Consider the following 72,089-nt stretch of genomic DNA (forward strand, 5'->3'; position numbering starts at 1 on the left):
TTGTGCCGCCTACGGCGTCCCTGGGATCTTAACGTGTTGGCAGTTCCTCCAGTCGGACTGGTTTGAGCCTCTACAGGAGGTTGAGGTCAAGTTTCTCACGTGGAAGGCTGTCACTTTGTTGGCCTTAGCTTCTGCTAGACGTGTGTCGGAGGTGGGGGCTTTGTCCTGTAGAAGCCCATATTTGATCTTCCATGAAGATAGGGCTGAGCTTCGGACACGTCAGCGGTTTCTTTCTAAGGTTGTGTCGGCATTTCATATCAACCAACTATTGTGGTGCCAGTTGCTACTGACTCCTTAATTTTATCAAAGTCCTTGGATGTTGTAAGGGCTCTGAAATCTATGTGAATAGGACTGCTCGTCACAGAAAATCGGACTCTCTGTTTGTCCTGTATGATCCCAAGAAACTTGAGTGTCCTGCTTCTAAGCAGACAATCTCTCGCTGGATCAGGTTCACTATCCAGCATGTGTATTCTACGGCAGGATTGCCATGTCCTACGTCTGTTAAGGCCCACTCTATTCGTAAGGTGGGTTCTTCCTGGGCGGCTGCCCGGGGTGTCTCGGCTTTACAGCTTTGCCGAGCGGCTACTTGGTCTGGGTCAAACACGTCTGCAAAGTTCTACAAGTTCGATACTTTGGCTGCTGAGGACCTGAAGTTTGGTCAACCAGTTCTGCAGGAGCCTCCGCACTCTCCCTCCCGTTCTGGGAGCTTTGGTACATCCCCATGGTACTAATGTGGACCCCAGTATCCTCTAGGATTTAAGAGAAAATAGGATTTTGGTTACCTGCCGGTAAATCCTTTTCTCGTAGTCCGTAGAGTATGCTGGGCACCTGCCCAGCGCTTTGTTTTCCTGCTATCGTTATTTAGTTCAGTACAACTTCGTTTTAGTTGAGTACTGCATTGTTACTTGGTAAGTAATGTTTCAGCAGTTGCTGTGTTTCAAGCTAGTTAGCTTGATGTGCCTTGTATGTGTGAGCTGGTGTGAATCTCGCCACTATCTGTGTAAAATCCTTCTCTCGAAGATGTCCATCTCCTCGGGCACAGTTTCTAGACTGAGTCTGGTAGGAGGGGCATAGAGCGAGGAGCCAGCCCACACTCTCAAACTCTTAAAGTGCCAATGGCTCCTGGTGGACCCGTCTATACCCCATGGTACTAATGTGGACCCCAGCATCCTCTACGGACTACGAGAAAAGGATTTACCGGTAGGTAACCAAAATCCTATTTTCCCTCTGCAGTGGACACAGATGCTGACTGACAGGGACGCACAGCTCCTCCAGAGTGATTCCAGATTACCTCAGCGGTACCAGGGTGTTATAGCAGGGGAGCAGCGATTATTAGTGTACTAAGTCCCCAATCTGGGTACTTAGTCGGCAAACCGGCTAAGCTTGGCATTAGCGATAAGGGCGCGGTGTGCTGGCTCCATAATATCTCTGTGTCCCCCTGGAAGGGCTCTTTGTGGGTTAAAAAAAAAAAGATAAAGGAAGTAATGGGCAAAAAAAGTCGAGCATTCAAAAAATACAAATCTGAAGGGAATGCGGAGTCATTTCAGCACTATAAGGATTGTAACAAAATATGCAAAAAAGAAATAAGAGCAGCTAAAGTAGAAACTGAAAAACTAGTAGCAAAGGAAAGCAAAGCAAATCAAATCCCAATTTTTTTTTAAATACATCAATAGCAAGAGATTAAAGAAGGAGAGTATAGGCCCTTTAAAAGACAAGTTGTGAGTCTTAATAAAAACTGATAATGACATAGCAAACAAATTAAATGAGTTTTCTCTGACGTCCTAGTGGATGCTGGGAACTCCGTAAGGACCATGGGGAATAGACGGGCTCCGCAGGAGACTGGGCACTCTGAAAGATTAGGTACTATCTGGTGTGCACTGGCTCCTCCCTCTATGCCCCTCCTCCAGACCTCAGTTAGAATCTGTGCCCGGCCAGAGCTGGGTGCTCCTAGTGAGCTCTCCTGAGCTTGCTAGAAAGAAAGTATTTGTTAGGTTTTTTGTTTTCAGTGAGATCTGCTGGCAACAGACTCACTGCTACGAGGGACTGAGGGGAGAGAAGCAAACCTACCTGCGTGCAGCTAGCTTGTGCTTCTTAGGCTACTGGACACCATTAGCTCCAGAGGGTTCGAACACAGGGCCTGACCTCGATCGTCCGTTCCCGGAGCCGCGCCGCCGTCCCCCTTGCAGAGCCAGAAGACAGAAGAGAAGGAGATGAAATTGGCGGCAGAAGACTCCGGTCTTCATTAAGGTAGCGCACAGCACTGCAGCTGTGCGCCATTGCTCCCACTGCACACCACACACTCCGGTCACTGTAGGGTGCAGGGCGCTGGGGGGGGGGGGCGCCCTGGGCAGCAATAAAATACCTTTTGGCATAAAAATACACATAATACAGTCTGTGACTGTATATGTGTAAAACCCCCGCCATTTTTCAGTCAGAAACTGCAGGGAGAAGCCCGCCGCTGAGGGGGCGGGGCCTTCTTCCTCAGCACACCAGCGCCATTTTTTCTTCACAGTTCCGCTGGAAGCAGCTCCCCAGGCTCTCCCCTGCAGTATTCCTGATACAAGAAGGGTAAAAAAGAGAGGGGGGGCACATAAATTTAGGCGCAAATAATATATATTAAGCAGCTATTGGGAAAAATCACTCATTATAGTGTAAATCCCTGTGTTATATAGCGCTGTGGTGTGTGCTTGCATACTCTCTCTCTGTCTCCCCAAAGGACTTTGTGGGGTTCTGTCCTCAGTCAGAGCATTCCCTGTGTGTGTGCGGTGTGTCGGTACGGCTGTGTCGACATGTTTGATGAGGAGGGTTACGTGGAGGCGGAGCAAGGGCAGATAAGTGTGGTGTCGCCCCCGACGGGGCCGACACCGGATTGGATGGATATGTGGAAGGTCTTAACAGACAGTGTCAACTCCTTACATAAAAGGTTCGATGACACAGCAGCCTTGGGACAGCCTGGATCTCAACCCGCGCCTGCCCAGGCGTCTCAGAGGTCATCAGGGGCTCATAAACGCCCGCTAGCTCAGATGGTAGACACAGATGTCGACACGGAGTCTGACTCCAGTGTAGATGAGGATGAGACAAATGCACAGTCTACTAAAGCCATCCGATGCATGATTACTGCAATGAAAAATGTATTGCACATTTCTGATATTAACCCGGTTACTACCAAGAAGGGTATTATGTTTGGGGAGAAAAAGCAGCCAGTGACTTTTCCCCCATCTGATGAATTAAATGAATTGTGTGAGGAAGCGTGGAGTTCCCCCGATAAGAAACTAGTGATTTCTAAGAGGTTACTGATGGCGTACCCTTTCCCGCCAACGGATAGGTTACGTTGGGAAACATCCCCTAGGGTGGACAAGGCGCTCACACGCTTATCAAAAAAGGTGGCACTGCCGTCTCAGGATACGGCCGCCTTAAAGGAGCCTGCGGATAGAAAGCAGGAAGCTATCCTGAAGTCTGTGTATACACACTCAGGTACTATACTGAGACCTGCTATTGTTTCAGCATGGATGTGTAGTGCTGCAGCCGCATGGTCTGATACCCTGTCAGACAACATTGATTCCCTCGACAGGGATACTATTTTGCTAACCATAGAACATATAAAAGACGTCGTCTTATATATGCGGGATGCACAGAGGGACATTTGCTTGCTGGCATCTAGAATTAATGCAATGTCCATTTCTGCCAGGAGAGTATTATGGACTCGGCAGTGGACAGGTGATGCTGATTCTAAAAGACACATGGAGGTTTTGCCTTATAAGGGTGAGGAATTGTTTGGGGACGGTCTCTCGGACCTCGTATCCACGGCAACAGCCGGGAAGTCAACTTTTTTACCTCAGGTTCCCTCACAGCCTAAGAAAGCACCGTATTATCATGTACAGTCCTTTCGGCCTCAGAAAGGCAAGCGGATCAGAGGCGCATCCTTTCTGCCCAGAGGCAGGGGTAGAGGAAAGAAGCTGCACCAGGCAGCCAGTTCCCAGGAACAAAAATCCTCCCCCGCTTCCTCTAAGTCCACCGCATGACGCTGGGGCTCCACAGGCGGAGCCAGGTGCGGTGGGGGCGCGTCTCCGAAACTTCAGCAACCAGTGGGTTCGCTCACAAGTGGATCTCTGGGCTGTACAAATTGTATCTCAGGGATACAAGCTGGAGTTCGAGGCGACTCCCCCTCGCCGTTACCTCAAATCAGCCTTGCCAGCTGCTCCCAGGGAAAGGGAGGTAGTACTGGCGGCAATTCACAAGCTGTACCTCCAGCAGGTGATAATCAAGGTTCCCCTCCTTCAACAGGGACGGGGTTACTATTCCACAATGTTTGTGGTACCGAAACCAGACTGTTCGGTGAGACCCATTCTGAATTTAAAATCCTTGAACACTTATATAAGGAAGTTCAAGTTCAAAATGGAATCGCTCAGGGCGGTTATTGCAAGCCTGGAAGAGGGGGATTTTATGGTGTCGCTGGACACCAAGGATGCTTACTTGCATGTCCCCGTTTACCCACCTCACCAGGAGTACCTCAGGTTTATGGTACAGGATTGTCATTACCAATTCCAGATGTTGCCGTTTGGTCTGTCCACGGCACCGAGAGTATTTACCAAGGTAATGGCCGAAATGATGATACTCCTTCGGAAGAAGGGAGTTATAATTATCCCGTACTTGGACGATCTCCTTATAAAGGCGAGGTCCAGAGAGCAGTTGTTAGTCAGCGTAGCACTTTCTCGGGAAGTGTTGCTACAGCACGGCTGGATTCTGAATATCCCAAAGTCGCAGCTGATTCCTGCGACGCGTCTGCTCTTCCTGGGCATGATTCTGGACACAGAACAGAAGAAGGTGTTTCTCCCGGTAGAGAAGGCCCATGAATTGTCATCTCTGGTCAGGGACCTCCTGAAACCAAAACAGGTGTCGGTGCATCACTGCACGCGAGTCCTGGGAAAGATGGTGGCTTCTTACGAAGCAATTCCCTTCGGCAGGTTCCATGCAAGGATTTTTCAGTGGGATCTGTTAGACAAATGGTCCGGATCGCATCTTCAGATGCATCGGTTGATCACCCTGTCCCCAAGGGCCAGGGTGTCTCTGCTGTGGTGGCTGCAGAGTGCTCATCTTCTCGAGGGCCGCAGATTCGGCATACAGGACTGGGTCATGGTGACCACGGACGCAAGCCTCCGAGGATGGGGGGCAGTCACTCAGGGAAGGAACTTCCAGGGACTGTGGTCAAGTCAGGAGACTTCACTACACATAAATATACTGGAACTAAGGGCCATTTACAATGCCCTGAGTCAAGCAGAGCCCCTGCTTCAGAACCAACCAGTGCTGATTCAATCAGACAACATCACGGCGGTCGCCCATGTAAACCGACAGGGCGGCACAAGAAGCAGGATGGCGATGGCAGAAGCCACAAGGATTCTCCGATGGGCGGAAAATCACGTGCTAGCACTGTCAGCAGTGTTCATTCCGGGAGTGGACAACTGGGAAGCAGACTTCCTCAGCAGGCACGACCTACACCCGGGAGAGTGGGGACTTCATCCAGAAGTCTTCACGCAGATTGTAAACCGTTGGGAACAGCCACAGGTGGACATGATGGCGTCCCGCCTCAACAAAAAGCTAAAAAAATATTGCGCCAGGTCAAGGGACCCTCAGGCGATAGCTGTGGACGCACTAGTGACACCGTGGGTGTACCAGTCGGTTTATGTGTTCCCTTCTCTTCCTCTCATACCCAAGGTAATGAGGATAGTAAGAAAGAGAGGAGTAAGAACTATACTCATCGTTCCGGATTGGCCAAGAAGAACTTGGTACCCAGAACTACAAGAAATGATCTCAGAGGAACCATGGCCTCTGCCTCTCAGACAGGACCTGTTACAGCAGGGGCCCTGTCTGTTCCAAGACTTACCGCGGCTGCGTTTGACGGCATGGCGGTTGAACGCCGGATCCTAATGGAAAAGGGCATTCCAGATGAAACTGACTCACTGTTTATCCTGCATGCACCCAACAAGCTGGGTGCTCCTGCTTCAAAGCAAACTATTGCGCGCTGGATCTGTAACACGATTCAGCAAGCTCATTCTGCGGCAGGATTGCCGCATCCTAAATCAGTGAAAGCCCATTCCACAAGGAAGGTGGGCTCTTCTTGGGCGGCTGCCCGAGGGGTCTCCGCTTTACAGCTTTGCCGAGCTGCTACTTGGTCGGGTTCAAACACATTTGCTAAGTTCTACAAGTTTGATACCCTGGCTGAGGAGGACCTTGCCTTTGCTCATTCGGTGCTGCAGAGTCATCCGCACTCTCCCGCCCGTTTGGGAGCTTTGGTATAATCCCCATGGTCCTTACGGAGTTCCCAGCATCCACTAGGACGTCAGAGAAAATAAGAATTTACTCACCGGTAATTCTATTTCTCGTAGTCCGTAGTGGATGCTGGGCGCCCGTCCCAAGTGCGGACTTCTTCTGCAATACTTGTATATAGTTATTGCTTAAATAAGGGTTATGTTATGGTTGCATCAGGTTTGTCTGATGCTCTGTTGTTGTTCATACTGTTGACTGGGTATGTTATCACAAGTTGTACGGTGTGATTGGTGTGGCTGGTATGAGTCTTACCCTGGATTCCAAAATCCTTTCCTTGTAATGTCAGCTCTTCCGGGCACAGTTTCCTTAACTGAGGTCTGGAGGAGGGGCATAGAGGGAGGAGCCAGTGCACACCAGTAGTACTAAATCTTTCTTAGAGTGCCCAGTCTCCTGCGGAGCCCGTCTATTCCCCATGGTCCTTACGGAGTCCCCAGCATCCACTACGGACTACGAGAAATAGATTTACCGGTGAGTAAAATCTTATTTTTAGGATATATTCCTCTGAAACATGTGGAGAGAGGTCTCCATTTTAAAAAAATAAAAAATAAAAAAAAGTCTTTTTGCACTTATTCACTAGTTCAGTCTACACATTGTTTTTTTCTTTTTGCACATATTTTTTCTACATATCTGGTTCCGAATCCCTGGTGGAGACCTATAGGAAAATACCAGTCACATTCAACAAGAAAACCAAGGGAAAAAGAAACCTTGATGCGCATGTGATCACTTTCGACCCTGTAAGTAGGGTACGCATTTGGATATATTATTGAAGATAAAGATACCTTTATGAGCTTTCTCCACTCTACTAATTCAGTGAGTGGAGTACGCAAATTCAGACACAGTACAATTGGGGGTTTGGTGGTGGCAAAAAGATACCTTTATACGTATAGTTTCACATTGAATTGTGTGAGTTGGGGTACGCCCACATCACGTTTATTTGTTTATCTGAAGGACAATGTATGGTGTTCTAAAAAAGAGACTTTCTTGAGAAATTGAGACGGTTCCACACATATATTATCTTTATTTTTTGCATCTGAATCATATCACTGGGATATAACACCGGATGAACGCTGGAAGGAGAAAAGGAATCACCTGGAGACCCATTCAGAGGAACGTATTGTGTAAACTTCAATATATATGTACATGTAAAGTGCTAAATAGTGTTATATAGCGCCGAGAGCCATATCCTTTCCACCTTTCTGTCTACATTGTTGATTTGTTGAAAGTGTGGTGACTCTTTCAGGAAGGGACGTAGCTCAGGGCAGCTTAAAGGCGCCATTTGATAGGAGCCCCCCTCTTTCTTCTTTTATATACAACGCCCTTCTGCAGGCCTCATATCATCTTTAAGATCGGGCGATTCAGGTTCAGTCGGACAATGTGACGGCAGTGACGTACATAAGCCAACAGGGCAGAACAAAAACCAGGGCAGCAATGTCAGAGTTTCTCCTCTGGGCAGAAAAACATGCTGTGGCGTTGTCGGTGGTCTTCATCCCGGGAGTAGACAACTGGGAAGCAGACTTCCTCAGCAGACACAACCTGCACCTGGGGGAGTGGAGCCTTCACCCGAAGGTGTTCAGGTACTTGACACGTTGATGGGGATGTCCACAAATCGACATGATGGCCTCTCGTCTCAAGAAGAAGCTCAAGCTGTATTGTTCAAGGTCAAGAGAACCACAGGCAGTGGCGGTGGACGCTCCGACAACTACATGGGTCTATCAGATGGTGTACGTGTTTCCTCCACTTCCGCTGATCCCAAGAATTCTGAAAAGAATAAAAAGGATAAAGGTTCAAGCAATTCTCATTGCTGCGGACTGGCAAAGGGCCTGGTGAGCGGACCTTCTGGAGATGCTCCTCGAAGATCCTTGGCCTCTACCTCTTCATGAGGATCTTCTGCAACAGGGCCCGTTCGTCTATCAAGACTTAACACGGCTACGTTTGACGGCATAGAAGTTGAACGGCTGATTCTAGCCAGGAGGGGCATCCCTGACAAGGTCATCCCGACTATGATCCAAGCCAGGAAGGGGGTTACGTCTAAACATTACCACCGTATTTGGAAGAAATACGTCTCTTGGTGTGAGAAGAAAATATTCTGCGGTGGAATTTCATCTGGGACGTTTCCTGCTTTTTATGCAGTCTGGTGTGGATTCGGGCCTATGTCTGGGCTCCATAAATTTCCAGATTTCGGCCTTGTCCATTTTCTTTCAGAAACATTTGGCTTCTCTCTCTGAGGTCCAGATGTTCTTGAAAGGGGTTCTGCACATTCTGCACATCCATCCTCCCTTTGTGCCTCCCACGGCACCATGGGATCTCAATTTGGTGCTGCAGTTCCTCCAATCGGACTGGTTTGAACCGTTACAGGAGGTAGACGTAAAATATCTTACGTGGAAGACCATCACACTGTTGGCCTTGGCTTCAGCAAGACGTGTGTCAGAGCTGGGAGCATTGTCTCACAACAGCCCCTATTTCATTTTCCATGAGAACAGAGATGAACTAAGGACTCGTCACCAATTTCTTCCTAAGGTGGTGTCTGCGTTTCTCATCATCCAACCTATTGTGGTTCCGGTTGTCATCGACACCTCTGCTACTTCAAAGTCTTTGGATGTTGTGAGGGCTTTGAAGGTGTATGTGAAGAGAACAGCTCGTCACCGGAAATCGGACACGCTGTTTGTTCTTTACGATCCCAATAAGATGGGGTGTCCTGCTTCAAATGAGTCAATTGCGCGCTGGATCAGCCTCACTATCCAGCATGCTTATTCCACGGCAAGATTGTCGGTTCCTAAATCTGTACAGGCCCACGCTACTAGGACGGTGGGTTCTTCCTGGGCGGCAGCTCGGGGTGTCTCATCTTTACAGCTCTGCCGAGCAGCTACTTGGTCAGGTTCGAACACGTTTGCAAAGTTCTACAAGTTCGATAATTTGGCCTCTGAGGCCCTTCAGTTTGGTCAATCAGTTCTGCAGGAACCTTAGCACTCTCCCTCCCGGTTTGGGAGCTTTGGTACTTCCCCATGGTACTAAATGGATCCCCAGTATCCTCTAGGACGTAAGAGAAAATAGGATTTTAATTACCTACCGGTAAATCCTTTTCTCGTAGTCCGTAGAGGATATTGGGCGCCCGCTTGGTGCTTTGTTCTTCCTGCACTGTTACTTGGATAAGTATACTGGTTTGTTCAGCTATTGCTGCTCCTGTTTCAAGTTTGGTTAGCATCACTTTCCTCTTGTTGTGTGTGCTGGTTCGGAATCTCACCACTTTCCTTTTATCCTTCTCTCAAAGTATGTCCGTCTCCTCGGGCACAGTTTCCTAGACTGAGTCTGGTAGGAGGTGCATAGAGGGAGGAGCCAGTGCACACTATCAAACTCTTAAAGTGCCCATGGCTCCTAGTGGACGCATCTATACTCCATGGTACTAAATGGATCCCCAGTATCCTCTGCGGACTACGAGAAAATGATTTACCGGTATGTAATTAAAATCCTATTTTCACACTGACAAATATTTCCAGGATTATTGCACATGAACGCGCATCAACCCGGGAATTTGCTCAGCGTGAAAGGGTCCTGAAAGAATATCCGGGGTCGAGCGTCCCGGCATTTCATCGTGACCTGGGTTGAAGCCTGAATCGCCCCGGGATGGGTGCAGTGTGAACCGGTAAGCCCGTTCTCTGCCTAGGAGGTGGCGGTGCTTGAGGATGATTATCACAGTTATTACATGTCCATTCAATATGGGTCTTGTTGTAATTGCCACATTGCTAGCACACTTCCGATGCCTATCAGATGGCCATGTGGCGTGGCGGACTCCTGGAAGTGGGGTCGGCAGCGCCGTTCTACTGTGCATTTGTGAAGATTCTGCCCCTATTACGCATACGTGATCCTGCCCCTATTGTGCATGCATGATCCTGCCCCTACTGCGAATGCGTGATTCTGCCCCTATTAAGCATGCGTGATCCTGCCCCTATTACGCATGCGTGATCCTGCTCCTCCTGCGCATGCGTGATCCTGCCCCTACTGCGCATGCGTGATCCTGCCCCTACTGCGCATCCGTGATCCTGCCCCTACTGCGCATCCGTGATCCTGCCCCTGCTGCACATGCGTGATCCTGCTCCTACTGCGCATGCGCGATCCCACCTACTGCACATGCGCGGTCACGCCCCTACTGCACACGCGCGATCCTACCCCTATTGCGTATGCGTGATCCCGCCCCTACTGCGCACACACGATCCTTCCCGTACTGCGCACACGCGATCCTGCCCCTACTGCTATGCGTGATCCCGCCCCTACTGCGCACAGTTTAACCATCGCTTGTCGAATTATCGCCTTATTTCCTTGCGATGGCTATATGCCATAGTACGTCACGTTCCCATGGCAGCATCGCCGGCTGTTCTGCAGAGAGCGAGTGGGGAAGTTGCCCATAGCAACCAACCAGACTCTAGCTGTCATTTATGTAGCACACTGTACAGAATGAAAGCTGGCATGTGATTGGTTGCTATGGGCAGCGCCAGCCCCTGTCCCCCCCTCAGTGCGGCTCCTGGTACCCGCTGTCCTCCCCCGGGCCACTGCGCCGTATCCTAGATACCCCTACTACCCACTTTGCCCGCAAGTGGGCGGGGCGTCGGGAAGTGACGTCGCGGATCACGTGGGGCAGTGACGTTCCCGAGCTCGTTTCCGGCCTCTCTCTGCCCTCAGCACCGGTCGCCGCTTCTCCCGTCTCCTGCTCCGGTCCCCGCTGCCTCCGCCATGGCCAACGTCGTCGACACCAAGCTGTATGACCTGCTGGGGGTGCCCGCGGGCGCCAGCGAGAACGAGCTGAAGAAGGTGAGCGAGGGCCGGGGGGAGGGGGCAGAGGGGCCCGGGAGGGGGGAGCCGGGTGTCAGGGTCACTGCTGGCTGGGGGGATGGGGGCATCGCAGGGGCCAGTGTGGAAACCCCGTACCCCCTGGCTCCTCCTTCTCTGTCATTACTATTACTCAGCTGCTTCCCTGCCTGGGCCTGGAGGGGTAATAACACCGGCCCCTACCCCTAATACACCTGCCCCTAATACCCCGGCCCCTAATACCCCGACCCCTGCCCCTAATACTGTACACCTACATCCAGGTTATAGTGTCCCCCTAATCATCCATTATCACTGTTACTAATACTCCCTGCCTGGGCCTGGAGGGGTAATAACCCCGGCCCCTGCCTCTAATACTAACCCCCAGAGCTGACACTTCATCCCTAATACTGTACACCTATACCCAGGTTATAGTGTTCCCTAGTTATTCATTATCACTGTTACTAATACTCCCTGCCTGGGCCTGGAGGGGTAATAACCCTGGCTCCTAATGCCCCTGCCCCTAAAACCCCGGCCCCTACCCCTAATACTGTACACCTACACCCAGGTTATAGTGTCCCCTAATTATCCATTATCACTGTTACTAATACTCCCTGCCTGGGCCTGGAGGGGTAATAACCCCGGCTCCTAATACCCCTGCCCCTAATACTAACCCCCAGAGCTGACACTTCATCCCTAATACTGTACACCTATACCCAGGTTATAGTGTTCCCTAGTTATCCATTATCACTGTTACTAATACTCCCTGCCTGGGCCTGGAGGGGTAATAACCCCGGCTCCTAATACCCCTGCCCCTAATACTAACCCCCAGAGCTGACACTTCATCCCTAATACTGTACACCTATACCCAGGTTATAGTGTTCCCTAGTTATCCATTATCACTGTTACTAATACTCCCTGCCTGGGCCTGGAGGGGTAATAACCCTGGCTAATAATGCCCCTAATACCCCGGCCCCTACCCCTAATACTGTACACCTACACCCAGGTTATAGTGTCCCGTAATTATCCATTATCACTGTTACTAATACTCCCTGCCTGGGCCTGGAGAGGTAATAACCCCGGCTCCTAATACCCCGGCCCCTGCCCCTAATACCCCAGTCCCTGCCCTTAATACCCCGGCCCCATATATCCCTAATACTGTACACCTACACCCAGGTTATAGTCTCCCCTAATTATCCATTATCACTGTTACTAATACTCCCTGCCTGGGCCTGGAGGGGTAAAAACACTGGCCCCTGCCCCTAATACCATGGCCCCTGTCCCTAATACTAACCCCCAGAGCTGACACTCCATCCCTGATACTGTATACCTACACTTAGGTTATAGTGTCACCTAATTATCTATTATCACTGTATAATACTCCCTGCCTGGGCCCAGGTTATAATGTCGCCTACATAATCATTATCTGCCTAATGATTGCAGGCAATACCTCTCCAGCACCTGTACTGAGCCACTTCCAAATAATAACATTCTTCTAAGCTATTACAAAGAAAACGCCCCCTGTTCCCCAACCATTGTACCACATCGCCTGCCCAGCTTCCCAAACACGCCGCCTACTCTCACTATTCTCGCTGATAACGTATCACTAACCCCCCCCCCCCCCCCCGTAGTAATTGACTCTGAGTTAGATATGTGTTTATCTTTATCTTTTCATATTAGAAATGAATCCACGATTCTGTCATTTAATTATACAATCGGCTCCACACCTTATTAAAGTGCAGTTTCCCTTAGTCATTCGCTGCGGACATTTTCACAGTGCCATTGTATAAGCTTCTATGTAGTCGTTACCATTAGAGGATACCTGGTCTTTGTGATGGCTACCTAAGCCGTGGCGCTTCCATCTGATCACTCTTCTTATACCCTAGCTATGTGCTTCCTATAACATTCTTCCTATGGTACCCCTGGCCAAGTCTCTGTATACAGGCTGCATAGTGTCATTCATAAGACAATGTCCTAGTCCCGTGTAAGTATTACACATGTCCTCGCTAAGCCCAAGCCTTTCATCTACATAGACATTCGATACTCAATATGTTATAGTTCCAATCCATATGCTCTGACTACTGCTATTGAGTTCCGACACATGCAGTTAGGTGTCAGATAGGGTTAGTTTTAGGCTACAGTAGTACAGTCCGCATTCTGCATGTTGATGACATCACACACACATATATCAACGGGATGCGGTCACGTCATGGCCGGCGGTCAGGATGCCAATGCCGGGAACTGGTGCATTAAAGAAATACTGTAGCACATTCATCAGAATACCGCCACATCATGCAGGAAAGAGGAGCCGCCACACTATATTTATACCAAACGTGCGCTGTCATTGCGAGGGATTCCCCGTCTCCGCCATCACTCCACCCCAAATAAGACCATGATGTCATAGCAACATGGAAAGTCCATGATGTCACCATTGGCTGCTGGTTGCACTGGAGGTTTTTCTGCATCTGTCATAACCTAATTATATTCTTATATCCGTGCACCGAATGTCCTTGTAAGAAAAAAAAAAAAAAAAACAAATGTACCCGAACGTGATTTAAACATGAGTATAACAGTCACAATTATACAGCCCAGATAAGCTGCTTCGTCATGTGAGGTTCCCGGAAGAGGCAGCTTATGAAAACCTGCCAGAATACAAATAAGTATACCGTATTAGTATAGTGTGAGTGAAGGTGTTTACAATGCCGTGTATAATTTCATGTAACGTATTTGTTGATACATCCTGGATGTCGCATACTCAGTCACATTACGAACCCCCACCGCACTCGTTCCACTTAACCGCGGGGCTCTCTTTCTGGGTAACTAACAAATTTGCACGTCCACAAGCGGGTAAGCCTTCGATTGCTGCGTTGTCCGGATGTCTGCCGCATCATTGGGCTGCTTTGTTTATCACACAAAGGAGCGTAGTTACCAGCGCATTTTTTGCAGTATATCCCCCCAAAACGGGTAACTGCAAATTTCAAGTTCCATCCGGATATATGTATTGGGGGGGAACGCAGCAGATATCTGTGACGTCTATTACTGTACGCCGTTTTTTGATCACTAAAGCAGCCTGTGTAGGTTTTCTTTGGGGGTTGCTTAATTGATGACTTTACCCAGCATTCCAGAGCATAGTCCTGGTAGCTACCATCACCTTAAAGGTGCATACACAATTGGCGTTTTTGCCCAGCGTGTATGCAGAGCGATGATGTGAAAATTGCTGGCGGGAAAATAGCTCAATGCAAACGCACTGAGCGATTTTCACTGTGCCCAGCGATGTACACGGGGGTGAACCACTTTCCACAGTACGAGACTGTGGAAAGTGGTTCGCTCGGCCGGTAAAACAGGCTGACGGGCGGTGGTGGCAAGCGATAATGCGAGAGCGCGCATTAGCGCTCAACGGCCGGCCATACACACTAGGCGATTTTGAGCTCAAAGTAGCTCAAAACACCAAAAATTAGCTACTTTCCCCTGCAGGGTCCACAGGTTATCCACAGGATAACATTGGGATATGATGGAGCGACAGCGGATTTGCACCTTTTCTGCCTCCCAGCAGGCAACGGGCTCATCCATATATCCCCGCCTCCTGGCTCAGGCAAATCAGTTTTTTGTTTGGTGCGGTAGGAGCCGGACCATGGTCAGAGGGCTGCTGGTTTTTAGCAGCCCTAAGCTTTCTTATTTTATTTTTATAGTCTTACTATATTTTTTGAGTGATCTTTCTAAACAGCGTTTCTCTAATGTCCTAGTGGATGCTGGGAACTCCGTAAGGACCATGGGGAATAGCGGGCTCCGAAGGAGGCTGGGCACTCTAGAAAGATTTATGACTATCTGGTGTGCACTGGCTCCTCCCACTATGACCCTCCTCCAAGCCTCAGTTAGATCTTGTGCCCGGCCGAGGTTGGATGCACACTAGGGGCTCTCCTGAGCCCTTAGAAAGAAAGTATAGATTAGGTTTTTTATTTTCAGTGAGACCTGCTGGCAACAGGCTCACTGCAGCGAGGGACTAAGGGGAGAAGAAGCGAACTCGCCTGCTTGCAGCCGGATTGGGCTTCTTAGGCTACTGGACACCATTAGCTCCAGAGGGATCGACCGCAGGCCCAGTCCTTGGTGTTCGGTCCCGGAGCCGCGCCGCTGTCCCCCTTACAGAGCCAGAAGCAAGAAGAGGTCCGGAAAAACGGCGGCAGAAGACATCAGTCTTCACCAAGGTAGCGCACAGCACTGCAGCTGTGCGCCATTGCTCCTCATGCACACCACACACTCCGGTCACTGAGGGTGCAGGGCGCTGGGGGGGGGGCGCCCTGAGCAGCAATAAAAACACCTTGGCTGGCAAAAATACATCACATATAACCCCCAGGGCTATATGGATGTATATTAACCCCTGCCAGATTCCATAAAAATGCGGGAGAAAAGTCCGCGAAAAAGAGGCGGAGCCTATCTCCTCAGCACACTGGCGCCATTTTTCCCTCACAGCTCCGTTGGAGGGAAGCTCCCTGGCTCTCCCCTGCAGTCTACACTACAGAACAGGGTTAAAACAGAGAGGGGGGGCACTAAATTTAGGCGCAGTATAAATTATATAAAAGCAGCTATAGGGGACATAACTCAGTTAGTCCCTGCATTATATAGTGCTCTGGTGTGTGCTGGCATACTCTCACTCTGTCCCCCCAAAGGGCTTTTGTGGGTCCTGTCCTCATTGGAGCATTCCTTGTGTGTGTGCGGTGTGTCGGTACGGCTGTGTCGACATGTTTGATGAGGAGACTTATGTGGAGGCGGAGCAGATGCCGATAAATGAGATGTCGCCCCTGTGGGCCGACACCAGAGTGGATGGATAGGTGGAAGGTATTAACAGACAGTGTCAACTCCTTACATAAAAGGCTGGATGACGTAACAGCTATGGGACAGCCGGCTTCTCAGCCCGCGCCTGCCCAGACGTCTCAAAGGCCATCAACGCTCCCTCAGATGGCAGACACAGATGTCGACACGGAGTCTGACTCCAGTGTCGACGAGGTTGAGACATATACACAATCCACTAGGAACATCCGTTACATGATCCCGGCAATATAAAATGTGTTACACATTTCTGACATTAACCCAAGTACCACTAAAAACAAAGGGTGTTATGTGTGGGGAGAAAAAGCAGGCAGTGTTTTGTTCCCCCATCAAATGAGTGAATGAAGTGTGAAAAAGCGTGGGTTTCCCCGATAAGAAACTGGTAATTTCTAACAAGTTACTGATGGCGTACCCTTTCCCGCCAGAGGATAAGTTACGCTGGGAGATATCCCCTAGGGGGATAAGGCGCTCACACGTTTGTCAAGGTGGCACTGCCGTCTTAGGATACGGCCACTTTGAAGGTACCTGCTGATAAATAACAGGAGGCTATCCTGAAGTCTGTAATTACACACTCAGGTACTAGACTGAGACCTGCAGACTGCTGCAGCGTGGTCTGTACCCCTTTCAAACAGGGATACTATTTTGCGAACATAAGACGTCGTCTTATATATGAGGGATGCACAGAGGAATATTTTGCCGGCTGGCATCCTGAATTATTGCAATGTCCATTCTGTCAGGAGGGTATTGGAGACCCGACACTGGACAGGTGATGCTGACTTTAAAAGGCACATAGAGCCTTATAAGGGTGAGGAATTGGTTGGGGATGGTCTCTGGGACCTCGTATCCACAGCAACAGCTGGGATGAAAATATTTTACCTCAGGTTTCCTCACAGCCTAAGAAACGCACTGTATTATCAGGTACAGTCCTTTCGGCTTCAAAAAAGCAGGCGGGTCAAACGAGGGAAGAGGGAAAAAGCTGCACCAGCAGCCAGTTCCCAGAATCAAAATTCTTCCCCTGCTTCCTCTGAGTCCACCGCATGACGCGGGGGCTCCACAGGCGTAGCCAGGTACGGTGGGGGGCCGCCTCAAAAATTTCAGCGATCAGTGGGCTCGCTCACAGGTGGATCCCTGGATCCTTCAAGTAGTATCTCAGGGGTACAAGCTGGAAGTCGAGGCGTCTCCCCCCCCCCCCCCGCCGTTTACTCAAATCTGCCTTGCCGACAACTCCCTCAGGCAGGGAGGCTGTGCTAGAGGCAATTCACAAGCTGTATTCCCAGCAGGTGATAGTCAAGGTGCCCCTACTTCAACAAGGAGGGGGTTACTATTCCACACTGTTTGTGGTACCGAAACCAGCCGGTTCGGTGAGACCCATTTTAAAATGGAAATCCTTGAACACTTACATAACAAAGTTCAAGATGGAATCGCTCAGGGCGGTTATTGCAAGCCTGGACGAGGGGGATTACATGGTATCCCTGGACATCAGGGATGCTTACCTGCATGTCCCTATTTACCTTCCTCACCAGGAGTACCTCAGATTGTGGTACAGGATTGCCATTACCAATTCCAGACACTACCGTTTGGACTGTCCACGGCACCGAGGGTGTTTACCAAGGTAATGGCAGAAATGATGATACTCCTTAAAAAAAAAAAGGGAGTTTTTATTTATCCCATACTTGGACGATCTCCTTATAAAGGCAAGGTCCAGGGAGCAGTTACTGGTCGGAGTAGCACTATCTCAGGAGGTGCTACAACAGCATGGCTGGATTCTGAACATTCCAAAGTCACAGCTGGTTCCTTCCACTCGCTTACTGTTCCTGGGGATGATTTTGGACACAGAACAGAAAAAAGTTTCTCCCGCAGGAGAAAGCCAAGGAGCTGTCATCTCTAGTCAGAGACCTCCTAAAACCAAAAAGGGTATCGGTGCATCGTTGCACACGAGTCCTGGGAAAAATGGTGGCTTCATACGAAGCAATTCCATTCGGCAGGTTCCATGCGAGGACCTTCCAGTGAGACCTCTTAGATAAGTGGTCGGGATCGCATCTTCAAATGCATCAAATGATAACCTGTCTCCAAGGACCAGGGTGTCTCTACTGTGGTGGATGCAGGGTGCTCATCTTCTAGAGGGCCGCAGTTTCGGCATACAGGACTGGGTCCTGGTGACCACGGATGCCAGCCTTCAAGGCTGGGGAGCAGTCACACAGGGAAGAAACTTCCAGGGCCTATGGTCAAGTCAGGAGACTTCCCTACATATAAATTCTGGAACTGAGGGCCATTTACAATGCCCTAAGTCAGGCAAGACCCCTGCTTCAAAACCACCCGGTACTGATACAGTCAGACAACATCACGGCAGTCGCCCATGTGACCCGACAGGGCGGCACAAGAAGCAGGGTGGCAATGGCAGAAGCCACAAGGATTCTCCGATGGGCGGAAAATCACGTACTAGCACTGTCAGCAGTGTTCATTCCGGGAGTGGACGACTGGGAAGCAGACTTCCTCAGCAGACACGACCTACACCCGGGAGAGTGGGGACTTCATCCAGAAGTCTTCCTGCTGTTGGTAAACCGTTGGGAAAGGCCACAGGTGGACATGATGGCGTCCCGCCTCAACAAAAAGCTAAAGAGAGATTGCGCCAGGTCAAGGGACCCTCAGGCGATCGCTGTGGACGCTCTAGTGACACCGTGGGTGTACCAGTCGGTTTATGTGTTCCCTACTCTGCCTCTCATACCAAAGGTACTGAGAATAATAAGATGGCGAGGAGTAAGAACGATACTCGTGGTTCCGGATTGGCCAAGAAGGGCTTGGTACCCGGAACTTCAGGAAATGATATCAGAGGACACATGGCCTCTGCCGCTCAGACAGGACCTGCTTCAGCAGGGGCCCTGTCTGTTCCAAGACTTACCGCGGCTGCGTTTGACGGCATGGCGATTGAGCGCCGGATCCTGAAGGTAAAGGGTATTCCGGAAGAAGTCATTCCTGCGCTTATTAAAGCCAGGAAAGATGTTACGGCAAAGCATTATCACCGCATGTGGCGGAAATATGTTGCATGGTGCGAGGCCAAAAAGGCCCCAACAGAGGAATTTCCACTAGGTCGATTTCTACATTTCCTGCAAGCAGGAGTGAATATGGACCTGAGTCTAGGCTCCATTAAAGTACAGATCTCGGCTCTGTCGATTTTCTTTCAAAAAGAATTAGCTTCAGTACCTGAAGTTCAGCCATTGTGAAAGGAGTGCTGCATATTCAGCCCCCGTTTGTGCCCCCTGTGGCACCGTGGGATCTCAACGTGGTGTTGAGTTTTCTTAAAATCACATTGGTTTGAGCCACTAAAAACCGTGGATCTAAAATATCTCACGTGGAAAGTGGTCATGTTATTGGCCTTGGCTTCAGCCAGGCGAGTGTCAGAATTGGCGACTTTATCATGTAAAAGCCCTTATCTGATTTTCCATTCGGACAGGGGGAATTGAGGACTCGTCCCCAATTTCTTCCTAAGGTGGTGTCAGCGTTTCACCTGAACCAGCCTATTGTGGTGCCGGCGGCTACTAGTGAATTGGAGGACTCCAAGTTGCTAGACGTTGTCAGGGCCCTGAAAATATGTTTCCAGGACGGCTGGAGTCAGAAACTCTGACTCGCTGTTTATCCTGTATGCACCCAACAAGCTGGGTGCTCCTGCTTCTAAGCAGACTATTGCTCGCTGGATTTGTAGTACAATTCAGCTTGCACATTCTGTGGCAGGCATACCACAGCCAAAATCTGTAAATGCCCATTCCACAAGGAAGGTGGGCTCATCTTGGGCGGCTGCCCGAGGGGTCTCGGCTTTACAACTTTGCCGAGCAGCTACTTGGTCAGGGGCAAACACGTTTGCTAAATTCTACAAATTTGATACCCTGGCTGAGGAGGACCTGGAGTTCTCTCATTCGGTGCTACAGAGTCATCCGCACTCTCCCGCCCGTTTGGGAGCTTTGGTATAATCCCCATGGTCCTTACGGAGTTCCCAGCATCCACTAGGACGTTAGAGAAAATAAGAATTTACTCACCGGTAACTCTATTTCTCGTAGTCCGTAGTGGATGCCTGGCGCCCATCCCAAGTGCGGATTGTCTGCAATACTTGTAAATAGTTATTGTTAACTAAAGGGTTATTGTTGAGCCATCTGTTGAGAGGCTCAGTTGTTTTCATACTGTCAAACTGGATATAGTATCACGAGTTGTACGGTGTGATTGGTGTGGCTGGTAAGAGTCTTACCCGGGATTCTAAATCCTTCCTTATTATGTCTGCTCGTCCGGGCACAGTGTCCTAACTGAGGCTTGGAGGAGGGTCATAGTGGGAGGAGCCAGTGCACACCAGGTAGTCATAAATCTTTCTAGAGTGCCCAGCCTCCTTCGGAGCCCGCTATTCCCCATGGTCCTTACGGAGTTCCCAGCATCCACTACGGACTACGAGAAATAGAATTACCGGTGAGTAAATTCTTATTTTTATACGTACCTTAGAAAGAGTCGCTCCAACAACTCTCCGCTGGGTTGTGACAACGCTTACCAACGAGTACAGTGCTGTTTCGACAAACTAGCAGGTCCAGTAGACGTTACCAGGCTGTGGCCGGAGCACCGGGAGAAGGTAAGGCATCGGTTCCGCTAAGAAGGGGAATACGGACACAGCCGCACTGTTTTGGGAGGAGACTACCAAACAGTAGCTGACGCGGCTGCCACCTCGGGTGCACCAGCGCTAGGCGTTGGGAATCATAGGCTCCAGGAATAATATGAGGCTGCAATCCCTGAGGTTGATGTCAGTAGTGGGGAGTCAGACACTCTCCTGGTCGCCCCTCCCCCCCGGTTCATGACCAGTTTCCTCTGAGTCTCCCGCCATGAACTGTTTTCCAGCTTCCGTCTTGAGACGCTGTGTACAGAGGGGACCCAGTCGCAGCATAGGCGGCTGTGTGACTGGTGCGTCCGTGTTCACTATAGGTTCACGGAGCGGTGGTGTACACTATTAGCGTCTGGATCCACTCAGCGTTCACAAACGTATTGATCGATCCTGGAAGCGGGGTGAGTCTCCCTGTATCCCACTCTACTGAGTACGGGTGATACAGCACTAAGTCTCTATCTACCTTTGAGTACGATTAGCTGGATAAGTGCCTAATGCATATGAGTCTGATAATTATTACTGTGGTTTCTTTCGCTATGCGTCGGAGTACGGTTAAAACTTATATAAGGTAACGCAGTAATATGTTTCTCCTACTTGAAATGTATCTGTACTTTATTATGTGCTCATATTGCTTTTATACTAATGTATAACCTGTGACTGATTGCTAGTGTGATTGCTGACTTTACTATAATTCTGTCCGTTTTCTCTGTCTATTCCGATCCTCGATGCTGGTGCTAAGCAGGGTAGGGTTGGATTGTCACTTTAACACATCTTAAATTGATTACAGTCACAAATTGTGTAGTACACTGTGAAAGTGTCTGATTAGTTATCATGTCTAAGAGCGGCAAGGGTGAGGATAATACATTGACAGCAGCACCAACACTCATATCATGTTTGTCATGTAAAGCTGGGTTAACCTCTCAGGATCTGGTTCACGATGGTTTGTGTGCAAATTGCTTTAGCTTTCACCAAGGTCTCTTGAAAAATTCAAGGCAGGTGCAATTTGATCCCCCATGGGCTACATTTGCACAGACATTATCCAGTATAGCTAAACGGATAATTCCAACTTCTATACCGGGGATAAGTTGCACTATTAACCTTTATGTGCAGCATTCCGCAGTAGCCTCTCAACAGAAACAGGCTGAAAGGCCAGTGGTAAGTAAATCACATAGACATGAAACAACATCTTCACAGTCTACACATGTTTCAGATGAGTATTCTTCAGAGGAAGACTCATTACACTCTGGTTCTGCATACGAAGATGAGGAAGAAATTCTCAGCTCAGTGGACATGTCTGAGTTGATTAATGCAATGAAAGCCATTCTATCCTTAGAAGACTCAGCAGTGCCTGTGTTAAAATCCAAGGCACCTGTGTTTAAATGTCCCAAAACAGTTAAGACTGAGTTTCCTGGGTCAGAGCAGCTGACGGAAATTATGAAAGAGGCTTGGGCTACGCCAAGTAAGAAATTTAGAATTCCTAAGAAATGGTATTCCAGTTATCCTCTTCCGGCTGGGGATTGCTTAAAAAGGGAGGTGGCCCCTAAAGTAGATACGCATGTTATTTCGATTAGTGTGAAAATCTACATTACCTCTGCCTTCAACATCATTAATGCTGCATTCAGATCGCAAATGCCGGATCCTACCCGGTGAGAGAAATGTGTCCTTACCGGGTGGGATCCGGCATTTGCGCTCCTCTGCTGGCTTTCCGACCCGGCAATATACCGGGTCGGTTGCCATAGCAGCGGGGGTGGAGGCGGCGCTGGGAGATGAGCTCATCTCCTGCGCCGCCTCTCCCTATGCTGTGAATGGGAGCCGTGTCGCATCGGAGCGGCTCCCATTCACACTGCACCTGACCCGGTATTAAACCCGGTAATAACCCTTCTTTTTTACCGGGTTGAATTACCGGGTCAGGCGACCCGCTAATTCTGCAAAGGACCTTTCACATCGCACACTGACCCGTTTCGACACGGCAATATGCCGTGTCGATACCGGGTTTTTAGTGCGATGTGAAAGGGGTATAAATAATGTCACGGGTAGGAGAGTAGGTTTTCCCTGTCTGGGGCAATCATAAGACCAGCTATGGCTTCAGCCTGAATGGCTAAAGTAGTGGCTGCCTGGACGGATGCATTGGAAGGAGAAATTTCAATGACATCTAGAGAGCAAAAATCCCATGTTGCATATATCAAACAGGCTGCAATATGGGTACTATTGCCTCTCAAGCATCAGCCTCCGCAGTAGCCGCTCGCAGAGCAGTTCGGCTACACACATGGAAAGCTGATTCAGAATCCAAGAAGGTTTTGGAGTCTCTACCTTTTACTGGAGAAATTCTTTTTGGTAAAGAGTTCAGTATTTTGGAGTCAGAATCAGACTCCAAGAAAGTAAAGTTTCCTTCCACTTACAAATTCAAGCCTGAATTCCCAGCTTTTCGGTCTAAAGGAAAAGGTGACGGCAAACAGTCCCAATACAACAAGTCTGGTAAGACTAAAAAGCATTGGGCTACCAGAGGACCTGCTTCTAAAACAGAAGATAAGCCATCAGCCTGATGGTGCGGGCCTCCACCTGGAGGACCCCAGGGTGGGAGGCAGACTTCTCCATTTTGCACAGATCTGGTACTAGTGTACCACTGATGCCTGGGTGCAAGAAGCGGTATCTTACGGTTATGCGTTTGCTTTCAAGAAAAACCCTCCTCAAAGGTTTTTTCTCTATTGTCCTAGTGGATGCTGGGGTTCCTGAAAGGACCATGGGGAATAGCGGCTCCGCAGGAGACAGGGCACAAAAAGTAAAGCTTTAGGATCAGGTGGTGTGCACTGGCTCCTCCCCCTATGACCCTCCTCCAAGCCTCAGTTAGATTTTTGTGCCCGGCCGAGAAGGGTGCAATCTAGGTGGCTCTCCTAAAGAGCTGCTTAGAAAAGTTTAGCTTAGGTTTTTTATTTTACAGTGAGTCCTGCTGGCAACAGGATCACTGCAACGAGGGACTTAGGGGAGAAGAAGTGAACTCACCTGCGTGCAGGATGGATTGGCTTCTTTGGCTACTGGACATTAGCTCCAGAGGGACGATCACAGGTACAGCCTGGATGGTCACCGGAGCCTCGCCGCCGGCCCCCTTGCAGATGCTGAAACAAGAAGAAGGTCCAGAATCGGCGGCATGAAGACTCCTCAGTCTTCTTAAGGTAGCGCACAGCACTGCAGCTGTGCGCCATTTCCTCTCAGCACACTTCACACGGCAGTCACTGAGGGTGCAGGGCGCTGGAAGGGGGGCGCCCTGGGAGGCAATGAAAACCTATTTTTGGCTAAAAATACCTCACATATAGCCTCCGGGGGCTATATGGAGATATTTAACCCCTGCCAGAATCCGTTAAGAGCGGGAGACGAGGCCGCCGAAAAAGGGGCGGGGCCTATCTCCTCAGCACACAGCGCCATTTTCCCTCACAGAAAGGCTGGAGGGAAGGCTCCCAGGCTCTCCCCTGCACTGCACTACAGAAACAGGGTTAAAACAGAGAGGGGGGGCACTAATTTGGCGTTAGAAATATATAAAAAAGATGCTATAAGGGAAAACACTTATATAAGGTTGTCCCTATATAATTATAGCGTTTTTGGTGTGTGCTGGCAAACTCTCCCTCTGTCTCTCCAAAGGGCTAGTAGGTCCTGTCCTCTATCAGAGCATTCCCTGTGTGTGTGCTGTGTGTCGGTACGTGTGTGTCGACATGTATGAGGACGATGTTGGTGAGGAGGCGGAGCAATTGCCTGTAATGGTGATGTCACTCTCTAGGGAGTCGACACCGGAATGGATGGCTTATTTAGGGAATTACGTGATAATGTCAACACGCGGCAAGGTCGGTTGACGACATGAGACGGCCGACAAACAATTAGTACCGGTCCAGACGTCTCAAAAACACCGTCAGGGGTTTTAAAACGCCCGTTTACTTTAGTCGGTCGACACAGACACAGACAGGGACACTGAATCCAGTGTCGACGGTGAATAAACAAACGTATTCCTTATTAGGGCCACACGTTAAGGGCAATGAAGGAGGTGTTACATATTTCTGATACTACAAGTACCACAAAAGAGGGTATTATGTGGGATGTGAAAAAACTACCGTAGTTTTTCCTGAATCAGATAAATTAAATGAAGTGTGTGATGATGCGTGGGTTCCCCCCGATAGAAAATATGGGCGGTATACCCTTTCCCGCCAGAAGTTAGGGCGCGTTGGGAAACACCCCTTAGGGTGGATAAGGCGCTCACACGCTTATCAGAACAAGTGGCGGTACCGTCTATAGATAGGGCCGTCCTCAAGGAGCCAGCTGACAGGAGGCTGGAAAATATCATAAAAAGTATATACACACATACTGGTGTTATACTGCGACCAGCGATCGCCTCAGCCTGGATGTGCAGAGCTGGGGTGGCTTGGTCGGATTCCCTGACTAAAAATATTGATACCCTTGACAGGGACAGTATTTTATTGACTATAGAGCATTTAAAGGATGCATTTCTATATATGCGAGATGCACAGAGGGATATTTGCACTCTGGCATCAAGAGTAAGTGCGATGTCCATATCTGCCAGAAGATGTTTATGGACACGACAGTGGTCAGGTGATGCAGATTCCAAACGGCACAAAGGTGTATTGCCGTATAAAGGAAGAGGAGTTATTTGGGGTCGGTCCATCGGACCTGGTGGCCACGGCAACTGCTGGAAAATCCACCGTTTTTTACCCTAAGTCACATCTCTGCAGAAAAAGACACCGTCTTTTCAGCTTCAGTCCTTTCGTCCCTATAAGAGTCATATCTGCCCAGGGATAGAGGAAAGGGAAGAAGACTGCAGCAGGCAGCCCATTCCCAGGAACAGAAGCGTTCCACCGCTTCTGACAAGCTCTCAGCATGACGCTGAGACCGTACAGGACCCCTGGATCCTACAAGTAGTATCCCAGGGGTACAGATTGGAATGTCGAGACGTTTCCCCTGCGCAGGCTCCTGAAGTCTGCTTTACCAAGGTCTCCCTCCGACAAGGAGGCAGTATGGGAAACAATTCACGAGCTGTATTCCCAGCAGGTGATAATTAAATTACCCCTCCTACAACAAGAAAAGGGGTATTATTCCACACTATATTGTGGTACTGAAGCCAGAAGGCTAGGTGAGACCTATTCTAAATCTAAAAAAATTTGAACACTTACAAAGGTTCAAATCAAGATGGAGTCACTCAGAGCAGTGATAACGAACCGGGAAGAAGGGGACTATATGGTGTCCCGAGACATCAGGGATGCTTACCTCCATGTCCCAAATTTGCCCTGATCACTAAGGGTACCTCAGGTTCGTGGTACAGAACTGTCACTATCCGTTTCAGACGCTGCCGTTTGGATTGTCCACGGCACCCCGGGTCTTTACCAAGGTAATGGCCGAAATGATGGTTCTTCTTCGAAGAAAAGGCGTCTTAATTATCCCTTACTTGGACGATCTCCTGATAAGGGCAAAGTCCAGGGAACAGTTGGAGGTCGGAGTAGCACTATCTCGGATACTGTTACAACAGCAGGGGTGGATTCTAAATATTCCAAAATCGCAGCTGATCCCGACAACAAGTCTCCTGTGCTTAGGGATGATTCTGGACACAGTCCAGAAAAAGGTGTTTCTCCCGGAAGAGAAAGCCAGGGAGTTATCCGAGCTAGTCAGGAACCTCCTAAAATCAGTGCATCATTGCACAAGGGCCATGGTAAAAAAATGGTGACTTCCTTCGAAGCAATTCCAGTCGGCAGATTTCATGCAAGAACTTTTCAGTGGGATCTGCTGGACAAATGGTCCGGATCGCATCTTCAGATGCATCAGCGGATAACCCTATATCCAAGGACAAGGGTGTCTCTCCTGTGGTGGTTACAGAGTGCTCATCTTCTAGAGGGCCGCAGATTCGGCATTCAGTTTTGGATGTTGGTGACCACGGAGGCCAGCCCGAGAGGCTGGGGAGCAGTCACACAAGGAAAAAATTTCCAGGGAGTGTGATCAAGTCTGGAGACTTTTCTCCACATAAATATAGCTAAGGGTAAATTTATAATGCTCTAAGCTTAGCAAGACCTCTGCTTCAAGGTCAGCCGGTATTGATCCAGTGGGATAAAACATCACGGCAGTCGCCCACGTAAATAGACAGGGCGGCACAAGAAGCAGGAGGGCAGTGGCAAAAACTGCAAGGACTTTTCGCTGGGCGGAAAATCATGTGATAGCACTGTCAGCAGTGTTTCATTCCGGGAATGGAAACTGGGAAGCAGACTTCCTCAGTAGGCACGACCTCCACCCGGCAGAGTGGGAACTTCATGGGGAAGTTTTCCACATGATTGTAAACCGTTGGGAATTACCAAAGGTGGACATGATGGCGTCCCGTCTGAACAAAAAACGGGACAGGTATTGCGCCAGGTTAAGAGACCCTCAGGCAATAGCTGTGGACGTTCTGGTAACACCGTGGGTGTACCAGTCGGTGTATGTGTTCCATCCTCTGCTTTTCATACCTAAGGTACTGAGAATTATAAGACGTAGAGGAGTAAGAACTATACTCATGGCTCCGGATTGGCCAAGAAGGACCTGGTACCCGGAACTTCAAGAGATGCTCACAGAGGACTTATGGCCTCTGCCGCTAAGAAGGGACTTGTTTCAGCAAGTACCATGTCTGTTCCAAGACTTACCGCAGCTGCGTTTGACGGCATGGCGGTGGAACGCCGGATCCTAAGGGAAAAGGCATTCAGGAAGAGGTCATTCCTACCCTGGTCAAAGCCAGAAAGGAGGTGACCGCACAACAGTATCACCACATGTGGCGAAAATATGTTGCGTGGTGTGAGGCCAGGAAGGCCCCACGAAGAAATTTCAGCTCGGTCGATTCCTGCATTTCCTGCAAACAGGAGTGTCTATGGGCCTCAAATTGGGGTCCATTAAGGTTCAAATTTCGGCCCTGTCGATTTTTCTTCCAGAAAGAATTGGCTTCAGTTCCTGAAGTCCAGAATTTTGTCAAGGGAGTATTGCATATACAACCCCCTTTTGTGCCTCCAGTGGCACTGTGGGATCTCAACGTAGTTCTGGGATTCCTCAAAACACATTGGTTTAAAACCAGTCAAATCTGTGGATTTGAAGCATCTCACATGAAAAGTGAACATGCTCTTGGATCTGGCCTGGACCAGGCGAGTGTCAAATTGGTGGTTTTTTTTTCTCAAAAAAGCCCATATCTGTTTGTCCATTCGGACAGGGCAGAGCTGCGGACTCGTCCCCAGTTCTCTCCCTAAGGTGGTGTCAGTGTTTCACCTGAACCAGCTTATTGTGGTGTCTTGCGCCTACTAGGGACTTGGAGGACTCCAAGTTGCTAGATGTGGTCAGGGCCCTGAAAATATAGGTTCCAGGACGGCTGGAGTCAGGAAAACTGACTTGCTGTTATCCTGTATGCACCCAACAAACTGGGTGCTCTTGCTTCTAAGCAGACTTTTGCTAGTTGGATGTGTAATACAATTCAGCTTGCACATTCTGTGGCAGGCCTGCCACAGCCAAAATATGTAAATGCCCATTCCACAAGGAAGGTGGGCTCATCTTGGGCGGCTGCCCGAGGGGTCTCGGCTTTACAACTTTGCCGAGCGGCTATTTAGTCAGGGGCAAACACGTTTGTAAAATCCTACAAATTTGATAACCTGGCTAAGGAGGACCTGGAGTTCTCTCATTCGGTGCTGCAGAGTCATCCGCACTCTCCCGCCCGTTTGGGAGCTTTGGTATAATCCCCATGGTCCTTTCAGGAACCCCAGCATCCACTAGGACGATAGAGAAAATAAGAATTTACTTACCGATAATTCTATTTCTCGGAGTCCGTAGTGGATGCTGGGTGCCCATCCCAAGTGCGGATTATCTGCAATACTTGTACATAGTTACAAAAATCGGGTTATTATTGTTGTGAGCCATCTTTCAGAGGCTCCGCTGTTATCATACTGTTAACTGGGTTCAGATCACAGGTTGTACAGTGTGATTGGTGTGGCTGGTATGAGTCTTACCCGGGATTCATAAATCCTTCCTTATTGTGTACGCTCGTCCGGGCACAGTATCCTAACTGAGGCTTGGAGGAGGGTCATAGGGGGAGGAGCCAGTGCACACCACCTGATCCTAAAGCTTTACTTTTTGTGCCCTGTCTCCTGCGGAGCCGCTATTCCCCATGGTCCTTTCAGGAACCCCAGCATCCACTACGGACTCCGAGAAATAGAATTATCGGTAAGTAAATTCTTATTTTTTTTTTATACCATTCCGTTTCGGGTAGAGATGAAGGCCAGGGCTTTGCAAGAGGCAGTTCAGAAATTGTTCCAGTTCCTCCTGCACAATGAGGGCGGGGTTTCTACTCCAACCTGTTACTAGTCCAGAAGCCAAATGGGTTGTTCCGGACCATACTCCATCTGAGAGTGCTGAACAAATACATTTGGGTACCTCATTTTCATATGGAGACTTTACGTTCCATCATTTTGGCCATGGAGCCAGGGGATTTTATGGTATCCCTGGATATACAGGATGCTTACCTACATGTTCCTATAGCCCTGTCCCATCAGCGCTATCTCAGGTTCGCTATCCTCCAACAGCATTTTCAGTTTCAGGCTCTACCATTCGGATTGGCCACAGCCCCCAGAGTATTTACCAAATTTATGGTGATAATGGCAGCTTATCTCCGCCAGCAGGGGATAAGAATTTTTCCATACCTCTACGATCTTTTAGTCCTGGCACAGTCTCAGGAATTGCTTCTATGTCATCTGCAACAGACAATAGAGTGTCTGCAGAAGCACGGTTGAGTCATAAATTAAGCGAAATCGTCTCTGGTTCCATCACATCGGATGACTCGCTTGGGGCCTGTATTGGATTCGAGCCTTCAGAGAGTAATTTTACCTCTGACCAAAATAGCCAAACTTCAGTTAAGGATTCAGGAGCTGCTACACAGTCGAAAGGTAGCCATTCACGCAGCAATGCATGTGATGGGATTAATGGTGTCAACATTCGACATGGTAGAGTATGATCCGTTCCATTCAAGGCCTCTGCAACATCTGATCCTTACCAGATGAAATGGTTTTCATCGGACAATAAAAACGCAGGCTATCCAGTCGAAATCCGCTCGGACAATGTGACGGCAGCAGTGTACCTCAACCATCAGGGAGGAACTCGCAGCCAGAAAGTAATGAAAGAAGTAAGTCGCACGTTAAAGTGGGCAGAACTACGCCTTCCAGCCTTGTCCGCAGTGTTCATTCCGGGAGTCCTAAACTGGCAAGCGGATTTTCTCAGTTGGCACACCATTCATGCAAACGAATGGGCTCTACACCCGGAAGTCTTCCAGACCCTGGTCGACAGATGGGGGTTGCCAGAGATAAATCTCATGGCGTCCTGTCTGAACAACAAAGTTCTCGCATACGGGTCAAGAACAAAGGATCCCAGAGCGATCTTTGTGGATGCCCTGTTGGTGAGATGGGATCTTTATCTTGCTTATGTTTTTCCTCCAATCACCCTAATACCCAGGGTGGTGAGAAAGATAAAGCAAGGGAAAGGTGCCGTGACACTAATAGCTTCGGCTTTGCCCAGAAGACATTGGTACACAGATCTGCAGAGGATGTTGATGGATGCTCTATTCCTACTTCCTCAACATCCAGATCTAGTGATTCAAGGGCCTTGTTATCACAAACATCTGGATCGACTGTCTTTGATGGCATGGCTCTTGAGACCTCTATCCTGAAGTCAAGAGGATTCTCACAACAGGCAATTCAAACAATGCTCAGAGCACGGAAACCTTCCTCAGCTCGCAGTCATCACCGAATATGGCAAACCTATATTCAGTGGTGCAGTGAACGGAAAATGGACTCTAGGTCTTAGAGTTTCCTGGGTCTTAGCATTCCTTCAGGCAGGAATGGATAAAGGTTTAAGGGTGGCTTCCTTGAGAGTGCAAGTGACAGCACTGACTGTATGGTTCCAAAAGAAAATTGCCAGCCTACAGGATGTGCGCACTTTTTTCCAGGGAATGCTGCGCATTCAACCTCCTTTTGTTCCTCCTACAGTGCCTTGGAATCTAAGTTTAGCTCAAAACGCCCTTCAAGTTGCCACATTTGAACCACTTTAAAGAGTGGATTTTAAATGGTTGACAGCTAAAGTTCTCTTTCTACCGGTCATGGCTTCAGCTAGAAGAGTTTCAGATTTAAGCGCGTTATGTCCTCCATTTCTGTTTTTTTTTTTTTTATCCAGACAAAGCAGTTCTCAGAACTAAATCTGGGTATCTTCCTAAGGTGGTGTCTAAATTCCACCTTAACGAAGTAATTGTAGTCCCTGCTTCTCAAGGGCCGGACCTTTCCACGGGAGATGCATCGTTGGACGTCGTCCGTACCTTAAGGATCTACGTAGATCATACCAGTGCCATCAGAAAGACAGATTCTCTCTTCATTCTCTACAGATTTCACAAGAGAGGATGGCCTGCTGATAAGCAGACACTGGCAAGATGGCTTCGAATGACAATTTCAGAAGCATATTCTCAAGCTGATCTCCCTGTTCCGGCTAATGTCTCTGCTCACTCTACACGTAAGGTAGGTCCTTCATGGGCAGCACAACATGGTGCTTCAGCAGAACAGATATGTAAGGCAGCCACATGGTCTTCCTTCAACACATTCATTAGAAATTATGCCATTGATACCTTTGCCTCTCAGGATGCTGAATTTGGGCGAAGGTTTCTCCTGTCCAATTAGGAGCATCCCCACCACTAAATTGCTTTGGGACACCCCGATGTATCCTGTGGATACCCTGTGGACCCTGCAGGAGAAATATACGTTATGGTAAGAACTTACCGTTGATAACTGTATTTCTCCTAAGTACATGGGATCCACAGGGATCCCACCTTGACGCACCTGCTTTGAGGATCCTTTTATTCATTAACATCTTCCTTCTTGTACGGATGGGTGTGCATGTGTGTTCTTCTCGCCTGATTAAGGCTCTACACGATGCTTCTGCCTTGAGCATTGGAAAACAACTGATTTGCCTGAGCCAGGAGGCAGGGATATATAAATGGGCCCGTTGCATGTTGGGAGTCCAAAATTCTTTGACCGTTTGGTGCAAATCTGCTGTCGCTCCATTATATCCCAATGTATCCTGTGGCACCTGTGGACTTATATTGTCATCAACGGTAAGTTCTTACCGTAACGTATATTTTAGCTCAAAATCGCCCAGTGTGTATGGGCCTTTAGATGTCGTTATCCATCGTAGCCTATGAGCTACAGTCTGCAATATTATCCAGGAGAGGGATCTGAAGGATTCCCTCCCTGTCACTAACACTTGTCCCTGTATGGGCTTTTTAATAAATTTGGGCCATATGGAATAATCATGTTCCTGCCTTAAACCCAATACAGTAATAAATATGTCCCAAAGGGGGAAATGGAAGATTTGGGGTTTTCCTCCCTCAATCACATTTTTTCTAAATGCCATGGCGAAACGCATAGAACATCTATCAGCACTGATTGCATTGCCCACTAATACTTTGAAATGTTCCACACCTTCAGTCTCCTCTTTATTCCTATTGGTATAATTAATGATAAAAATGTGGAATTGTCAAATTTCACAGAAAAAAAATAATTTAGGATTTGTAGCGCCTCAGCCTGCTAACAAATATTAATTTCCAAGTTCTGTGTGGGCTCCACTTGCGGTGTTGGAGCGTTTGCTTTGGTGACTTTTCGTCGCCCACTGAGAGGAGCAGAATATAGGCCTTTAATAGGTTTCTGATTGCAGCCTGCTCACAAATTAGTTTCTGTATTGGGGACCTGAGGGTGTCATGGTACCCAGCTGCGCAGAGGAACCCCAGTTATTAAGATCTCTTTCTAAATGCTCGACCGGTAGATGCAGATTTATATTAATGCAAATTGTCCCTTTTTTAACCTGTGGCGTTGAGAACCTTAAAATATTCTACCTGAAAATTCGAGGAGTCGATGGACCAGGAATGATCTTCACATGACGTTGGACTGATGTGGAGTCACATCTGGTCTGTGTAACATTGACCTGGGACGACAAAGGCAGCAGGTTAAACCAGTTACAGGGCTGTATGCGGCAGGGCCTGTTACTGAGCGCAGATACAAATTGTCTCTGGAAGTAATAGGCAGCGAGTCACGCGTTTCCGATCAGGTGTTTGCTTGTGGTGCCTGGAATCTGAGGAAGTACATGATGGACAGGCTAGTCTGGGTACTCGGTAGATGGGTGCCTATTCTTTATTGATGTCTTTCGGGCATAGAATATGTAGGTGCGATGTGGCAGACATGACGGGTTTTGTGTTGGACTCCATCTTTATGGCGTAAGTATGCAAATATTTTAGTGGTAACCAACAAATCGGCCCTTCAGACAGTCGGGAGATATTTCCTTTATGTTCTTTTGCTTTGATGAAATGTTTCCCTGTGAATCTCCTGCAGCATTCTAGTAAGGTCATACAGGGGTAATGATTATTAAGCCGAACCTCTCTTGTCACTTGTACAGGCGTACCGCAAGCTGGCAAAGGAATACCACCCGGATAAGAACCCAAATGCCGGAGATAAGGTAACTGCACGTGTGGCGCTTGTGTAACGATTACTCACCTTCTTGGCACCCTTACAGCACAGTCAGGGATCAGTCAGAGAGGAATGACTGGTGTCTTATGATGTTATGAATAATGTACTATGCAATTATCTGCAACTACACAATTCCCATTGTGCCCCGTGACACAACAGACAGCATTTGTACATTTAGTTCTCTAATGGCCGTGACACATGACCTAATTCAGTGCTCGATCTCTTCTGTAATACAGGTGGTAAGAGAGATTTGGGGTGAAGGGTGTCTCGCCAGGTATTGAATATGTGCAGGATACAGAAAAGCATGACTTGCTGCGGAACTATGCTGGTTGTGTGGCGTAACAGACACTTATACTACCTCGGGGCTGTTCGCTCTGCCCCTTCCCCATGAACCCTATATTATATTATGTTCTCCGCAGCTGTTAGTTCTGCTCAGGATTGGAACCTTAGCTGCTCCGGCCGTGTTGGCGACAGCCGCAGCTTTGTGGCTGCACCGGAAAGGGATATCGTGGATGCATGTAATGGCTAATGGGACCTTGTCTCAGTCATTGTAGGAAGGCAACCCGTAACCTGCAAGAGGTGCATTTTACCTTTGTTACGGATATCAAATATGGAATTTCCCTTTAAATGTGGTGCCAGGCCCCGCCCACTTCCTCATCTCTTATGCCAGTGTTGGGAAGTCCATGATTTGGGAGGCTATAAGTTAGTGGTCCTTAGGCCTCTGCATTATGGACAGAAAGGATGACTTCAGTTTTTATTAAGTTAAGATGTCATTATTCTACCCATAATCTAACAGAGCTCCACGCCAGGTGACTTTTGTACAGGCACCGTTATTACCCTCCCAATGCCCAGTTTTGTTGACACAGGAAGTGAATAGAAAGTGGTCCCGCCCTCCTTCCTGTTCTTGCCTTGCACTGTCCAGATCTCCAATGCTCCCCACCCATACGTTAGGTATGGGGTCATGTAATATCAGTTCCCACCTGCTAGCCTCTGGGAGTTGCCCTACCCCTGCCCCCGTTACCTCTGCTTCCCGCTCTGTGGCGGTATATGAATAAGGTATACTTTGCTCTCTCCTTATAGTAAGCGTTAATAAGAGTTGATTATAGTGGTTACATTGTGCACCGCAAACACGAGTGTGAACAAGTCCGTATTCTCACAGTTCAAAGAGATCAGCTTCGCCTACGAAGTCCTGTCCAATCCAGAGAAGCGCGAGCTGTACGACCGCTACGGAGAACAGGGCCTGCGGGAAGGAAGTGGCGGCAGCGGCATGGATGACATATTTTCGCACATCTTCGGCGGGGGCCTGTTCGGGTTCATGGGCGGACAAAGTCGAAGTCGTAACGGCAGACGGAGAGGAGAGGACATGATGCACCCACTGAAGTGAGTAGCCCGCTAACGAGATGTATGTGTGTCTAGATCTGTCCCTTTGCTGTGTAGTTTGCTCTTCATGTTGTCCTCATAATGCAGACCTGTTATTGGTTCTGTCTGCCAGTACTGTTTGTAGGTTACAGACGGAGCGCTCTGCGTCGTTCTGCCACTGGTGAATAGACGTCCGTGCTGTATGAGCCACGCTGGGTAACTGATATAGTTTACTGACAGATGGAAGGTGGAGAGTAGTTGGCCTATAATATATCCCGCTACTTTTGTGTTATTGGGATTTAATTTATGCTCTCCGTTTGGGTGCCATTGTTTGCGTCTACAGGAGTGATGGCTTACGGCACGGATCAGAATGTAAGTGCTAGATAGACACTTCTTAGATCGCATTATTGCCCTCCGTCAAATTGCAAATAGGAATTTCCCCAAAGGGCAGTTATTGGGTTGAAGCTATTCTGTTCTGACTGCTAAGGAGTGCAAGATGTACAGATGCGTCCTCATACAGCCAGCCTCAATACGCCACGCGGTGTGAGATGCCTGGCGTGAGTGAGCCGACAGATCCCGCGCAACTCTGGTATACGTCGGGTGGCTTTCTGTGCAGAAAACGCATCTTACTCGCAATACAATGCGGCTAGGACGCACCGGTAGACTCTGCTGAGTAATGTGATACATGACACTTGTGTATTGTGTGTGACTGAGTCTGTATACGAAGCAGCACAGCACTTGTATTGGAGAAAAGCTGCGGCTGCTGCATTGTAGCACTTCCTATACAGATTCAGAGTCTCGGACACACACAGAGATACAAGTGTCAACAGAATTTCAGAACTGAGGGACAGATTTATTAAGCCTGGTGAAGTGATAAGTGGAAGGTGATAACACACCAGCCAATCAGCTCCTAACCTCCATGTTGCAGACTGGGTTTGAAAAATGACAGTGTGGAGCTGATTGGCTGGTGCGTTATCACCTTCCACTTTATCACTTCACCAGCCTTCATAAATCTGCCCCTGAGAATCTATAGATGGCTGCAAAGAAGGAAGAGGGTACAAGCCTTAGCGCCAATCACCAGCCACAGTCGTATTGCTGATTGTGATTGGCCCCTGGGCTCCCCCCCCCCCCTCCCCCGGGACTCGGGAGTTTGGTGCAAAGGGCTGGATAACTATTGGGTTAGTTAATAGGGCAGCTCTGCGATAATAGCGCAGCCTTCTCCCCAGTATTTTATTATGATCCTTTATATGGAGCCACAAGGGTTCCACAGCGCTCAATTACAGAGTACATAAACAAATAATCAAACCGGAAAACAGCAACTTACAGTTGACGACAATATAGGACAAGTACAGGGTAAATAAACATAGCTACATCAGCTGATGACACTGGAATAAGTATCAGGTGGCAGAAGACTGCTGGATTTGGTGCATCTGAAGATTATTAAAGTAAGAAAAGGGTAAGCACATGAGGGAAGAGGGCCCTGCTCGTGAGAGCTTACATTCTAAAGGGGAGGGGTAGACAGACAGGGGTGAGACAGATGGGGTACATAGAGAGCGTGGAACAGAGGTTTAGGATGAGATTTGGCTGGGTTTGGTGAAGAAGTGGGTCTTGAGAGCCCGTTTGAAGTTTTGTAGAGAGGTGGAGAGTCTGAGGGGGAGAGGTAGGGAATTCCAGAGAAGTGGTGCAGCACGTGAAAAATCTTGGAGGTAGGAGTGGGAGGAAGTAATCCGTAGGCAGGAGAGTCGGCGAGCATTAGCAGAGCGAGGAGGACAGGTGGGAGTGTAAAGCGAGATAAGATCAGAGATGTAGATGGGAGAGGAGTGGGTGAGGGCTTTGTAAGCAAGTGTGAGAAGCTTGAAATGGATTCTGAAAGGGAAGGGGAGCCAGTGAAGGTCTAGTAAGAGAGGAGAGGTGGACGTAGTGCGTTAGGTGAGGAAAATGAGCCGGGCAGCAGCATTGAGGATAGATTGGAGTGGAGAGAGGTATTTGTCAGGAATGCCAGTCAGGAGGAGATTACAGTAGTCCAATCTGGAGATGACCAGTGAGTGGATAAGAGTCTTAGTAGCATCCTGGGTCAGAAAGGGTCTGATCCTGGAAATATTTTTTAGATGAAAACGGCAGGTTTGTGAGAGGTGCTGAATGTGTGGTTTGAAGGAGAGGGAGAAGTCAAGGATTACTCCAAGACAGCGCACTTGGGGGGTAGAGGAGATAGTAGTGCCATCAATAGATAATGAGATTGTAGGAGGTGAGGTTATGCGGGAGGGAGGGAAGATGATCAGCTCGGTCTTAGACAAGTTAAGTTTAAGAAAGCGCTGGGACATCCAGGAAGAGATAGCAGAGAGACAGTTGGAGATACGAGTGAGGAGAGTAGGGGAGAGGTCTGGAGAGGAAAGATAGATTTGAGTGTCATCAGCATAGAGATTATATTGGAAACCAAAAGAACTAATGAGCTTACCAAGTGAGGACGTATTGAGAGAGAAGAGAAGAGGACCAAGGACAGAACCTTGGGGTACCCCTACAGTTAGTGGAAGTGAGGGGGAGGTGGAGTCATGAGAGGAGACAGAGAGAGAACGGTCAGAAAGGTAGGACGACAACCAAGAGAGGGCAGTGTCACGCAGACCAATGGAGTGAAGGATTTGCAGTAGGAGAGGATGGTCCACAGTGTCAAAAGCAGCAGAGAGATCAAGTAGAATAAGAGAGTAGTGTCCCTTAGATTAAGCAGCATGGAGGTCATTGCATACTTTTGTAAGGGCAGTTTCAGTGGAGTGGAGAGGACGGAAGCCAGACTGGAATGTGTCGAGCAGTGAGTGTGAGGAAAGAAAGGAAGTAAGGTGGTTGTAGACAATACGCTCAAGGAGTTTGGAGGCAAAAGGGAGGAGAGAGATGGGTCGGTAGTTGGAGAGAGTGTTTGGATCAAGGGTAGGTTTTTTAAGAATAGGAGAGATGAGTGCGTGCTTGAAGGCAGAGGGGACAGTGCCTGATGAGAGGGAGAGATTGAGAAGGTGGGAAAGTTGGGAACAAGCAGAAGAAGAGAGGTAGCGGAGGAGGCGGGAGGGGATAGGGTCAAGTGGGGAGGTGGTGAGGGGACAGGAACGAATGAGGGCCATGACTTCCTCTCCAGATGCATGGGAGAAAGATGACAGAGTTGGTGCGAGGGATGGGGAGGGTTGGTAAGGGATGGGAGAAGGCTGGTTACTGATGGTCTGGTGTGATGTGATGTCCTGACGTATGGAGTCAATTTTGGATGTGAAGTAAGTGGCAAAGTCAAGAGCAGAGAGTGAGGAAGGGAGACGAGGTGGAGGTGGGCAGAGGAGTGAGTTGAGAGTGGCAAAGAGGCGCCGGGGGTTGGAAGACTGGGAGGAGATGAGGTTCTTGAAGTATGACTGTTTAGCAAGAGAAAGGGCAGCACTGAAGGATGAGAGCATAAGTTTGAAATGGAGGAAGTCTGGCTTAGAGCGTGATTTCCTCCAGTGTCGCTCAGCAGTACGTGAGCATTTTTGCAGATATCTGGTGCATTTGGTGTGCCAGGGTTGAGGTGTTAATTTGCGAGGGTGAATAGTGGTTGGTGGAGCAACAGAGTCAAGAGCAGAAGTAATGGAAGCATTGTATGTGGAAGTGGCTTGTTCAGGGCATGAGAGAGAGAGAAGTGAGTCAAACAGGGAGGAAAGGAATGTGGTGTCAATAGCTTCAATGTTACGCTTAGTGATGGTTGCCTTAGGAGGTAGAGATGGGGAAGTCGAGAGAGATAGGTTAAAGGAGAGCAGGTGGTGGTCAGAGAGGGGAAATGGGGAGTTGGAAAAATCAGAAATATCACAGCGGTGAGTGAAAACCAGATCCAGTGAGCTCCCATTCACATGGGAGGGTGAGGAGGTCCACTGGGAGAGACCAAGTGACGAGGTGAGGTTAAGGAGTTTAGAGGCAGGGGATTGTGTGGGGATGTCAATAGGGATGTTGAAATCGCCTAGGATAATGGTGGGAATGTCAGAAGAGAGGAAGTGAGGAAGCCAGGAAGCAAAGTTGTCGATGAATTTGGAAGCAGTGCCAGGGGGGCGGTAAATGACAGCTACTCTAAGATGGACTGGTTGGAAGAGGCGTATGGCGTGGACCTCAAATGTAGAGAATATAAGGGATGGTTCTGGTGGTATGAGTTGGTCGGAGTAACTAGAAGGTAAAAGGACCCCAACACCACCCCCATGGCAACCCCCAGGTCGGGGGGGGGGGGGGGGGGTGAATGTGAGGCCCCCAGCAGAGAGAGCAGCAGCAGAAGTAGTGTCAGAGGGCGTAATCCAAGTTTCAGTAATGGCTAGTAGGTGTAGGGAGTTGGAAATGAAAAGGTCATGAGTGGGGACCAGTTTGTTACAAACAGATCTGGCATTCCAGAGGGCACAGGATAGGGGGTATGAGTTTGTGGGAGAGATGTGAATGAGATTTTCAGGGTTGCTGTAGCCATGAGGTGGGATTAACTTTGAGGGCAGGGATGATGAGAGAGTAGTGATGGTACGGGTGCCTGAGCTAGGAGGGGAAACTGCAGGAGGTGGGCAGGGAGGGAGGTCAGTGTGATGTGGATGGGGGTGTGAGGAGGTGACAGGGAAGGGAGAGAGGGAGCAGGGCTGAGTTGTGGGGTAGCAGGACCATGGGGCAGAGGTGAATGAAAGTGTGGTAACAGGAAAGGTGGGGGAAGGAAACAGAGGGATGGAGGGGAGACAGAGGAGCGGAGAGAGGAGGAGGTGTAGGAGACTAGGGGGGAAGGATAAAGATGCATTATTAGGTAGACACTGAGTGATGTGGGGAGTATAAGAAAGCCTTGACATAGTGTTAAGTAGGTAAATAGGTTGAGGGAAAGTGGAAGTAGGAGAGGAGACTGTAAGGGAATCCGAGCAGAAGAATTGCAGAAATGCAGGTGAGAAAAGCAGTGTCGGCTCAAGGGGTGTAGATTTAGTATGAAATGAGTCAAAAACGTAGATAAAGTGGGTGCAGAAATGTATTTGGAGTGTAAGAAATGAAAGGATTGTGAGAGGTTTAAGAAGCAATGGTAATTGTTAGATTTTTTAAGTGTTTGCAGGTAAAATTGCATTGGTGCAGCTGTGCTTAAAAAACAAAATTACAATAATACAGATACAAGCATTTGTAGGTGAAATGGACGGTTTTTGAAACGTCCAAGTAAGGTTGTTCCGTGCTATTTAATCAGATGCAACAATCGGGAGGTGAGTGATCTGAGGAGTAAGTGACTCACATTTGTTATTAGTTCTTCAGTTTTTTTTGTTTTGTTTGATTGGTGTGCTTCTGTTTTCCTTCTTTTTCACGCTGATTGAACGCTGCTGTTATGTGTCAATTTTATCACGCTTTGATAAAAATGCACGCTTAGATCAATAAATGCACAGCCAAACGGCTTTGCACAGCCTACACCATTGGACTTAAGTAGAAGACTATTACAAGTGAAACCAATAATTGAAATCTGTAACCACACCCCACCCCCTCAAATGCCAGGCAATAAATTACCTTAAAAACAACAACCAGGCATTCCACAAAGATTAAACTGGGTCTATATCATTCAAAACTTAAAAAAGTACTTCAAAATCACATACTATGCAATAATGTTTCAATTTGCATTACCCAGCAGAATTAGCTTTGCATATATAGATATAGTGCAGCAGAATATGTTGGTAGTTGTAGTCAATTGTAATCACCCAGCAGAATTAGCTTTGCATATATAGATATAGTGCAGCAGAATATGTTGGTAGTTGTAGTCAATTATAATCACCCAGCAGAATTAGCTTTGCATATATAGATATAGTGCAGCAGAATATGTTGGTAGTTGTAGTTAATTGTAATTACCCAGCAGAATTAGCTTTGCATATATAGATATAGTGCAGTAGAATATGTTGGTAGTTGTGGTCAATTGTAATCACCCAGCAGAATTAGCTTTGCATATATAGATATAGTGCAGCAGAATATGTTGGTAGTTGTAGTCAATTGTAATCACCCAGCAGAATTAGCTTTGCATATATAGATATAGTGCAGCAGAATATGTTGGTAGTTGTAGTCAATTATAATCACCCAGCAGAATTAGCTTTGCATATATAGATATAGTGCAGCAGAATATGTTGGTAGTTGTAGTCAATTATAATCACCCAGCAGAATTAGCTTTGCATATATAGATATAGTGCAGCAGAATATGTTGGTAGTTGTAGTTAATTGTAATTACCCAGCAGAATTAGCTTTGCATATATAGATATAGTGCAGTAGAATATGTTGGTAGTTGTGGTCAATTGTAATTACCCAGCAGAATTAGCTTTGCATATATAGATATAGTGCAGCAGAATATGTTGGTAGTTGTAGTCAATTGTAATTACCTGTAGGTGACAAGAAGAGAAGAAACGTCAATTCACAATCGATATCAGCTGAAGATAAATTAACGCTGATTGAACGCTGCTGTTATGTGTCAATTTTATCACGCTTTGATAAAAATGCACGCTTAGATCAATAAATGCACAGCCAAACGGCTTTGCACAGCCTACACCATTGGACTTAAGTAGAAGACTGTACTAACTACTATTACTATTAGTACTGTACTAAGTAGTGACTGTACTAACTGTGCATGTTTCTCTGCAGGGTATCTTTAGAAGACTTGTACAATGGAAAGACCACAAAACTTCAGCTAAGCAAGAATGTGTTGTGTAGTTCCTGTAATGGGTAAGTTATCGGCCTCCAGGGTTCTGTACAGAGCGCTGTCCAGCTATATAGTCAGAGTTCTGATATTTCCATATGTTCTAGCCACAACGTTACCTTGATCTGGAATTCTATTCCATATTTATTCCTCTCCCAAGGGGACTCGTGGCTAATAAGCTCACCGCCTGAGTGTGTGTTCTGTGCTGATGCAATGGGTGAAACGTTAGTCTTGCTGCTGCCGCAGACTATCTGCTTCCGTCCATGCATCCCCCAGCCACGTACAGCAATAACGGAACTACGTCCTGTTTCACTCCCGCCTGCTTGTGTAAGTACATCCTTGTGAATATTGTGTGTATTGTGTTTTGTCTAGACAAGGCGGTAAGAGCGGCGCAGTTCAGAAATGTACAGCTTGCAGAGGCCGGGGCATGCGTATAATGATCAGACAGCTGGCACCGGGGATGGTGCAGCAGATGCAGTCTGTCTGCTCCGACTGCAGCGGGGAAGGTAACGACACTATATTCTACTTGTATATCATTTTGGTGGACATGGTAGAGCAGAGAATATCCTGCGGGGGGAATTCTTCCTGTAGTGTAGAGTCATATTGTTACTACATCCTCTTCCCCAGCTCATACTTTACCCCACTGGCACTGTTCTTGCATTCACCTCCTCCCCACGATGATCCGGCATTATCCCGGTAATTGTGGCACTTACCCCTAAAATGCACCGGCACCTCCGCACTGATGTCATCCTTCCTGCTTTGATCTTACCGAATCACCCCTCCCCTCCTTTTCTGCTTTCAGCCGGGACTGTAAGAGGAATGATGGTGCTCTGGGAAACTGAATTTGGGTTTAAAGGGAAAAAAGTTTGACATTGTATCTGTTCTCTTCATCTCGCAAACTGTTAACGTGTGGGAGTGTAGGCAGAGATCTCGGTTCACTCCTCATCTTCTCCTATTGCTGCGATCCTGTAATGTTGCCTTTATTTCTGTAGGCGAAGTGATTAATGAAAAAGATCGCTGTAAAAAATGCGAAGGCAAAAAAGTTATCAAAGAGGTCAAAATTCTGGAGGTTCACGTGGACAAAGGCATGAAGCACGGCCAGAGAATCACATTTGCTGGAGAAGCAGACCAGGCCCCAGGCGTGGAACCCGGAGACATTGTTCTGGTGCTCCAGGAGAAAGAGAACGAGGTGAGCGTGCAGGAGAGGAGAGCTGGGATTGGTGCTTTGTAATTAGTCCTCTTCATACTGCAGTATTTTGTTTTTCAAAGATCTCGCCCAGAATGTGCGTTTGGCACAATGAGGGTGAACGTTTGACCTCTTCCACGTTACCCTTCTACCTCCTCAGTGCCTCCGCTGTCTGTAGCCTATGGGCACTTTTCAGGGGTTCTCGTTGTTTCTGTACCTAGGAGAATCTCTGTAATGTGCTGTGACCTTGTGACTATCCTACACCCCTGGACGAGTAAGTCCAGTGCACCCTTAGATCTACTTGTTGCTGACAGATTAGGTGGTGGTAGTTTCATGGTCACTCTGAATGTTGGTGCTGGCCGTAGAGAGACCCATCGTACTCTGCTGGGGTCTGCCATGTAAAACTCAAATCTAATAGGGCGATACTAGTACGCAAACTGGTGTGAAGAATCCATTTGGGATCCCTATAATAAAACTGTGGGACTAAGTAATTTTCTGTGTTTTTATTATATTAGGTTATTATACCCTAAAGCTCTCTCCCTCCCTAATTAATATTACGATTTGTTGGGGTGACTTTAATTTGCTACCAGAGGTATATGGCAGCTTGTGGCACACACAGGGGTACCACTCCTATGTACTTTCCTGCCAGCTGCAAGTAGGTCTCTCTCTCTTTTGGAAAAGTCAGTGCCTGCGTCCTACTCAGGATTGGGCCTTATGTGTGTCCTGTGTCTGCGGATCCCCAGTACAGGGCACGTGCCCAGGCTGGCCTGCTTAATGTATATGCATTACATTATGTGTGTATCTTCCAGACCTTTCAGAGGGAAGGCAATGATCTGCACATGACGCACAAGATCGGGCTGGTTGAAGCCTTGTGCGGATTTCAGTTCACTTTCAAGCACCTCGATGGGCGTCAGATTGTCGTGAAATACCCCCCAGGAAAAGTCATTGAGCCAGGTAATGTGTCCTGTCTGCATCTTAGTGTCTGGCTTGTTCAGGTTCAGCCTGGAGATCTTTAGACACCCGTACATGACGTCTGGTTAAAGATGAGAGAATGGTTAGGAGGTAGACTTGCTCTTGGTTTAGGGTGTAATCATGTGCCTGTTACTTTTGGCCAGGCTCCGTACGCGTCGTCCGAGGCGAGGGCATGCCGCAGTATCGCAATCCCTTTGAGAAAGGCGACCTCTTCATTAAGTTTGATGTCCAGTTTCCAGAAAACAATTGGATTAATCCAGAAAAACTCACGGTGAGCCCTATGTCTGGTGGATGACACCCTGTCTTGTCACTGTTGCAGATATTCTACGACTGTTACTCGGGGGTGCTATAATAAGTGGAGATATGGTGTGGTCACACTAACACCAGGGGTAACTATATTCAGGTTGTAACGTACAATGTTGCTGCTATTAAAGCCTATAGGTAAACATGGGGGGGAATGGAAGTTTACAGACATACGGTTTGTAGAAATAGATGCATAGCATAGGTCGTGTGGTATGGAATGGGTGGGTACGTTTGTGAATGCAATACAATGATATGTTAGATCGTTATGGATCATGTGTGTTTTCTCCCGCACAGCGGTCATTGTATCTGGGCTACACTTGGCAGCCGGGGTAATTAGCTGTGTTATAACACCTTCTTCCAGCCCTGTCGGTGCAGTCTGTGGGAATTACCCGTAGGTGAGGGGTTAGGACAGCTGCCTGCTCCCCCTGTGCGTAGTTTAGTGCTTTTATTTTTGCCACTCATTAGAGCTAAACTATCAGACCCTCCACCAGCCAGGAGCGGGTATGTCTGTCATTGAGCCTTAGGCCTGTGATGTCAGAAGTATTTAGGCTTATGGGAGCAAAGGGGAAGATTTGTCCAGAGCTTTCTGGGACCTGACCAGCCCTCACTCTACAGAACAATTTGTAAGACAAGTCCGATAAATCCTTGTAATGTCTGCCGTCATTCAGTACATTACACAAACCTCTTAGGCCAATGTTTCCCAAACACAGTCCTCAAGGCACAGATGGTGTTCAAATCTGGATATCCTTAAAACCTGGAGTGTTCGGGTGCTTTGAGGACCGAGTTTGTGAACCACTGCCAGGTATTTAAGTGGTATGTGTGTGTGATGCACAGAATGACCGCAGACATTACAAGGATTTATCAGACCTGTCTGACACACATTCTGCAGCGAGAGCTTAGGGCTGGTCAGGTCCTATAAATCTCCTTGAGGACGGAGTTTGGGAATGACTGTCCTAGGATATGTTATCCCGTCCCTATTGAATTACCTGCTGTCCTGTTTCCACTCTTGTGAATGTTTTGTGTATAGCGTGGCCTGTATCCGCCTCTTGTGGGGTTTCGCCTTGGCCTATATTTTGTGATGTCAAGGAACTGTCCTTTCCAATCCCTGCTCCACAGGAACTTGAAGACCTTCTCCCAGCCAGACCAGAAACCTCCACACCCAGTGGTGAGACAGAGGAGGTAGACCTTCAAGAATTTGACAGCACTCGCGGCTCTGCAGGAGGCCAAAGACGCGAGGCCTACAACGACAGCTCGGACGACGAGAGCAGCCATCACGGTCCGGGCGTACAGTGTGCGCACCAGTAACCATTTGTAAACCAAGTTGCACAAAAAAAAAGGATATTTTTCTTTTGAATAATTATTTTGTTTTTTTTTTATTATTTTCTTTTCCTTTTTTCTTTTTTTTTTTTTTGCCTGTTTTTGTTTGTGACCCAGACAAATCGCCCGGATTGATCTGATGGACATCTCTGTTGCTGTACGCGTAACTTTTAAATTGGTTCTATAGTATTTACAGAGTGTATAATTTAAACTGTAAACTAACCACAAAGCTTACATCCAGTTCTGACTGATTATAGCGATAATAAAACACTGAAAAGAAAGACGAGACGTTAGTTTTCCGCTCCTTGTACCAAACGCTTGGTCTTTACCAGTCTGTGTAGATTTTACGTCTTCTATTTTAAGTTGATAAATGTAAAGAAATGTGTTATGTCCCGGAGCTGTGTATTTGGCTGCACTTACATGAGCTGCTACTTATAGAATAAACAATTTAATGGCCTGTATCTCCGGTTCCGGTACCCTGCTTGCTGGTCACTGTGTTCTGATGGTGAATGAGTAATAAAAGGTTTTATGTGCACAGCCGAGCTGCTATGGAAAGGGTTTCATTGTGCTCGCAAGTGGATACGGAAACATTTCCATACCTTGATGAGTCGGTGTCCGGATGATGGTGTCTAGGTAGACGCTCAATAGGTCAACACGTTTTTAGTAACCTGCGCAAGCCACCTTACCCCAAGCGTGGCAGACATATACGTTTTCTACTGATGGTGGTTACATGTTACCAATCTTGTGATCCCTGTTGACCTTTGACTCTCTACCTATTGTACCTGTCAACTTTAACCTCTGCCGACTTAATGCATGTAAACCGTTCTGTGTAGACCTACATACGGTAGATCTTTGATACCACACCTAATGATTTAGAGCTGCTGCCATTTTTTAGGGCTTGACCAATATTCGGGAATTATTAGGGTACGTTTATAATAGAACATTTGTGAATCCTTAATCTGGCCCTGGAATCACGGGCATGTTAGCACCGTTACAGCACTTTATGGCGAAAGAAGGTGACGTCCAGAAACCACGGCCGGACTGAGCTTCCGGTAAATGATAAATAACTCCGTAGCAATATAACGAGAAAATAAGGTGTAGTCCTGGAAGAGGAGAAGCTGACAGGTACTCATCCACGTCAGTCGGCGGATGTTGCATTATTGGCCACAGATCGTTCAAGATCTCCCTCAATCAGAAATTCTTGGCCACCAGCAGGAGAGGTGTAGTATTTAAAGTCTATGCCATCAAAAATATGAAGATGTGCGAGGTACAAATAGGATCCCTCGCTCTGCATGCTGTAAGAACTTCTGTGGAGTAGTCCCGGAAGAGGAGACGCTGACGCCCAATGACATAGGTTTGCCGGTTCTCCTCGTAGCAGACCAGAGATCAGCTTTGTGTTAAGGCATTTGAAAAGCATAGCTCTTGGTCTGGTGTCCTTGTGTCCCCGCTAGGGCCTACACGATGAGCAGGGGACTCTGGAGTAATAGAATAGCGGCGTTGTCTAGTTTTATGAGTGTGCTGTGATTGCGATGAAGAGGGTACCCTGGTTTGGTCATTTTTCTTCATTACAGTGAATATCGCTCAGGAACGGTGAAACGGTCTATGTAACAGCAGAAGGTGTACACCAGGGTATGGATGGTCTAATTTCTGTTGCAGAAGTTGGACTCGAAGGGAAATTATGTTTTGTAAAGCATCAATAAATAGTACTTGAGACCAGGGGGGCTATGTCCAATTCTGAGACATTAGAGGAAGCGCTTTACATTGTGAATATGAGGTCCGTACAGGGCCGCATCCGGGGAAGAAGAAGCCTGAGTGGAGTGGATATCACTGTAACTATGAAGAGAGGCAGTATGAACTGATGACTATGCTGAAAGGCACGGCCACATACCTATATGGTATATTGGGGAAGATGTATTAAGTCTGGAGAAGGGATAAAGAAGTGATAAGCGTAAGGTGATAACGCACCAACTAATCATTACGGATTTGAAAAATGACAGGAGCTGATTGGCTGGCGCGTTATCACCTTATCACTTCTCAAGGCTTAATACATCTGCCCCATTGTTCTGCAGGGAGACCCATGTGCAGGCAGGTAAAGGGCAATACAGTGTGCAAAAAGATGAAGAGATTGTCCAAAAGAATCCACCACTGGTCTGCAAGTGTGGGGGCAGTTACAGGACTTCTCGTGGCATACACTTCTGGGAGCAGCAGAGACGCCTTATGAAGCAATCTGAGGACACATAAGCATCAGACCGTCTGTAAATGGGCCATACGAGGAGATCACAGGCTGGGTGGACAGGGCAGTATAGTGGTGACGCTGAAGAATAATCCAGGTGTACAGCTGATAGACAGGGAACAGTAGTGTCTCTGAGGTGTTGGCCTGAGCTCCTGCCCAGCAGCCCTAGTGAGAGTCTGTAGAGAGTTCCACGGGAGAGATGTGTGTCTACTACTCAAGGCATGCTCTATGGGAACTGCAAGAGCCAGGTACAGAGAATTCAGCGTAATATCAATAACCGCCACATGAGGGCAGCAAACTCCAGCCTCGGACACTGCACTTGAAAAACGAGTATAACACACAGCTTGCCAAACCAGTCCTTGAAATCTAGCACCAGTTCACATTTTCCAGACCACCTAGCTGGTGCACAGGTGTATTCATTACTAATTAAGATTTGTTGCATTCATTCCTAACTGACAATTCTACAGATCTCCATGAGGCCTGGAAAACATGAACTGTTATTATTTTCTCTGACGTCCTAGTGGATGCTGGGGACTCCGAAAGGACCATGGGGAATAGCGGCTCCGCAGGAGACTGGGCACAAAAGTAAAAGCTTTAAGACTACCTGGTGTGCACTGGCTCCTCCCCCTATGACCCTCCTCCAAGCCTCAGATTTTTGTGCCCGAACGAGAAGGGTGCAGTCTAGGTGGCTCTCCTGAGCTGCTTGGAAAAAAGTTTAGTTTTAGGTTTTTTATTTTCAGTGAGACCTGCTGGCAACAGGCTCACTGCATCGAGGGACTAAGGGGAGAAGAAGCGAACTCACCTGCGTGCAGAGTGGATTGGGCTTCTTAGGCTACTGGACATTAGCTCCAGAGGGACGATCACAGGCCCAGCCATGGATGGGTCCCAGAGTCGCGCCGCCGTCCCCCTTACAGAGCCAGAAGAGCAGAAGAGGTCCGGAAAAATCGGCGGCAGAAGACGTCCTGTCTTCAATAAGGTAGCGCACAGCACCGCAGCTGTGCGCCATTGCTCTCAGCACACTTCACACTCCGGTCACTGAGGGTGCAGGGCGCTGGGTGGGGGCGCCCTGAGACGCAATATAAACACCTTAGGGGGCAAAAAATGCATCACATATAGCTCCTGGGCTATATGGATGCATTTAACTCATGCCTGTTTTTCCATAAAAAAGTGGGAGAAGGGGGTGGAGCCTATCTCCTCAGCACACTGGCGCCATTTTTCCTCACAGCTCCGTTGGAGGGAAGCTCCCTGACTCTCCCCTGCAGTCCTGCACTACAGAAACAGGGTAAAACAAGAGAGGGGGGGCACTAAATTGGCAGATAAATCTATACAGTAGCTATATAAGGGAAAAACACTTATATAAGGTTATCCCTGTATATATATAGCGCTCTGGTGTGTGCTGGCAAACTCTCCCTCTGTCTCCCCAAAGGGCTAGTGGGGTCCTGTCCTCTATCAGAGCATTCCCTGTGTGTGTGCTGTGTGTCGGTACGTTGTGTCGACATGTATGAGGAGGAAAATGGTATGGAGGCGGAGCAATTGCCTGTATTAGTGATGTCACCCCATAGGGAGTCGACACCTGACTGGATGGTCTTATGGAAGGAATTACGTGATAGTGTCAGCACTTTACAAAAGACTGTTGACGACATGAGACAGCCGGCAAATCAGTTAATACCTGTACAGGCGTCTCAAACACCGTCAGGGGCTCTAAAGCGCCCGTTACCTCAGGTGGTTGACACAGACCCAGACACGGACACTGACTCCAGTGTCGACGGTGAGGAAACAAACGTATTTTCCAGTAGGGCCACACGTTACATGATCACGGCAATGAAGGAGGTTTTGAACATTTCTGATACTACAAGTACCACAAAAAAGGGTATTATGTGGGGTGTGAAAAAACTACCCGTAGTTTTTCCTGAATCAGATGAATTAAATGAGGTGTGTGATGAAGCGTGGGTTTCCCCCGATAAAAAACTGCTAATTTCTAAAAAATTATTGGCATTATACCCTTTCCCGCCAGAGGTTAGGGCGCGTTGGGAAACACCCCCTAGGGTGGATAAGGCGCTCACACGCTTATCTAAACAAGTAGCGTTACCGTCTCCTGATACGGCCGCCCTCAAGGAACCAGCTGATAGGAAGCTGGAAAATATCCTAAAAAGTATATACACACATACTGGTATTATACTGCGACCAGCAATCGCCTCAGCCTGGATGTGCAGTGCTGGGGTGGCTTGGTCGGATTCCCTGACTGAAAATATTGATACCCTGGACAGGGACAATATATTATTGACTATAGAGCATTTAAAGGATGCATTTCTATATATGAGAGATGCACAGAGGGATATTTGCACTCTGGCATCAAGAGTAAGTGCGCTGTCCATTTCTGCCAGAAGAGGGTTATGGACGCGACAGTGGTCAGGTGATGCGGATTCCAAACGGCATATGGAAGTATTGCCGTATAAAGGGGAGGAGTTATTTGGGGTCGGTCTATCGGACCTGGTGGCCACGGCAACGGCTGGGAAATCCACCTTTTTACCCCAGGTCACCTCTCAGCAGAAAAAGACACCGTCTTTTCAGGCTCAGTCCTTTCGTCCCCATAAGGGGAAGCGGGCAAAAGGCCACTCGTATCTGCCCCGGGGCAGAGGAAGGGGAAAAAGACTGCAGCAGACAGCCTCTTCCCAGGAACAGAAGCCCTCTCCCGCTTCTGCCAAGTCCTCAGCATGACGCTGGGGCCTTACAAGCGGACTCAGGCACGGTGGGGGCCCGTCTCAAGAATTTCAGCGCGCAGTGGGCTCACTCGCAAGTGGACCCCTGGATCCTGCAGGTAGTATCTCAGGGGTACAAATTGGAATTCGAGACGTCTCCCCCTCGCCGGTTCCTGAAGTCTGCTTTACCAACGTCTCCCCCCGACAGGGAGGCGGTATTGGAAGCCATTCACAAGCTGTATTCCCAGCAGGTGATAATCAAGGTACCCCTCCTACAACAGGGAAAGGGGTATTATTCCACGCTGTTTGTGGTACCGAAGCCGGACGGCTCGGTGAGACCTATTTTAAATCTGAAATCCTTGAACACTTACATACAAAGGTTCAAATTCAAGATGGAATCACTCAGAGCAGTGATAGCGAACCTGGAAGAAGGGGACTATATGGTGTCTCTGGACATCAAGGATGCTTACCTCCATGTCCCAATTTGCCCTTCTCACCAAGGGTACCTCAGGTTTGTGGTACAGAACTGTCACTATCAGTTTCAGACGCTGCCGTTTGGATTGTCCACGGCACCCCGGGTCTTTACCAAGGTAATGGCCGAAAGGATGATTCTTCTTCGAAGAAAAGGCGTCTTAATTATCCCTTACTTGGACGATCTCCTGATAAGGGCAAGGTCCAGAGAACAGTTAGAGGTCGGAGTAGCACTATCTCAAGTAGTACTACGACAGCACGGATGGATTCTAAATATTCCAAAATCGCAGCGGATTCCGACGACACGTCTGCTGTTCCTAGGGATGATTCTGGACACACTACAGAAAAAGGTGTTTCTCCCGGAGGAGAAAGCCAGGGAGTTATCTGACCTAGTCAGGAACCTCCTAAAACCAGGCCAAGTGTCAGTGCATCAATGCACAAGGGTCCTGGGAAAAATGGTGGCTTCTTACGAAGCGATTCCATTCGGCAGATTCCACGCAAGAAATACGGACAGGGCAGAATTGAGGACTCGTCCTCAATTTCTCCCTAAGGTGGTTTCAGCTTTTCACTTAAACCAGCCTATTGTGGTGCCTGCGGCTACTAGGGACTTGGAGGATTCCAAGTTGCTGGACGTAGTCAGGGCCCTGAAAATATATGTTTCCAGGACGGCTGGAGTCAGAAAATCTGACTCGCTGTTTATCCAGTATGCACCCAACAAGCTGGGTGCTCCTGGTCCTAAGCAGACTATTGCTCGTTGGATTTGTAGTACAATTCAGCTTGCACATTCTGTGGCAGGCCTGCCACAGCCAAAATCTGTAAAAGCCCATTCCACACGGAAAGTGGGCTCATCTTGGGCGGCTGCCCGAGGGGTCTCGGCTTTACAACTTTGCCGAGCAGCTACTTGGTCAGGGGCAAACACGTTTGCTAAATTCTACAAATTTGATACCCTGGCTGAGGAGGACCTGGAGTTCTCTCATTCGGTGCTGCAGAGTCATCCGCACTCTCCCGCCCGTTTGGGAGCTTTGGTATAATCCCCATGGTCCTTTCGGAGTCCCCAGCATCCACTAGGACGTCAGAGAAAATAAGAATTTACTTACCGATAATTCTATTTCTCATAGTCCGTAGTGGATGCTGGGCGCCCATCCCAAGTGCGGATTGTCTGCAATACTTGTACATAGTTATTGTTACAAAAAATCGGGTTATTATTGTTGTGAGCCATCTTTTCAGAGGCTCCTCTGTTATCATGCTGTTAACTGGGTTCAGATCACAAGTTGTACGGTGTGATTGGTGTGGCTGGTATGAGTCTTACCCGGGATTCAAAATCCTTCCTTATTGTGTACGCTCGTCCGGGCACAGTATCCTAACTGAGGCTTGGAGGAGGGTCATAGGGGGAGGAGCCAGTGCACACCAGGTAGTCTTAAAGCTTTTACTTTTGTGCCCAGTCTCCTGCGAAGCCGCTATTCCCCATGGTCCTTTCGGAGTCCCCAGCATCCACTACGGACTATGAGAAATAGAATTATCGGTAAGTAAATTCTTATTATTATCCCTCTTGAATGGCACCACAAGGGTTCCGCAGCGCCCAATTACAGAGTACATATGCACATAATCAAAACAGGAAAACAGTGACTTACAGCTGAAGACAATATAGGACAAGTGCAGGGTAACTAAACCTGGCTACATCACTAGCCGACACTGAGATAAGTATCAAGGTGGCCGCGAACTACAGGATTTGGGCAGTTGAGAATTATTAAAGTAAGACAAGGATAAGCACATGAGGGAAGAGGGCCCTGCTCGTGAGAGTTTACATCCTAAAGGGGAGGGACAGACAGACAGGTGTGACAGAGATGGGGTAGAAAGTGAGCGTGAGCCACGGAAGGTTTAGGATGAGAGGGTTTGGTGAAGAAGTGGGTCTTGAGAGCCTGCTTGAAGTTCTGTTGAGAGTCATAGAGGTAGAGAATTCCAGAGAAAGGGAGCAGCACGTGAAAAAATCAGTAGGTAGGAGAGTCGGCGTGCATTAGCAGAGGGAAGAGGACGGGTGGGAGTGTAAAGGGAGATAAGGTCAGAGATGTAGATGGGAGAGGAGTGGGTGAAGGCTTTGTAAGTGAGTGAGAAGCTTGAAATGGGTTCTGAAGGGAAACGGGGAGCCCGTGAAGGGCTTGTAGGAGAGGGGAGGTAGACGTAGTGAGTTTAGTGAGGAAGATGAGCCGGGCAGCAGCATTGAGGATAGATTGGAGTGGAGAGAGGTATTTGTCAGGGAGGCCAGTTAGGAGGAGATTACAGTTATCCAGTCTGGAGATGACCAGTGATTGGATAATGGTCTTAGTAGCATGCTGAGTGAGAAAGTATGCTGGAAATATTTTTTAGATGAGAACGGCAGGTTTGTGAGAGGTGCTGAATGTGTGGTTTGAAGGAGAGGGAGGAGTCAAGGATTACTCCAAGACATCGCACTTGGGGGGCTAGAGGAGATAGTAGTCAGGGCTGTTTTTTCGTATGGGCTCAATGGGCACTTGTCCAAGGGCCCCAGGAGTATAAGGACCCTAGGCTGATAGCTGAGGGTCCCCTCTTTCCAGGGGTACCAGATTTTTAAAAATCAGCCCGGGGGGAACCTGAGATATCCAACTTCATAGCAGTGGTCCCCATCCGAGCATGTTAATTGTTCTTCCCATCCAGATATCTCGGCCTTTGTCTGACTTAGAGTTTTTCTGAGGGTATACCCCAAAAGCTGGGACTCTCCCCTTTCACTGGACACTGGCAGCTTGTCTCTACTATGCCCAGAACCAGAGATATCAGCCTTCCAGTAGCTGGTCCCAGCTCCAGCTCCACAAGCCTGGTATTCAGTTTTATAATTTCGTTGGTGGATTACTCTGGCTCCTGATCTCTGATCTACAAGTCCCCAGAACCTCCTGAATGGAGGGAATTTCTAGTTTTATATCCCATTGAAAGCTATGAAATCTATTTCCAGAAATTTGAGATATGTGCAGTCAAGCAAGCTGTCCTCTCACCAGAAAATGATAAATATTAAGCCCACTTCACTATCTACCCGTCCCCTGCATATTAAATACCCCCTACCACCCTGGAAGTCAAGTACTGCAGCCCCTTCATTCAGCCCAATGCCCCCTTCTACAGTTTAGTGTTCTTCCGCCCCATCTCCCACCATCTGCGCAGTAAAGGAGTAATTAGCAGAAATTACTGCTCCAGGTCCTAATGCTGAGCGGAAGATAGAACACCCCCTACTGTCCGTGGGACATCAAAGCTGCCGCTCAGAGCACCCCCCACCCGTACCGCTGGAGGATGGGTAGGGGCCCCGATGGATTGCTGTGCCCAGGGCCTACACTGCTGCTAAGACGGCCCTGATAGTCATGCCATCAATGGATAGTGAGATTGTGGAAGGTGAGGTTGTGCGGGAGGGAGGGAAGATGATCACCTCAGTCTTGACATGTTAAGTTTAAGAAAGTGCTGGGACATCCAGGAAGAGATAGCAAAGCGAGAGCTGGAGATACGAGTGAGGAGAGCCTGGGAGAGATCAGGGGTGGAGAGGTAGATATGAGTGCCATCAGCATGGTAGATCCTGAGGACCGGTTTGGCCAGCCCTGGTATAACATATAGTAGTGTCAGACTGTTGTTTGCCAAACCCTCCTGTGACGCTCAGGCAGTGGAAGATGCCGTGTTCTAGTCTAGGGGGAATCCAGAAACAGCTGCTGCGGGGTACACTGGGCTCCACAAGGAAATAACATCATGGTGTAGAGTAGGATCTTGATCCGAGGCACCAACAGGCTCAAAGCTTTAGACTGTTCCCAAGATGCACAGCCCCGCCTCCTCTATAACCCCGCCTCCATGCCAGTGAGCTCAGTTTGTAGTTGGTGCCTGCGGTAGCAGGTCACTTAACGGGGGGCTGCCTCAGGCAGCCTATTTCTTAGCATTAGCTTAACAGAAAGAAGAGGACTATACAAAGGGCTGCAGCAGGCTGTGTCTGATCAACGTTTCTGCTGCAGCTCCATCACCCCCAGTGTCGCTGTATACTCCCGCGCCGTGGTTGCCGTGTCACTACAGGCGAGGCGCAGGCTTTTCTTCCTCTATCCTCGTGAGTCACACACACGCCGCCGTCTTCCGGATCGCGGGGCCGCAGTCAAGGGGGAAGTAATGGGCTTCTGTGCCAACGCTGTACACCGCGATCCCTCCCTGGAGCTGCATATCTCTCCCTCACTCCTGACCAGCGGCCATCACTGATTGAGCTGAGCTGTTTCTAGGACTGCTGGGGCAAATCCTCCTCTGTGGAACCGCCTGACTGCCAGTGCTGTGCTTCATACAGGACACCTAAGTATTCTACCTGTCACTGGGACAGTGTTAGTTAATAAAGAGTGCATACATTCAGGGTTGTGTGGTACAAACGCCCTGTGATATACATCCAGTGCTCACTGTGTTTGTTATATCTATTATTATCTCATATAGCCATACTGAGTATTACTTTGTATTGCTAGTCCAGTGCAATTTATGGTGTATAATTTCTGCATGGTATGTGTGTGACTATATATATGTGTGTGTGCATGTAGCTGCTGCGTGGCTGCTTTATTGCAGGGTATTTCACTCAGCGTGCTATTCCTATATTGCTATACCTGTGGGGGCCAAGTGTTTCAGCTTTTTCTCAGATAATATAGGTTTATTTCTGTTGAGCCCTCGGTCTGGGCCAGCTGCAGCTGTCATTCTGAGAGTTCTTCCTAGGGACAGTGCTGCTAATGATAAAATTACTGTTTGTACCGAGGTGCCCTTTAATGTGCGCATTATTATGTCTGCTACACGTGGCAATGACGTTGGGGCCTCTCCCACATTGCGTGGTAGTGAGGCCACTGATGGCATGGAGGATAATTTAGCAGCTGAGAGTTCAGGTTCAGGGGCTTCCTTGCCTCCCAGTGGGTCGGTAGCACTCGGGGCATCACAAGAACCACCTTGGGCTACATTTTCTACATTGTTAAACATGCTTGTAACAAAATTGATGCCCCCTGTGCCGTTACCACAGATTATGGTCCCCACTGTGCTGCAGCTTTCCACTCAGTTACAGCATTTGAACCGATCCATGTCTAAATCTAAGGGTCACTTTCGCCCGCATAAGACTAAGTCGTCTTCTAAAAGGGACATTACCTCCTCCCGATCCGCAGCCTTAACTGACACGTCCGCTGAGGAGGATGGTGCTTATACTGATCCCTCGGACACTGACGCTGATGTTTCAGATGGGGAGGGGAAATCGTCCGTGGATGTCTCGGATTTGATTGAGGCGATACGGCTTATTTTTCAGGTGGCTGATGATTCTGAGCTTGAGACTGTCTCCAAAAAACCTGATAGGTTTAAGCGTAAGAAGGTGGTTAAGCAGGTCCTACCCTACTCTAAACACCTGATTGACATACGGTAGGAAACCTGGGAAAATCCGGGGACAAAGTTTACACCGAATAAGAGACTGTTGGTGTGCAAAAATTGGGAAACCCCTCCACCTGTAGATTCTCATGTGGCGCGTATGGTTGTTTCCTCTGCCCTACCAGTAACTACCATCACCTCTCTGAAGGAACCGACGGATCGTCGGGTGGAGAGCTGTTTAAAAGCGATTTATACCCTGTCTGGGGCTGTTCAAAGGCCAACTATTGCAGTGACATGGGCTGCTGAAGCTGTTGAGGCGTGGGCTCAGGAACTCGAGGCGGTACTGCCTTCGGATGCTTCTGAGCATGCTCGACAATGTCTCTCATATATTGCCACGGCTTCTCTGTACCTTAAGGAGGCGGCCTCCGATGCCGGGGTGCTCGCGGCCAAGGCTGCTACTGCATCCGTTTTGGCCAGGCGTATCCTTTGGTTGAGATCCTGGTCGGTGGATTTGGATTCCTTTCAAGGGAGACATTCTCTTTGGAGAAGTCCTCAATAAGATTGTGGCTGACCTGGCTACTGCTAAAACAGCCTGCCTACCTAGTACGGCTCCTTCCGCACAGAAGGCTAAAAGTACTATCCCTCGGCCCTTTCGTACTCCAGGTAAAGCAAAAGGTCAGCCGTACCCAAAGCAAGCCCGTGCTTCCAGACCTGCCAAGCCCAGACCGAATCGTTCTTGGGCCGCCCATCAGCCAGCTTCAAAATCTGATAAGCCTGCCGCATGACGGGGCGGGCCTCTCCCTGGGGGATCGACTTCTAGGTTTTATCCAGGAATGGTTGAAGACCACTTCGGATACCTGGGTGAGGGAAGTCGTTGTTCGAGGTTACGCAATACCCTTCAAGAATCGCCCCCCTCATCGATTTTGCCTAACAGATGTGCCTCTGGATCCGGCAAAAGCAAACTCGTTGCACTCGGTGGTACGTTCCCTTCTGTCCACAGGAGTGGTGGTACAGGTGCCCCTGACTCAGAGGGGCGAGGGGTTCTATTCACCGCTGTTTCTAGTCCCGAAACCGAACGGGTCCTCGCGGACCATTCTCAATCTGAAGTCCTTGAACAAGCATGTGCAAATTTCCAAGTTCCGTATGGAAACGCTGCACCCTATTGTTCTGGCCATGGAGCCTGGGGACTATATGGTCTCCCTGGACATACAGGATGCCTACCTACATATTCCTATTGCGGTATCTCATCAGCAGTACCTGCGGTTTGCAGTGGCCAACCTTCATTACCAATTTCGGGCGTTACCTTTTGGTTTGACAACAGCTCCGCGAGTCTTCACCTAGGTTATGGCGGTCATGACAGCCACGCTACGCCGTCAAGGGGTCAGGATACTACCATACCTAGATGATTTGTTAATCCTGGCGAGTTCCCCAGAACTTCTCCTGTGTCATCTCGATTTGACTAGTCTAGTGCATGAAAGCCCACGGATGGCTGATCAACTGGAAGAAATCCTCCCTGGTTCCGGCTTGGAGCATGGTACACCTGGGAGCGTTATTGGACACCCACAACCAGCAGTTGTTCCTGTCTCGGGAGAAAGTCCTGAAGCTTCAGGACAAGATCGTGGTGGCCCTTCCCTCACAGAAGGAGCCAGAGTGGGTGAGAAAATTACAAAGTTTTATCTTAAAGCTTTCTAGAAAATTCTCTGAGTCTGAACAACAGACATAATACTGGAGAAAGTTAGTGGAGGATGTACTATTTGCTGATCCCTCCACGTCATCCACACGGGACCCCTCAAATTCCCAGAAATGGTCTCTGGCCCAGATAATGCAAGGGGACACAGACACAGATTCCGACTCTGACGTCGACACTGGGGATTTGAGAGGGGTAGACCCCAAATTAGCCAAAAGCATACAATGTATGATAGTTGCTATAAAGGAAGTGTTCGGGTTTCCTGAAACAATACTGGTCCCTGAGGAAAAGGATTATTTTAAATTAAATAAAGGTTGTGACTTTTCCTCCTTCATGGATTTGAATACGTTCTTTGCAGAATCCTGGGCTAATACAGAGAAGACATTTACCCTTCCCAGAAGGATACGTGTAGCGTACCCTTTCCCTAAGGAAGACGGGCACAAATGGGAGACACCCCCAATGATAGACACCTCAGTTTCTCGGCTGTCTAAGAAAATAGTTTTGCCTGCCCCTGGTTCAGCCTCTTTAAAAGATCCAGCTGACCATAAATTAGAAACAACCCTAAAATTCATATATACGGCTAACTGACCGGTGCTCAGGCCCACCATTGCTTGTGCGTAGGTGGGTAACGCTGTGGAAAAATGGTCTGACAAATTGCTTGTTAACATAGACACAGTTGACAGGGATGAAATAGTCCTAACTCTTGGCCATATCAAAGATGCTGCAGGTTACTTAGTTGAAGCTATGAAGGATATCGGGTTGCTGAGTTCAAGATCCTCCGCTATGGCGATTTCAGCCCGCAGGGCGCTGTGGATCCGCCAATGGAATGCTGATGCGAAAAAAAAAAAGAATATTGAGGCGCTTCCTTACAATAGAGAAGCCCTCTTTGGAGACAAGCTGGATTCCATGATTTCAACAACTACATCAGGCAAATCAGCATTTCTGCCTTCCGCAGCTGCTCCACCTAGGAAAGGATATCATTCTCATACAATGCAATCCTTTCGGCCCAACAAGTCCAAAAAGGCAAAGGGTACCCCCTTCTTCGCAGGAAAAGGTAAAAAAATCTACAACACCATCAGGCTCGCATGAGCAGTAGTCAACAGCTACTTCTGCTAAAACCTCAGCATGACGCTGGGGCTCCCCTGCGGGAGTACGATCGGGTGAGGGCACGTCTACTGTCTTTCAGCCAGGTCTGGGTTCACTCAGATCTGGATCCTTGGGTATTACAGATAGTATCCCAAGGGTACAAATTGGAATTTTAGGACCTTTCCCCATGCCGATTTTTCAAATCAGCCTTACCAGCTTCTGTTCAGGACAGAGCAATAGTGCTGAACGCAATACAGAAATTATGTCAAGACAACGTAATTTCCTTAGTTCCTTTGTCACAACAGGAAAAAGGGTTTTATTCAAGCCTGTTTGTAGTGCCGAAACCAGATGCCTCGGTCAGACCGATTTTAAACCTAAAGACTCTGAACCTTTATTTGAAAAGGTTCAAATTCAAGATGGAATCCCTGAGAGCGGTGATCCCCAGCTTGGAGAAAAAGGAATTTCGGGTATCGATGGACATCAAAGATGCTTACTTACATGTTCCCATCTACCTGCCGCATCAGTCATACCTGAGGTTTGGGGTGCAGAACTGCCACTACCAGTTCCAAACATTGCCTTTTGGGCTCTCCACGGCTCCGATAATATTCACCAAAGTGATGGTGGAGATGATGGTTCTTCTTCGCAAGAAAGGAGTCAATGTCATCCCATACTTGGACGATCTCCTCATAAAAGCGAGATCCAGGGAGAAACTAGTGCAGAACATTGCACTTTCCCTGACGGTGCTTCAACAGCACGGTTGGATCATAAACCTTCCAAAATCACAATTGGAACCCACAAGGAGGTTATAATTTCTGGGAATGATATTGGACACGGAAGCACAGAAAGTTTTCCTACCGGTGGAAAAGGCTCTGGAGATTCAGATGATGGTCAAACAGGTTTTAAAACCAGCACGCGTATCGATTCATCAGTGCATCCACCTGCTGGGGAAGATGGTAGCGGCCTACGAGGCTCTACAATTTGGCAGGGTTCCACGCCAGGGTGTTCCAATGGGACCTACTGAACAAGTGGTCCGGATTGCACCTATACATGCACCGAAGGATAATCCTGTCAACAAAAGCCAGAATTTCACTCTTGTGGTGGCTTCAAAGTTTTCACCTCCTGGAGGGATGCAGGTTCGGGATTCAGACTTGGATCCTGGTGACCACAGATGCAAGCCTCCGAGGTTGGGGAGCAGTCACGCAAGGGGAAAGTACTCCTTCACATAAGCATTCTGGAATTGAGAGCTGTGTACAACAGCCTTCATCAAGCGGCCACCTTCTTCAAGGTCGCCCCATACAGATCCAGTCAGACAATGTAACGGCAGTAGCTTACATAAACCGCCAGGGCGGAACAAAAAGCAGAGCGGCAATGGCAGAGGTGACAGGATTTTCCTCTGGGCAGAAAGATATGCAAAAGCTCTGTCAGCAATTTTCAATCCGGGAGTGGACAACTGGGAATCAGACTTCCTCAGAAGACACGATCTCCATCCAGGAGAATGGGGCCTCCACCCAGAAGTCTTTGCAGAGGTAGCAGATCGTTGGGGCGTTCCTCAAATAGATATGATGGCATCGCGTCTCAACAAGAAGCTTCAGAAATATTGTTCCAGGTCAAGAGACCCACAAGCAATAGCTCGTGGATGCACTGGTGATCCAGTGGGTGTTTCAGTAGGTGTATCTGTTCCCTCCACTTCCACTAATACCAAAAGTTCTCAAGATCATCAGAAGAACAAGGGTTCAAGCAATTCTCATTGCTCCAGACTAGCCAAGGAGGGCTTGGTATCCAGATCTTCAGGAGTTATTACTGGAAGATCCTCAGCCTCTTCCTCTTCACGAGGACCTGCTTCAGCAGGGGCCGTTTGTTTTATCAAGACTTACCGTGGCTGCATTTGACGGCATGGCTGTTGAGCGCCAGATCCTAGCCGTAAGGGTATTCCCAATGAAGTCATTCCCACACTTATTCTGGCCAGGAAAGGGGTAACGTCCAAACATTACCATCGTATTTGGAGAAAATTATTTCTACAGGCGGGGGTGTGGATACTGGTTGAGATTAGGGTCTATCAAAGTCCAAATTTCGTCCTTGTCCATTTACTTTCAGAAACAGTTGGTTTCCCTTCCTGAGGTCCAGACGTTCGTGAAGGGGGTTCTGCGCATCCGACCTCCCTTTGTGCCTCCTGCGGCGCCATGGGATCTTAATATGGTGTTGCAGTTCCTTAAATCGGACTGGTTTGAGCCTCTACAAGAGGTAGATTTGAAGTTTCTCACTTGGAAACTGGTCCATGCTGTTGGCCTTGGCCTCAGGCAGACGAGTGTCTGAATTAGGGGCTCTGTCACACAAGAGTCCTTATTTGATTTTTCATGAAGATATAGCTGAACTGCGGATGCGTCAGCATTTTCTTCCAAAGGTTGTGTCTTATTTCCATATCAACCAACCTGTGGTGGTGCCAGTGGCTTCTGACACCTCAGCCGTTTCAAAGTCCTTGGATGTCGTCAAAGCGTTGAGGACTTATGTTGCAAGAACGGCTCGGATATGGAAAACAGAATCTTTGTTTGTCCTCTATGACCTCAACAAGATTGGGGGTCCTGCTTGTCAGCTGACTATTGCGCGCTGGATCAGAGGTACCATTCAGCGCGCTTATTCCACGGCAGGATTGCCGTTACCGAGTTCGTAAAGGCCCACTCTACAAGGAAAGTAGGTTCTTTCTGGGCAGCTGCCCGGGGTGTCTCGGCGTTGCAAATTTGCCGAGCAGCTACTTGGTCAGGGGCAAACACGTTTTCTAAGTTTTACAGGTTTGACACCTTGGCTGCTGACGATCTTCAGTTTGGTCAGTCAGTTCTGCAGGAACATCAGTACTTTCCCGCCCGTACTGGGAGCATTAGTACATCCCCATGGTACTAAAATGGACCCCAGCATCCTCTAGGATGTAAGAGAAAATAGGATTTTAATTACCTACCGGTAAATCCTTTTCTCGTAGTCCGTAGAGGATGCTGGGCGCCCGCCCAGTGCTCATTTTTCCTGCAGAATTACGTTTTGTCTTTTACACAAGTTCTCATGTATTAAGATGTTCACAGCTGTTGCATTATGCATGCACGTTAGCATGGGTTATGTTGAAGCCCATGTTAGGCGGCATGTTTTGTATGGTGTGAGCTGGTGTGAATCTCGCCACTAGTTTAATGTAAATTCTTCTCTCGAAGTTGTCCGTCTCCTCGGGCACAGTTCCTATACTGAGGGCTGGAGGAGGGGCAAAGAGGGAGGAGCCAGTTCACACTTGAAAAGTCTTAAAGTGCTGAAGGCTCCTGCGGAACCGTCTATACCCCATGGTACTAAAATGAACCCCAGTATCCTCTACGGACTACAAGAAAAGGATTTACCGGTAGGTAATTAAAATCCTATTTTTTCAGGGCTGCGCAGTGCAGCTCTCCTGTTATGGTGACCTGCTGCTGCAGACACCAACTGAAACTGAGCGCATAGTGCCTGGAGGCGGGGTTACAGAGGAGGCACCAATGCATCCTGGGACAGCCTAAAGCTTTAGCCTGTTGGTGCCTCTGGATCATCATCTATGCCCGATGTTTCCCTGTGGAAATCAATGTACCCTGCTGCAGAAATAATATTTTCGCATTCTTTAGGAATATATTTCTTGCTGACTTATTCGGCGCATCAGTCATTGATTTCCAGACATTGAGATATAAGGAGTCATTGAGCCAAGGTTCCCACTTAAAGCTAAACTCCCAGGCATGGCAAGAGCCCCAGGGTCTGCTACACAAGGTCCTTTTCCTGGGGAACCACTTATTAACGCCCGGTGGGAGACTGGGGGCTGTGTGAAGCAGAAGGTAGTGTAACTGCACAAACCAATTACTGCGATTGTAGGTCTTCATTGGTTCCCCACACAGAATCTTCCCCATGTCGTTTAAAGGTCTGGATTAAACATATATACGTGGTTAGGGTTAGGCTGCGGGGAGGGGTGATTAAGGCAAGGCACCCCACTCCGAGGGTTAGGCTATGGGGTGGGATGGTTAGGTCTAGGCTGCGGGAAGGGGGGAGGTTAGGGTTAGGCTATGGGGTGGGATGGTTAGGTTTAGGCTGCGGGAAGGGGGGAGGTAAGGGTTAGACAGCGAGGGTTAGGCTATGGGGTGGGATGGTTAGGTTTAGGCTGCGGGAAGGGGGGAGGTTAGGGTTAGACAGCGAGGGTTAGGCTATGGGGTGAGATGGTTAGGTTTAGGCTGCGGGAAGGGGGGAGGTTAGGGTTAGACAGCGAGGGTTAGGCTATGGGGTGGGAAGGTTAGGTTTAGGCTGGGGGAAGGGGGGAGGTTAGGGTTAGACAGCGAGGGTTAGGCTATGGGGTGGGATGGTTAGGTTTAGGCTGCGGGAAGGGGGGCGGTTAGGTTTAGGCTGCGGGAAGGGGGGAGGTTAGGGTTAGACAGCGAGGGTTAGGTTAGGGGGTGGGATGGTTAGGTTTAGGCTGGGGGAAGGGGGGAGATTAGGGTTAGACAGCGAGGGTTAGGCTATGGGGTGGGATGGTTAGGTTTAGGCTGCGGGAAGGGGGGAGGTTAGGGTTAGACAGCGATGGTTAGGTGGGTGGGGAGAAGGTAAAACACCCTTAACTCACCCCTGTTGCTCTTTCTATGTTCGGTATCCCAGCGTCGGTATTTCTAGCGCCAGGATACCACACGGCGGTATACCATACTGATCCCCCTGGGTAGGCGTCACTAAAGGGAAAGTATCTATTCAAAGTAATTTGTCATTGCACCAGGTACAGAAGTGGCACTGTGCAGCTATTACACAGGGGGTAATACTGAGGATAGCACCAGGTACAGAAGTGGCACTGTGCACCTGTCACACAGGGGGTAATACTGAGGATAGCACCCAGCACAGAAGTGGCACTGTGCAGCTGTCACACAGGGGGTAATACTGAGGATTGCACCAGGTACAGAAGTGGCACTGTGCACCTGTCACACAGGGGGTAATACTGAGGATAGCACCCAGCACAGAAGTGGCACTGTGCAGCTGTCACACAGGGGGTAATACTGAGGATAGCACCCGGCACAGAAGTGGCACTGTACAGCTGTCACACAGGGGGTAATACTGAGGATAGCACCAGGTACAGAAGTGGCACTGTGCAGCTGTCACACAGGGGGTAATACTGAGGATAGCACCAGGTACAGAAGTGGCACTGTGCAGCTGTCACACAGGAGGTAATACTGAGGATAGCACCCAGTACAGAAGTGGCACTGTGCAGCTGTCACACAGGAGGTAATACTGAGGATTGCACCCGGCACAGAAGTGGCACAGTGCTGCTAACACACAGAGGGTAATACTGAGCATTGCACCCAGTACAGAAGTGGCACTGTTCAGCTATTACACAGGGGGTAATACTGAGGATTGCACCCGGCACAGAAGTGGCACTGTGCTGCTGTCACACGGGGTAATACTGAGGATTGCACTAGGTACAGAAGTGTCACTGTGCAGCTGTCACACAGAAGGTAATACTGAGCATTGCACCCAGTACAGAAGTGGCACTGTGCAGCTATTACACAGGGGGTAATACTGAGGATAGCACCGGCACAGAAATGGCACTGTGCAGCTGTCACACGGGGTAATACTGAGGATTGCACCAGGTACAGAAGTGGCACTGTGCAGCTTTTACACGGGGTAATACTGAGGATAGCACCCGGCACAGAAGTGGTACTGTGCTGTTGTCACACAGGGGGTAATACTGAGGACAGCACCTGGTACAGAAGTGGCACTGTGCAGCTGTCACACAGGAGGTAATACTGAGCATTGCACCCAGCACAGAAGTGGCACTGTGCAGCTATTACACAGGGGGTAATACTGAGGATTGCACCGGGCACAGAAGTGGCACTCTGCAGCTGTCACACAGGGGGTAATAGTGAGGATAGCACCAGGCACAGAAGTGGCACTGTGCAGCTGTCACTCAGGGGGTAATACTGAGGATTGCACCCAGTACAGAAGTGGCACTGTGCAGCTGTCACACAGGAGGTAATACTGAGGATAGCACCCGGCACAGAAGTAGCACTGTGCTGCTAACACACAGAGGGTAATACTGAGCATTGCACCCAGTACAGAAGTGGCACTGTTCAGCTATTACACAGGGGGTAATACTGAGGATTGCACCCGGCACAGAAGTGGCACTGTGCTGCTGTCACACGGGGTAATACTGAGGATTGCACTAGGTACAGAAGTGTCACTGTGCAGCTGTCACACAGGGGGTAATACTGAGCATTGCACCCAGTACAGAAGTGGCACTGTGCAGATATTACACAGGGGGTAATACTGAGGATTGCACTCGGCACAGAAGCGGCACTATGCAGCTGTCACACAGGGTAATACTGAGGATTGCACCCGGCACAGAAGCGGCACTATGCAGCTGTCACACGGGGTAATACTGAGGATTGCACCCGGCACAGAAGTGGCACAGTGCAGCTGTCACACGGGGTAATACTGAGGATTGCACCCGGCACAGAAGTGGCACTATGCAGCTGTCACACAGGGGGTAATACTGAGGATGGCACCAGGCACAGAAGTGGCACTGTGCAGCTGTCACATGGGGTAATACTGAGGATTGCACCCGGCACAGAAGTGGCACTGTGCACCTGTCACACACGGAATAATACTGAGGACAGCACCAGGAACAGAAGTGGCACTGTGCTGCTGTCACACATGGGGTAATACTGAGGATAGCATGCGGTACAGAAGTGGCACTGTGCAGCTGTCACACAGGGGGTAATACTGAGGATAGCACCAGGCACAGAAGTGGCACTGTGCAGCTATTACACAGGGGGTAATACTGAGGATAGCACCAGGCACAGAAGTGGCACTGTGCTGCTGTCACACGAGGTAATGCTGATGATTGCACTGGATACAGAAGTGGCACTGTGCAGCTGTCACACAGGGGGTAATACTGAGCATTGCACCCAGTACAGAAGTGGCACTGTGCAGCTATTACACAGGGGGTAATACTGAACATTGCACCCAGTACAGAAGTGGCACTGTGCAGCTGTCACACAGTGGGTAATACTGAGGATTGCTCCAGGTACAGAAGTGGCACTGTGCAGCTTTTACACAGGGGGTAATACTGAGGATAGCACCCGGCACAGAAGTGGCACTGTGCTGTTGTCACACAGGGGGTAATACTGAGGACAGCACCTGGTACAGAAGTGGCACTGTGCAGCTGTCACACAGCGAATAATAATGAGCATTGCACCCGGTACAGAAGTAGCACTGTGCAGCTATTACACAGGGGGTAATACTGAGGATAGCACCCGACACAGAAGTGGCACTGTGCTGCTGTCACACAGGGGGTAATACTGAGGATGGCACCAGGCACAGAAGTGGCACTGTGCAGCTGTCACATGGGGTAATACTGAGGATTGCACCCGGAACAGAAGTGGCACTGTGCAGCTGTCACACAGGGGGTAATACTGAGGACAGCACCAGGAACAGAAGTGGCACTGTGCAGCTGTCACACAGGGGGTAATACTGAGGACAGCACCAGGAACAGAAGTGGCACTTTGCTGCTATCACACAGGGGGTAATACTGAGGATTGCACCAGGTACAGAAGTGGCACTGTGCACCTGTCACACAGGGGATAATACTGAGAACAGCACCAGGAACAGAAGTGGCACTGTGCTGCTGTCACACAGGGGGTAATACTGAGGATAGCACCTGGTACAGAAGTGGCACTGTGCAGCTGTCACACAGGGGATAATACTGAGGACAGCACCAGGAACAGAAGTGGCACTGTGCAGCTGTCACACAGGGGGTAATACTGAGGATTGCACCAGGTACAGAAGTGGCACTGTGCTGCTGTCACACAGGGGGTAAAACTGAGGATAGCACCAGGTACAGAAGTGGCACTGTACATTATCACACAGGGGGTAATACTGAGGATAGCACCAGGTACAGAAGTGGCACTGTGCAGCTGTCACACAGGGGGTAATACTGAGGATTGCACCAGGTACAGAAGTGGCACTGTGCTGCTGTCACACAGGGGGTAATACTGAGGATAGCACCAGGTACAGAAGTGGCACTGTACATTATCACACAGGGGATAATACTGAGGACAGCACCAGTTACAGAAGTGGCATTGTGCTGCTTTCACACAGGGGGTTGATAACGGTATTTCTCCTATGTCCACAGGTTTCCACAAGATAACATTGGGATATGATGGAGCAACAGCAGATTGGCACCAAACGATCACAAGCTTTCTGTCCTCCCAGGATGCAACGGGCTCGTCCATATAATCCCGCCCACTGACTCAGTCAAATCAGTTGTTTCCAAAGCATTTAGGCAGGAGCATTATGTAGAACCCTATTCAGGCGAGAAGAACACACATGTACACCCTTCCACGCAAGAGGGAAGAGGTTAGTGAGTATAAAGATTCTCAAATCAGATGCGTCAGGGTGGGTTCCCTGTAGAAACCTGTGGACATAGGAGAAATACCGTTATCAACGGTAAGTTCTTACCATAACATATATTTCTCTGGTAGGGTACACAGGTTATCCACAGGATAACATTGAGACTTCCCAAAGCAATTTTTAGTGGTGGGGATGCTTCTGATTAGACAGGAGAACCTTTCACCCAAATTCAGCGTCATGAGAGGCAAAAGTATCCAAGACATAATGTCTAATGAATGTGTTAATGGAAGACCATGTGGCTGCCTTACTGAAAGGATTGCCCCTATATTCTTTAACCCTCGATGTGATGGCCTCTCAGACGTCTGTGAGTGTAAACCTTTAGCCACAAGGAACATGCACAACACAAGCAGTAAAGATTCACACTGTTTATTGTTCGTTTAACAAAAGTATATAAAAGAAAGGATTTAGGGCGTGTATATCCCAAGTCAATAACTAATTGGACAGAACACAAAAAGGGGCTAACATAACATGATTGGCTAGGAACTGCCGCAGTGGAAGGATATGCATATATGGGCAAGTTTGTATTTCAAATAGGGAGGTTGTTCACACGGTATAAAAAAGATAAGAGACAAGGACAGTAGCAAGGAATGTGCTGGAACATTAAGTTCTATAACACAAGCAATTCTATGACATTGAAGCAGAGACGAGCTTTAACCCTTTCAATCCCCTCTTAGAATCATTATTGTTATACTATATGATTCTTGCAAAGCTTACGTCTTTCTGCACACCAATGGCGCAATTTTTAGCCTGAGCGGGAGTTGCAGTAATTGTTGGGCATTTTAAGAAGGGTTAATCGTTGAGTTAATGATGTTCCGTGTTTACCCTTTTCATCTAAGGCTTCAGCGGGCTTATAGCCCCATGGGGTACCTGTGTTCCAGGCAGCCGCGGACCATGAGCTGCAATCATTTCCCCAGTTATGGCCTGTAACGCAAATATAAGGTACCTCGGGGCTTAGGTTGTCTGTGGTGTCAGCGCGGATCTGGTAGTCAACAGACTTTTGGACAGCAGCTAGTTGGGGGAATTGGAAATAATCTAGTATGTAGGTTGCGCTGTATGTGGTGGAAGAGTTATACCATAGTGTCAGTTTCCCTTATTCTGAGTTATATCAACCTCAGTCATTGAGAGGGGAAAAATGGGCCAGTAGGGCTATCAAGATAGTCCCCAGGGTAAAGATAGGGGGCAGGTTCTTCATCGTTTTCTGTTCTTCTGTCTTCGCTAGGTGGGAGGTCAGGGCTGTCTGCCCCGGTTCGTACCTCACTGGAATCACTTGCTTCCCTCTCTAGGTCTGGTCTAGGAACCTTTTTTACTCGGGATGCATGGATCCAGGTAGGACTTTCCTCTGTCAGGACTGCTGTTCGGGTAACTGCTACGACCTCTGTCTCTGGACCATAGGTGAAGTCTCCTGGGCTCTTGTTCCTGGGGAGCACCTTCACCACGACTCTGTCTCCGACTTTAAAGGGGTGTGTAGGTTCCTGTGGATTCAAAGGGTTTTTACAAACAACCTCATGTTCAATTTCATTCAGTTTTGTTATCAGGGACCTGACATACTCTTCTCTGATGAGTTCTAGATCTCCTTCCTGTATTACCAACGGTTTCTTAGCCCAGGGTGTGGGGAAGGGTCTACCCATTAGTATTTCAAAGGGTTCAAAGGGTGAGTATCCTAGAGTTTTCTGTGGGGTCATTCTGATTTCTGCTAGGACAATGGGAAGGACCTGCTTCCATTTGTGGAAGGTACCTCCTGTGGCCTTCCTTAGTTTGTCTTTGAGGGTCCTATTCATTCTTCCTACGACCCCTGAACTCTGCAGGTGGTACCGAGCTTTTACTAAGGCCTGTGTGATTTTGGCTGTAAAGGCTGAGCCTTTATCACTATTTATTTGCAGGGGGCACCCCCATCTAGGGATGATTTTCTGTGTTAGGATTCTTGCTACTGTCTTGGCATCCTCTGACTTAGTTAGGAATACTTCTGGCCAGCGGGAGAACATATCTACAATGACCAGGGCATATTCTTGTTTACCTGTACCAGGGATATGGGTAAAATCAATTTGTAAGTGTGTAAAAGGGGTGGTGGGGTATTCAAGATGCTGGTGTTTAGCTTTATTAGGGTTGTTAGGGTTGTTCCTGAGGCAAGTGATGCATCTGCTAACATACTGGTCCACAAGTGATTTGGCATTAGTAACATAAAAATCATTGGTTAGTAGGAGGAGTGTTGTGGCTTCACCACGGTGACCAACACCACGGCAATGGGCAACGAGCAAAGGGGCACTGGACTGGGGTATACAGGGTTTCCCCTCTTTGCAGATTAATCCTGATTTAGGATTTTTTCTGCAGAATTGGGTAAGTCCAGTCGGAGAGATCAGTATTAGTCGCAGCAGCTTGAAGTTGAGTGAGCAGATGGACGTTGTCAAGGGAGGGACATGCTCTAGTGAGTGCAATGAGTTCTGCAGCTTGCGCGGACTGATAAGGTATTGGCAGGGTTTCCAACACAGTGTCAGGGAGGGTGACAATGGCATAGCCAGCCTGGTATGTATTGTCATTGGGCCTACTACAGGAGCCGTCAACAAAAACTATGTCTGCGCCTGGTATGGGAACGGGAGACATGTCAAGTCTGGGAGAAGTTTCAGCTTCAATGGAAGCAGCACAGTCATGTAGGTCGGGTGGTTCATCCTCGGGACCTTTCAAGCCTAAAAGGGCATTGAGAATGGGTGCAGGGCCAGAAGAACTAGCAGTGTACTTAATGGTAAGGGTAGGGTTACTCAAAAGGAGTACTTCATATCCACTAAGGCGTTGTGCTGACATGTGCTGTGTGTGCAAGCCTTTAAGTATTGCCAGGACATCATGTGTGGTGTGGAGTACTGTGATGTGGCCTAAAGTGAGGGTAGTGGCCATTTCTGCAACCATTGCACAGGCTGCCAAAGCCCTGAGGCAGGCAGGCATACCTTGCACAGACACTGGCATGACTTTGGAAAAAAAATGCCACGGGGCGCAACTTCCCTCCATGAAACTGTGTGAGCACCCCCGCCATGGTTTTACAATTGTCCCTTGCATATAGATGGAAAGGTAGTACATAATTGGGGAGGCCAAGTGCCGGACTTTTCATCAACATACATTTTAAACTTTCATATGCAGTTAACATTTCTTGTGACCATTGTACAGTTTTAGGTTTGTCCTTCAGTGTGGCTTGTCTCAAAATGTTATCATAATAAGAGCAATCAGAAATCCACTGTCTGCAGTAATTTACCATACCCAGGAAGGACAGTAGTTCCTTCTGGGTAGTTGGGGTGACCAGGCCCAATACAGACTGTATGCGTTGTGGACTGATTTTCCTCTCTCCCTGAGTGAGCACAAAACCTAAGTAATCAACATGCTTTTTACACCATTGCATTTTTGTTTTGGACACCTTGTGTCCACATTCACAAAGCCAGTTTAGTAATGAAACACCATCCTCTCGGCAGGCCTCCTCAGTTTGACTACAGAGCAGCAGATCATCTGCATACTGTAGCAGGACTGAACCATGGTGAGGTTGCCAGGGCCCCAATGTGGCCTGGAGACAACAGGTGCGTCAATAATCTGCACCAGGTAAGTTGTTTACCCTCAAAAGAAAAGGCAAAAAGTAATTGTGTCTGTGAATCTACAGGTATGCTGAAAAAGGCATTCTTCAAATCAATTACAGAGAAGAACGCAGCATCTGCAGGGATTGCAGAAATGAGTGAGTTTACATCTGGAACAATTGGTGCAATTGGGACAATTAACTGATTGATCGCTCTGAGATTCTGTACAAATCTTATACTGCCATCAGCTTTGGCAACAGGGTTCACAGGAGTACAGTATGGTGATACAATATGTCTGAGAATACCCTGTTGTAAGAATTGCTGTATCATGGGGCGGAGACCTTCTATCTTTTCTGGTGAGAGGGGATACTGCATAGGTCAGAACACAAAACACTGGTTGTTGCACCGCTGTCCACTAAAAAGGGAATTTTACTTCCATTTATAATAAGTGGCAGCAGAGGTGAATCTTTACTATGACGGGTGAGTTGAATAAAGGCTGGGATACCCTCCTCCGGGCCCCGTCAGTGCGCGGGGTCTTTGGAATCTTCCCTGACTGCGGGGTTGGTTCTGTCTGTCAAAGCGTCCGGAGTTCTGATAGTTATGAGTGGGCGCAGGTTTCTTTACATCAAAACACCCTGCAGCCTCTTTCTCATACAGATGTTTTTTTTCAAAATCTATCGTACTATCAGAAGTCCAGGAAGAGACATTTTGCTTAACAGAAACTATGACAGAAGGTAGAAGGTTGTTAATGAAGGTGGAAATGAGTAAGCTTTCTGAGTTAAGCAAAGGTAAGCCAGCGTCATCTGTCCAGCAGTCCTTAAACCTTTTCCAAAACTCAGTAACAGACTCCGAAGGTTTCTGTTTACAAGCTACAGCGACAGGCAAAAAAGCACAGGCAAAGGAGCACGGGTTTTAAAGACTTCCTTCATATGTGTATCGCTGCGTCCTTTGCAAGCTTTGCGCAAATAAGATATACAGCCATCGAGGGTAATAGTGGGCTTGGGACAGTGTTTTACTATTATCTAAACTCTGGGCTACTGGTGCGTTAGGGATAGAGCTAGTGGACGCATTTTCTAGCAGTGGAGCTGGAGGCGATCCCATCTGGTGTGAAAGGGTTACTGCTGCCAAGAGATCTGTGTCTCCGAGCGCAGGATACATTGGAATGCAAGGGGGAGGCGAGAGGGATTTCAAAGATTTACAGTTTCTCACTTCTTCGCTTCTGTGCTGTTGGGAACTGACATTTTTTTAATCCTCCATATAGAAAGGGTAATTACTGCCTTCCCGTAGGAATGGGTCCTGTCCTGCTTTCTCTGTCTACCCTGCTAAATTATCCACCCAGGGGTTAACTAAGTAATATTTTGAGGTAGAGTTGCGGGCGACATACATCTTGCATGTCTCACCAGGGAGGGGCGGGGGATATGTAGTTTTTTTTACTCTGACTAGAGCCCATTGTCAGACAGTAATATAAATCAACAGTACAACTTTAAAAGAAAATATCTAAAATTTACAACACTCTACTATACATGCATCAGCTAACCAGTTAATTAGTCATTGACAATATCACAATATTATCTGTATAGTGAGAACATGAAATCTTTTGACGTGTACGATACTTACCATTCGTACAAGATGTCAGAAAAATACAGCGTTTTAAAC

General features: G+C 48.3%; 1 protein-coding gene across 1 annotated transcript; it reads left to right on the forward strand.

The window, feature by feature from the left end:
• The first annotated feature begins 10,927 nt into the window (after positions 1–10,927).
• Positions 10,928–45,391, forward strand: DNAJA2 (DnaJ heat shock protein family (Hsp40) member A2). Its single transcript, XM_063946010.1, has 9 exons — positions 10,928–11,127; positions 33,056–33,115; positions 34,286–34,506; positions 41,098–41,178; positions 41,525–41,658; positions 42,145–42,341; positions 43,148–43,292; positions 43,454–43,581; positions 44,730–45,391. The coding sequence occupies exons 1-9, from the start codon at positions 11,050–11,052 to the stop codon at positions 44,916–44,918; spliced, it is 1,233 nt and encodes a 410-aa protein (XP_063802080.1). The 5' UTR covers positions 10,928–11,049; the 3' UTR covers positions 44,919–45,391.
• The last annotated feature ends 26,698 nt before the right edge of the window (positions 45,392–72,089 follow it).

Source organism: Pseudophryne corroboree, chromosome 11, assembly GCF_028390025.1.
Source record: "Pseudophryne corroboree isolate aPseCor3 chromosome 11, aPseCor3.hap2, whole genome shotgun sequence".
Lineage (NCBI taxonomy): Eukaryota > Metazoa > Chordata > Amphibia > Anura > Myobatrachidae > Pseudophryne > Pseudophryne corroboree.

What these genes read in the sequence shown, in the direction of transcription:
- DNAJA2 (XM_063946010.1), top strand. Translation starts at nt 11,050, where the DNA reads ATGGCCAACGTCGTCGACACCAAGCTGTATGACCTGCTGGGGGTGCCC. An exon ending in GACATGATGCACCCACTGAA is followed by an intron (nt 34,507 to 41,097) that starts GTGAGTAGCCCG and finishes GTTTCTCTGCAG; the next exon opens with GGTATCTTTAGAAGACTTGT. An exon ending in TCCAGGAGAAAGAGAACGAG is followed by an intron (nt 42,342 to 43,147) that starts GTGAGCGTGCAG and finishes TGTATCTTCCAG; the next exon opens with ACCTTTCAGAGGGAAGGCAA.